This window comes from Zingiber officinale, chromosome 4A (assembly GCF_018446385.1).
Source record: "Zingiber officinale cultivar Zhangliang chromosome 4A, Zo_v1.1, whole genome shotgun sequence".
Classification (NCBI taxonomy): domain Eukaryota; kingdom Viridiplantae; phylum Streptophyta; class Magnoliopsida; order Zingiberales; family Zingiberaceae; genus Zingiber; species Zingiber officinale.
Genome location: NC_055992.1, coordinates 104,304,750 through 104,376,838, shown reverse-complemented (window position 1 = coordinate 104,376,838; position 72,089 = coordinate 104,304,750). Strand labels below are relative to the sequence as shown.

The following is a 72,089-nucleotide window of genomic DNA, read 5'->3' as shown; positions in this document are numbered from 1 at the left end:
AAGTGCGAGAAGATGCATATATTGACTAATGAGCAAAGCCAACCTCAAAAGTCAAGTCTTGAGACCTTACCATATGTTTAGAACAATTTGCATTGATGGATGGCTAGTGAGCATAGCTGGTGAATGTACTGGAATGTGTTTTATGCTATATGATTTGCCAAACAAAGAATGATATGCAATGAATGACAAATAATACAATCTATAGATGTATCTTACTGTTGCTTTTTCAATAGACGAGAACTACTTATTATCTTATCAAACATTTGACAATGAGAAGGAATTTCAGTAATGGGAGAAGAATATATCTATGTGATTTATAGCATTAATATGCCTATTAAAGAAATGTAGCTAGTAAAATATAAAACCAATCCAAGATATCATTCTAGGTTCTATGTATAGAATCATGTGTGGCTTTGGTTGCCTTTTTTCTTGTTAGATCAAAAACTTAATATAGGAAGATTTGTTCATTATGATAAGTTATTCCATTTGTTAAGTACGACAAAAAGCTAGCGAAGTACCTTTGTGGGCACTAGGTGCACTAATTTACCTGCTAAAGATCCATTTCTTTCTTCTTTCTCAATCCAAATTTTCTCATTACTGTATGGTGTGAACTGTGACCTTTGTTTTCAACTTTAAGAGTGAAAATTTCTTTTGCACAATACTGATGGTATTATTTTCTGTGGCAGATACACAGTGGTAGGTGTTTTGTCCCAGTCTCAAGCTGACAATCCTTTTTTATCAATATATCTAGTAGAAGTAAGCATGCAGATCGTTGTCTTCGAGGCCAGCTAGTTATTTTGTGCTTTTTTTGTTTTAAATTCGAATGTCACTATCTACTTTGAAACAGAACTATTTAGTCTTTGTGTATAGTTGAATTCTCCTGTAAATACTAATACTTTGTAATTGAATTCTATTGTTTTGGTACGAGTTTGAAATCATTAGTCGAGCTAATTAATGTTATTTTATATGTCAAATTTGAATCTAGACATGGTAAAAGAAAATTAATAGTTTTGTAAATATAAAAAAAATAATTTTGTAAATAGATTTTTTTATTTTATTTTAAAAAGACAACGCTTTTAAAGTGTTGCACAAGTGTTGTCTTTGCCAAAAACAACAACGCTTTTAAAGCGTTGCAATAATGATGTTTTTGCAAAAAATACACAATGCTTTTAAAGTGTTGCAAAAGCTTTGTCTTTGCTACAAATGACAACGCTTTTAAAGCGTTGTCTTTGAGCAGACTTTTAACAACAGTGCTTTTAACAACGCTTTTTCAGCCACATAGACAACGCTTTTAAAGCGTTGTCTATTAGCTTTTTTTCTTGTAGTGAATGTATGTTATGCACGAGACAAGATATTTGTTTTGCCAAGCGCATGGTTAGCAGATATCAAAGTAACTCTGGATCAGGACATTAGACTGCTGTAAAGCATATATTAAAGTACCTGAGAGGGACTAGAAATTATATGCTAGCTTACAAGGTAGATGATTTGCTCCCTGTGGGTTACACGGATTTAGACTTCCAATCGGATAGGGATAATAGTAAGTCAACCTTGAGGTTTGTGTTTACTTTAGGAGGTGAAGCAATAACTATGGAGGAGTGTTAAGTATAGATGCTTTTCAGACTCCACAATGGAAGCTGAGTATGGGGTAGCCTCAGAGGCAACCATAGAAGTTGAATGGCTCAGTAACCTTATGATGGATTTAGATGTGATTCCTAGTTTTCCCAAAATAATTTGGTGCAGTAGCAAACTCGAAGGAACTACGGGCCCATAAGGTAAGTAAACACATAGAGCGCAAGTACCACCCAATACGAGACATCATATAACGAGGAGAAGTTGTTGTCTACTAGATTGCATCAGATAATAACCTGAAAAGATCCTTTCACTAAGACCCTTAAGGCAAGAGCTTTTGATGGACATGTTGAGGGGATGAGAATCAGATGTATGGCAGCGTTTATGGCAGCATAGTCTTTTAGTATAAGTGGGAGATTGTTAGAATATATATACTAAAAGCCTAGCGTTTTGTAAACATTTATTTTGAAATAAAGAATCACATTGGTCAAATGCCTACATTTATGATAAGTGTAGTTGTTCAATTAATTTATATTGTAGATAACCTGGTGTGTGGTGTCACACACAGAAGATCATGTTATCAGCTCATTATAAATTATAAACAATAGCTCATGACTAAGATAGATAGGAACAAACCATTGGAATAGTGACAGTGTAATTTGGTATTAGTTTATCTTGACTATAAAATTACACTAGTACACTCTGAGTGTATTGAACAGGACCATTTAAGATAAGTTTTTTTTATACTGACTACATAAAAGAACAAGACCTTTGTTATTATGGAAATGTGTGCTCTTAATCATGATATAATAACAAACACATATACTCAATATTCATTTCTTTAATTTATCAAAGGGTACGATTTAGTTCGATAAATCAATAGGTCCGATAAGTTGGAAAATGATATTATTTATATGGTGTGTTGTTGATTATAGAATGAAACTGTGTCCTAATAATGTAGGTTGATAATGTCCCCAAGAGGAGCTTATAAGGATTGTCATGTAAACCCTGCAGGTGGACTTAGTCCGACATGATGATAAGGTTGAGTGGTACTACTCTTGGAGCTAGATATTAATTAAGTGAGTTGTCAGTAAATCATTTAATTAGTGGACATTCGATATCTTAAACATAGGGAGATTAACACACTCATGATAAGAAGGAGCTCATATAATAATATGGGATTAGTGCGGTAGTTCAATAATAACTCTTTAGTGGAATGAGATATTATTGATGAACTCAAGTTGGATGTTCGGGGCGAACACGGGAAGCTCAAGTTTATCGGGAGACCAAAACCAATTCCTTCTCTCGGTCCCTGTCGTAGCCTCTTATTTATAAAGTCTTATACCCACCTATACCCACCTTTTTACCCACCTTAAGGTGGCCGACCAAACCTAGCTTGGAGCCCAAGCTAGGGCCGACCAAACCAAGGTGAGTTGGTTTTAAGAGGTGGCTGACCCTAGCTTGAACCCAAGCTTAGGTGGCCGGCCACAATAAATTAAAAGGGATTTTAATTTTTAGAATCTTTCTTTATGTGGAAGCCATGATTTAAAAGAGAGTTTTAAAATTAAATCTTTCCTTTTATAGTTTCTACAAAATATTAAAAGAAAGGTTTGATATCTTTCCTTATTTGCAGTTAAAAGGAAGATTTTAATTTTGGAGAAAACTTTCCTTTTTTTGTAATCATCCACATGTTTTAATAGAGAGATTTTAATTTATAAAAGTTTCTTTTTATAACCAACCATGAAGAGAATTTTAAAAGAGAAAATTTTATTTTAAAATTTTCCGGAAATAAATTAGAAAGTTTTAATTTTGTGTTTAAAACTTTCCTTAATTGGAGGACTTGTAGGTGGCCGGCCATAAGGGATTAAAAAGGAAGTTTTAATTTTTTGTTTTTAAAGCTTTCCTTTTTAGTCATTGGCAAGGAATATAAGGAAGTTTTAATTATGTTTAAAACATTCCTTATTTGTCAAGACCAATGATTATAAAAGAGAGGGTAGAGGTGCCTCACCTCATACATAACATATCTTCTATTATTCCTCTCTTCTATTCCTTGGTGGTGGCCGGCCCTCTCTTCCTCTTCTTCTCCTATTCTTCTTCCTTGTGTGACCGGCAACATCTTCATCTCAAGAAGCTTGGTTGGTGGCCGGATCTTGTTAAAGGAAGAAGGAGAGATAAGAGGCTTTGTTTCTTAGCATCCCTTGGAGCTTGGTTGGTGGCTGAAAGTTCTTCATCTCTTGAAGATTGTTGTTGGCCGAAACTTACTTAGAGAAGAAGGAAGCTTGGGTGGATTCTCGTCTCGGTAGATCGTCGCCCACACGACGTTCGAGTTAAGAAGAGGAATACGACAGAAGATCGTGAGGTCTATAAGCTATAAAAGGTATAACTAGTTATTAGTTTCTGCATCATAACTAGTTCATCCTTTTATTTAGATCTTGAAATACCAAACACAAAAGGCTAAAGAATCTAGGTTATCGAATTTATGTTTTCGATTTTATGTTTCTTTTGTTTTTCGAACTTGTGATTCGATTGTTCTTTTTGGTTAAACCTAGGGTTACTAAAAGGAAATTAAATATTGAATTTCGTTGAAAGGCTTTGTCTAGGAAGTGGTGGATGCTCCCATACCCAAGAAGGCATAATACCTCGCCATGTTTAACCTGGAAGCCGATATCTGGAATTAATATTTAATTGAATTTGTAACATGGGTGGATTTGGATCAATAATGTTAAGCATCGTTTGCGATCCAAGTCTAAACCACTAAGAACAGATAAGTTGAATTTGGAATCAATAATGTTAAGTTTTGTTTGCGATTCCAAATTTAATTTCTAAAGAACACAATAGGTTGTTAGGAATGATTCAGGACTTGTACAAAATGTTTGTATAAGGAAACCGGTATGATATTTCGGATAGCAACCAACATTAGACTCAGAAGAAGATGAAATCACCACTGAACTAGTCAAACTAGTTCGGAAAGTACTTAAGAAGAAGAAGATGACTCAATTGAACATGAAGCCCAAGTCTGGAGTTACCTGCTATGACTGCAACAAGAAGGGACACTACAAGCCTGAATGTCCAAGCCAAAAGTAAGGAACAAGGAAGGTGTTGAAGGCAACGTGGTCCGAGTCATCAGAAGAGTCGGACGAGGAAGAACACGAGCAAGCAATCTTCGTTGCTCTACCAGCATAAGCGTACATTGCCGAAACCTAGTCTGAGTCCGAAACTGGAGCGAAATCAGAAACCGAGTCAGAAAGAAGCCATGGATTTGTATCCATTTCTGAAGGGTTAAACCACTTTGTAAGTTCTCTGTTCGCTGATACTCAAATAGATGAATTACAAAATTTAATTGAATACATGTTTAGAAAATTAGCTAAATTCAATTTCTGGGTCAAGTCACTCCAAAAGGAGGTAATAATTTTTAAGGAAGTGACTAACTCGAGTTCTTTGACTGAGCAAATTCAAGAAGGAACCTCAACTCAATTCCAACAACTTGAGGAAGAGAATTTTAATTTAAAAAGTCAAATCAAGGAACTAAAGGACATATTAGAACGATTTACCTTGGGTTCTAAGAACCTTGATTTGATTCTTGAAAAACAAAAGACCATATACAACCGAACCGAACTTGGATACAAGGCTAGAAATCGATTAAAGGCTTAATCTTTAGTGAATCAATCAAATAGAAACATAGTTCAAGCATAGGTCCCCAAGTCTAACTTAACTAATCAAGTTGAACTTGATCAATATTGGATTCCCAAGGATCAAATCCGCTACCTTGATAAACCTTATCGAGGCCATGATCCAGGGGAGCCAATAGAAAGAGCATCTATATTATTAAATAATTGTTTGATGCTTACTTTACCGCTTTTTATTATCTATACTTAGATTAGAATAGATAAGGACTTAGGCTTGATCTACGCTTGACTAATTAGACCTAGGATTTTTAGAAAGGAAATTAAATATTCAATTTCTTTAAAAGGCTTTGTCTAGAAGTGGTTGATGATCCAATACGTAAGAAAGCCTAGTGCCTCGCTACAACTTAGAAGTCAATTATTGAAATAAATATTTAATTAACTAACTGTTAAACCTTAGTCTAACTCAAATGTAAATCAATCTTTAGATTTAAATTTAAATTAAAGATTAAATTAATCATCTTACAAAACTTATAAGGTTCCCTGATTGTAAATCTAGAAAAATGTGAGATGGGCCAAGGTTTAAAATAAATAGTAGTTAACCAAATCCAAATTAAATAAACCCAATTCAATTAAGTTAACTTAAAGTATAATTAATTTCAAAAGAATAATTAATTTCAAAAACCTAATAATTTCAAAAATTAATTAATTTCAACACAAACTTTAAAACTTATTTATTTTCAAAACAAAATTTTCAAAATTCAATATTTTTGAAATTCAAACTTAAATATTTTAATATTCAATATTTTTGAAATTCAAATTGAAATATTTTAAAATTCAAAATTTAATGTTTTCAAACTTAAATATTTTAAAATTTTAAAATTCAATATTTTTCTAACTTAAATATTTTTTAGAATTCTCTCCATCTCTCGTAAACTCATAAAATGCACATGTTTAATAACTTAGAAAAGGTGAGATGAAAACTCAAGAAAATAGATAATTACTTTTATCTTATTTTGTTTGTTTGGACTCTAGGACCCTCTAAACTTAAATAATTTTCTTAATTTTTTTTATATTTTTTTTTTACATTAATCAATGGGGAGTGAAAGGACTTAAGTTTAATTAAATATTTTTTTGTTAAATATTTTCTCAAAGTTAAAGTCTTTTAATTACTCTTAAAATTAAATATTCTTTTAAGTTAAAGCATTTTCTTTAAGTTAATTTTTTTCTTTTAGTTTAACTATTTTTGAAAACTAAGTTCAAATATTTATATCTGGAAAAATTAATTTTTTTAAAAAATATGTTAACTAAGTTTTTATGTACTCAACAAAAAAAACTAAGTACTTAACTAAGTATTTGATAAAGCATTTTTCAAAGAAATCATTTTCTTAGCTAAGTATTTTTACAAGGAATTTTTAAAACTTAAATTTATCCAAATATTTTTAAAGATAAGTATTTAGATAATTTTTTTAGAAATTTTTCTAAAGCTAAGTATTTAATTAATGTTTTTAGAAAATCTTTCAAAAACTAAGTATTTAAATTTTTTTAATCCTTTCAAAGGTATTTAGCTAAGTATTTAAAGGCTTTTATCAAAATCTTCTTAAAGATAACTACTTAAGCTTTAAAGTTGTTAAAAGATTTAAAATCCTTTTAATGCTAATTAGGTACTTAAAAGTTTTTTTTACTTAATTAAGTGTTTTAAATTCCTCTCAAAACTAAAATTATTTATTTAAGGAGGAGTTTAGTGATGAAATTATGACGGCAATTAGAAGATTTTTTTACTATCTTTACAAATCAATTTTTTTTCTCTCTCTAATTTAGTATCTTTTTGATGTATGTCAAAGGAGAAAGATAGGTTAAAGTTAAGTTAAACATATAATCTTTGATTAAGGGGGAGCATAAGGGAATTTTTGTTGTCAAATTATTTTACATATGCATAAGTTCTTTTGATGCTTAAGTTCTATACTTTATTGTTATGTTTTATTTAATTTTGAACCAGGTTGCCATAATCAAAAAGGGGAGATTGTTAGTGTAGAAAATATCAGACGATCGAACCTAAGTTTTGATTATGGCAAAAAGTTCAAAGTTAAGATGTATTGTTATCTAACAAGTCTGAATGAGCTTGCAGGAAAGTCTTAAGTGTTCTTAGGCAAAAGTCCTAATGAATTCTAGATAGGTGGAAAACCCTAGGGGGAGGTAACTGTAGGTGGTAGAAAGTCCTAACTGCGGTTAGACAAGGTGAAGTCTTAGCAGATTGAACACTTTGAGCGAAATCCTAGAGTTAGAGACTCTAGGTGAAAATCCTGGTGGAAGTCTGGACGAGTCGTGGAGTGGATGTTCAGCATGAAAACTTGAAGTCTCGGACACTGAGAAAAAGTTCAGACTATCGTAGAGGACCGATCTGGCAAAAGGTAAACTCTCATAAGAGGAGTAGTTGAGGACGCGCTCCCCTGAAGAGGGAACAGTAAGTGTCGGTTCGACCTAGAGTTTCGATGAAACTAAGTCAGAACTGGACAGTCAGAGGCTATCAAATTTATATTATATATATGGTTTATTGTTCAGACTAACTTTGTTTTACAGGAAAAGGTAAGGCTAGAAAAAACTAGCCCGAGCGCCCGGACCAACCTTGTTTAGGGCAAGTGCCCAGGCGATCTAGGTGCCCAGACTTGGTCCAGGCGTCCGAACTCGAAAAGTCATCCATAAGCTGATGTGGAGCACGTCGATTGGCCGGGACACGTGGTCCAAGCGCTCGGAGGGGTTCCAGTTGCCCATAACAACCTATATAAGCAGCATTCGACCGGGAGCTTAAAAATGACATTTAGAATGACTTCTACATTTGCGCATTGCTCCGATAAAGCCTCTACAACATCCAAAAGCTCCAACGACGACTCTGCTGAAACTTTCATCCTACAAAGTCGTCGGTATTCTTGATTTTTGATTACTTGTAATTATTCCAAACTGCACTTGTAATTTTTACGAATTGATTAGTGATTGCCCATCGAAAGTACTCTCATGTGCGGCCCTTGGAGTAGGAGTCGCCACAGAATACGAACCAAATAAATTTTGGTCATGTTAGCGTTGTTTGCTTTTCATTTTTGTCTTTAGTCTACTGCGTATTACTCAACTTTTTGAACAAACGAATTAGCCACTAACACTATTCACCCCCTCTAGCGCAACTATCATACAGTCATCTATCAACGGATTTGTTATATCTTTACTGTGAGCCATTTCTTGTGGACTAGATAGATCTTTCTAATGGATCTATGCACCCTGTTGGGCTTTTTGGCAAAGTCCCAGTTATAAACAGATTTGGTGTGTCCTTACTATGAGCTATTTATTGTGGACTAGATAGATATTTCTGGTGAATCTATGCACCCTCTTAGACTTTTTAGTAAAGCCCAAGCCATAAATAGATTTGGCATGTCCTTACCAAAAGCCGTTTGCTGTAAAATAGATAGATCATTATGATAAATCTATTCACCATCCTCACACATACCTCCTCACTCGTGTCCCTAATTAACAAGTGTACAAACCTCACATGTACCCTCTCTTCTCTCATTATGGGCCCCTCACAACCAAAACAAAGTAGAGGTCCCTCTCCATATCCTATCAGTGTATTACCTAATTATGCACACCAAAAGGTAATCAAAGTGTAATTACTCACTAACATACATATGTGGTCCCACCCATCAAAGGTTAAGTGTGGGACTCTCTAACTAAGACTAAGTATGAACACCAAGTTGATGTCGCTCCTCGCATGCTCCGTCCGATCAGCACTGCTCCAAGAAGGCTCCAAGGGAGATAAGGCCCGCCTCCAAAGAAGGCTCCGAAGGAGGTGTGGCAAGCTCCAATGATGGTGTCAAGGGAACCCGTCAAAGAGGTGTGGCCTCTCCCATCGAGGTTCTGTCCAAGATAGCATAGGCCAGACTCCCAAATATGCAGCACTGCTCCAGTGAAGAAACAAAGAAGACATCAATGGAGATCTGATGACCTCCAAAGAAGTCTCAAGAGAAGGTGCAGCAGAGCACCAAAGCAGAAGCAGAGCAACGTTTTTTTTTTCATTGCTACAGAAGATGCAGCCACGTTTTTGTTTTTTTTCGTTGCTACAATAGATGCAGCAACGTTTTCCAGCATTGATGCTGCAGCGGCTTGATATAAGCAATTTACATGTGTGCCTCCACCTCACTGCCTCACAAAAAGCTAAATGTGGGACTCTCTCAGTGAAAGCCCTATTATGATCATCCAAGCTGACGTGATGTCATGCTTGAATATATATCCAGGAAATGAAAGAGATGGGTTTAAACTTTTCTAAATACATCATCTTCTTTACAAAAAGCTAAATGTGGGCCTCTCTTGGTGAAAGTCCTATCATGTTCATCCAAACTGGCGTGACGTCAGATCTGAATATTGTTAGATTATATAATTTAGATTATATAATTTATTAAAATTATTTATTATAGTCCTGAGGGTAATTTGATCTTTTACCTTTTCAGTTTAGAATTTAGATATAGTCTTTTACCTTTTCAGTTTATAGTTTAGATTTTTTTTTATAATTAACTATATAAGACCTTATCCTCTTTATTTCTCAATTTAATTTGGATTCAATAATATAGTTAATTTTTCCCTTCTCTTATTTTTTACATGGTATCAAAGCGATTTTCGTTCTTTGACCTAATTTTTTCTGCCGCCCCCTGTTATTGCTTCATGTTGTCGCTGTCGTTTCCTATTGTTGCTATTGATTTCTATGCCGACTTCTATTTTCTGTCCTGCTGTTGTTGATTTCGGCGCCGACATCTATTTTCTATCGATTGCGCCGACGTCCTATGTTACCGATTTCTACATTTGACATCCTTTTCTGTCTCAGATTCTTTGTGTGACCACATGTCGTCCTGATATCAGTTTTTGCAGATCATACAAATATCCTTACAGTTTGGTTATTCTGAGAATTATTTGCTCTGTCACCATGCCTGGTTGTGCATATACTTCATGGAAATCTGATTCATATTTGTTTAAGCAGTTTCAACAGTTCATTGTTTCACAGCACTCTGCCAAATCAGCTTTCTCTCATATAGGTTTGTCGTCATCTGATATTTCAGGTATATCTTCATCCTTATAGATTTTGGATTCTGGTGCCTCCCATCATATGTCATCCAATTTGTCATCTTTTGTTTCTTTTTCTCCCAGTTCATCTATATCTATTGTGACTGTTGATGGTACTCCTATGTCATTAGTAGGTGTTAGTTCAATTGTTACATCTTCTTTATCTCTTACTAATGTTTATTATATTCCGAGTCTTACTTTAAATCTTGTTTCTGTTAGTCAATTATGTGAGTCTGGATACCTAATCTCTTTTTCTTCATCCAATTATTATGTTCAGGAACCGCAATCTCATAGGCTAATTGGGATAGGCCATAGGCAAGGAGGACTCTATATTTTAGATCAACTCAAATTACTAGAAGTTGTAGCTTCGAGTGTGGATTTATCGTCTTTTCATCTAAATCATTCATCTTCTGATTTTTATTTATGGCACTCTCGCTTAGGTCATGTTTCAGCGTCTCGTTTGCAGTTTTTAGCCTCTACAGGAGCATTAGGACCTTTAAAAAGTTTTGATATTTCTGATTGTAGTGGTTGTAAACTGGCCAAATTTTCTGCCTTACGATTTTCTAAAAGTCTTTCTTTTTCTTCTGCATCATTTGATCTTATCCATTCTGATGTGTGGGGACCCTCTTCTATTCCTACAAAAGGGGTGGTCAAGGTATTATGTTTCATTTATTGATGATTGCACTCGTTACTTTTGGGTCTATCTTATGAAATACAAGTCTGATTATCTTACAATTTTCAACAACTTTAGAGCTCTTGTGAAAACTCAACATTCTAGTGTCATAAAGTGTTTTCGTTGTGATTTGGGGGGTGAATACACTTCGAATCAATTTTCACATTTACTTGCTTCTAATGGTACTATTCATCAAACCTCGTATACAGATACTCCTGAACAAAATGGCGTGGCTGAACGAAAACATAGACATCTTGTTGAAACAACCCGTTTATTTTTATTGTCTGCCAGTGTTCCTAGTGCCTTTTGGGGGTAAGCAATCCTTACTGTTGCTCATGCCATTAATAGAATTCCAACATCACACAATTCAGGTTTGTCATCTTTTGAAAAATTGTATGGGTATGCTCTTGTCTATTCTTCTTTGCGTGTTTTTGGTTGTACTTGCTTTGTCCTTCATCCACATGCAGAGCGTAATAAGTTAGCCTCTCAGTCTGCTCTTTGTGTCTTTCTGGGTTACAGTGTTAGTCAAAAAGGATATCGTTGCTTTGATCACGTTAGTCAAAAATTGCATGTCTCTCGTCATGTTGTGTTTCTTGAGCATATTCCATTCTTTTCTATCCCGGTAAGTTCGTATAATATGACAAAGTCAGATCTGCTTTGCATTGATCCTTTCAATACTGATACTGAGGAAGATTCACCCACAAATCCTACTAGTAGTTCAACTGAATCTGGTACTTTGGTTCCCAAGATATCCGCTCGACATGTTCCTCCTTCTGCCACTACACAATTATCTCCTGAGGTTGCGGATGATCTTTCTGTCCACCGTCGTCAATCCACTCGTGTTCGTAAGTCTACTAAACTATCGGAATTTGCTTACTCTTGTTATTCTTATTCTTTTGCTTCATTTGTTGCATCTATTCATTGTCTTTCTGAGCCTGAGTTCTATAGAGAAGTTGTTTGTAATCCACTTTGACAGACTGCTATGGCTGAGGAACTAATTGCTTTGCATCAGAGTCATATATGGGATATGGTTCCATTGCCACCAGGAAAACATACTATTGGTTCTCGTTGGGTATATAAGATCAAAACTAAATCTGATGGATCTATCGAACGATACAAAGCTCGTCTTGTTGCTAAAGGATATTCTCAGGAGTATGGCATGGATTATGAAGAAACATTTGCTCTTGTTGCCAAAATGACAACTGTTCGTACTCTGATTACTGTTGCTTCTGTTTGTCGATGGAGAATATCTCAGATGGATGTGAAGAATGCATTTCTAAATGGTGATCTTCATGAAGAAGTTTATATGACACCTCCTCCTGGTATTTCACACAAACCTGGTGAAGTATGCAAGTTTCGTAAAGCGCTTTATGGTTCAAACAAGCACCTCGTGCTTGGTTTGAAAAGTTCTCTACAGTGATTACTTCGTTTGGTTTTCATCCTAATAATCATAATTTAGCATTGTTTATCAAATGTACGAGTGCAGGTCGTATTCTTTTATCATTATATGTTGATGACATGATTATTACTGGTGATGATTTTGATGGAATTGCTTCCTTGAAGTCTGAGTTGGCTTGATCGATCCAAGAAGCTTCTGTTCGCAAGAAGCTTGCTCTCAATCGATCGTCCGATCGATTGAGACCCTTCAATCGATTGGGTGGCTGAAATTCCATTTCAGTCAATTTCAGAAACCCCTAGAAAAATCTATAAAATTTCAAAAATCATAAAAATTATTGTAGACATTATTTAGGGCATATAGTATCATGGAAAAATAGTTTTCTAAGAAAATACTTCATATTTTTAAAGATTAACACAAACTTGAAAACTTGTAAAAATTTTAGTATTTTCTTCAAGTTTGTGCTCAACTATTCAATGATGATTACTATCAAAAGATAGCCTTCACCAAGGTTTTCCAAAAGCATTTTAAAATGATTTTCAAAACCAATATCCAACCATGTTCCTTGGGCTCAATGCACATGACTTGTACATTAGCTTTCCCAATGATTGGAAAACACATAACTATGTGTTTTGATGAACTTAAAACTCAAAAGAATGCACTAAATCAACATCTTGAGTTTTGTTCATCATCCTAACATCTCACTTGTATCTAATGTATACTAAACCACATACAAGTCACCTTATAGTTCTTTTGTGAGATGAAAAGTTTGGTTTTGCCCTAATCTAGGGATCATGCATATATCTACCTAGGCATTTTGAGGTTATGAACATCCACCAAGGATGTTATTTGTTAATAAATGTCATTTGTCCTTAAATTGCAAGGAATTAAAATAATGCATGATATGTTATGGCATACATCAAAAAGAAATAATTTTCAAAAGAAAATATCCTATAACTACATGATGTATGTATGACACGACATGGTATTTTTGTGGTTTTCATAATAAGATATGAATACAAAAATAAATATGATGTCATGGCATATGATGGGCAAACAAAGCATGGCAAGTTTTAGCATAAATAAAATATACCTGGATTACCTATCTAAGTATCCTAAAACCTTAGCTCAATTAAAAATAAACCTAGATTGCTTACTTTTTCCCAAGAAAATGTCAAAACCCAATTTTGACATTTCTTTTGCTTTTCCTAATTTTGTGTCAATTCAAATTAAGCATATTCCTCAAAATTTTGCTCAAATTACTCTCTCAATGGAGTAACCACTTTTAAGGTAAGACATATATTGTCTTTAATTTCCTAAGAACATACCAAAATCCCAACTTGATAGTTATTTTGATTTTCCCTATTTGTGTCACTCATAATATCATCCAATTTCTCAAAATGTGACACATTTTACTCTTCCCAAGAGTAAACATATACCCCTTATCATTTTCAAAGGTTAACAATGACCTTGAAAATGCTCTTCGAGTGTCAACTTCAACATAATTGGGTTAACTACCCTTTCAATTAGAGTTGACACTCTCTAACCCATCTAAGGGGTAGAGAAAATGCTCCTACGAACCCAAAACCTATTGGTGCTCCTTGGATGCTCTAGATATTCACTAGGGATAACTTCCCTAGATACCTTCCTAGTGACCTTGTTAGGCTTCTTAGAAGCTTTGATCACCTTTTCTAGGTCAACCCTAGGGATTTCTTCCCTTGTGACCTTTTTAGTGACTTTGTTAGACTTCTTAGAAGTCTTAGCCACTTTAGTTGCAAAAATACTCCTAGGGATAACTTCCCTTGTACTTTTGACTTGACCCTTAGACCTAGACTCGGTTCCATAGCTATATGGAACCCTATGGTAAGAAATTGCATCCTTCTTAGCCTTAAGTTTGTATCACAAACCTCTATGGCCATTGGATGACCCTTGTTGTACTCCTAGACCTAGGTTTTGCTCATTTTGCCCTTTTAGGATATTTTCCATCATTTTTAGGGTTTTTTCCATTTTATCAAGCCTTGACCTCAAGACTTGATTTTCTATCATTAAATTCTTAGTTTTTGATTTTTCATTGAATTCATGAGCATTTTTATTTTTAGGCTTGTAACTAAAACTCTTAGTTTTCTTGCCTAGATTTTCATCTACCTTCCTAAACCTAGGTGTGGTAGTTTTAGCATGTAGAGCCACATGTTTTTCTTTAAAGCTCTCATGCTTTCTATTCTTATGGTAAATAGCATTAAAATGATAAAAAAAATTAGAACTAGCATGTTTTTTACCATTATTCAAGGGAGTAGGCTCAATAAATGATACCTTCCTTTTTACCTTGGAGGCTCCCCCTTGAGTTGTGCTTCCTCCATTAGCCTTTACCACTTTCTTCCCCTTGGGATATTGGCTCCTATAATGTCCCTTTTGATTATAAAAGAAGCACACAATGTGCTCCTTGCTCTTTTTTGTTGTGGGGACGATCTCCTTGGGCTTCTCCTTGCCCTTTGGTGCCATTTGGCTCTTTTTCTTGGCCAATTTAGGGTATTTTCTCTTATAATACTCATGCTCCCTACACTCAAAATATATGATATGATTTTTATTTTTATTTGAAATATTTATACCTTCATGTGTAGGGATGACATCTTCTCCTTTTGATTCGGAGGTAGAGGCTTCCTCTTGATCCAATAATGATGCTCCTCCAATAAATTTGCCTTGACTTGTGGAGGTGGAAGCTTCTTCATCCTCTTCTTCTCTTGACCTGGATGTGGAGACTTCTCCTTCTTCTTGATCCGGTGTCATTGAAAATTGTGCCCCCTCAATCCTAGAGGTGGAGGCTTCTTCATATCCGTCTTGTGTATGGAACAAGGAGTATGCCCTCTCCTTGCCCTCTTCATTGCATTCCTTTAAAGATGAAGCTTCTTGGACTTCTTCATCTTCGGAAGTTGAGCATCTCTCAACTTCGGAGTCCTCTTGATTTTGATCCAGTGAGTCACCCTCTTTAGATTCCTCTTGATTTGGTACAGTGGAAGGGATCTCATGAATCTTGGCCAATTTGCTCCATAGCTCTTTGGCATCTTCAACATCTCCAATTTGCTCCAAGATGTTGCTCGGCAATAAATTGACCAAAAGCTTGGTCACTTTGTCATTGCCCTCACATCTTTGGATTTGTTCTTGGCTCCACTTGCTGCTCTTGAGAATTTTGCCCCTTGAATTCTTTGGAGCTTCGAAGCCTTCCATTAGAGCAAACCATTGCTCTATCTCCATCATCAAGAAATTCTCGATCCTTGATTTCCAAAGATCAAAGCTTGTTGAAATAAATGATGGAGGCACCCTTGTATCGATCCAAGTCCGTCTTGGAATTCCATTGAAGTTGAGCTTGATAAAATCTTTGACTTGAAGAATTTTGCTCCAACTTCTTCACCCTCTAGCTCTTTTCCCTTTCCGACGATGATTATAGTGAAGAGCAACCTTGCTCTAATACCACTTATTGGGATCGATTATATAGCTAGAGGGGAGGGGGGGGGGGGGGGAATAGCTCGGTGCGCTCGTCTTGCTCTTCGTTGCTTGTTTCTTCAAGGATATGTAGCGGAAATTACAAAGAAAACAAACACAACGCTAACACTAAGAATTTACTTGGTATCCACCTCAAGAAGAGGTGACTAATCCAAGGATCCACACACTCACACACCCTCCACAATGAAAACACTCCTTTTCGGTAACTACCGAAGGTGGAGAAGCCCTACAATACTCTCAGTACAAGAAGAAGACAAGGGGAAAACAAATACAAGCAAAAGCTTACAAGTTTGCACAAGTGAAAACCCTAACTCTAGTTTCTCCTTCTTGCTTTAGATCCGCCTCTTGACTTGGAAAACTTCCAAGAACCTTCAAGAACTGGCGATCTAAACTTTAGAGAGATGTTGTGGAGTCGCTGGTGAAGATCGGAGCTGAACAGTGTAAGGGTTTTTTTTAAGAAAGAGCTCGACAACGGCTTTAATCGATGCCAACGGTCGGATCCCGATAGATCGGATTGCTCCCAATCGATCGGGGAGGCTTTGGATTGATCGACTGATCGATCCAGAGCGCCTCTGTGCTCTCGGAAATTGCCTGGATCGATCGGCTGATCGATCCAGATCCCATCGCGCGAAATTGCGCCTCCCAATCGATCCACTGATCGATTGGGGACTCTGGATCGATCGACCAATCGAACCAGAGCTCTTCTGTTCGCGCGACACTTCTCCCCAATCGATCCACTGATCGATTGGGAGAAAGCTTGTCGCGAAAACTCGCCCAATCGATCGACCGATCGATTGGGCATGAGCGAATCGATCGGTTGATCGATCCAGCCCATGTAAGACTTGCCAAATCAAGTCCAAACGTCCCTCAAACCAACATCCGGTCAACCATAACCTGTTGGTACATCATGCCTAGCATCCGGTCACTCTTGACCTGCTAGAACTCGCTCACCAAGTGTCCGGTCATCCTTGACCCACTTGGACTTATCTTCACCAGGTGTCCGATCAATCTTGATCCACCTGGATTTCCCGTGCCAAGTATCCGGTCAACCCCTTTGACCTATTTGGACTTCCCAACACCAGATGTCCGATCATCCTTGATCCATCTGGATTTTCCTTGCCTGGTTTCACTCACCAGGACTTCCCTTCTGCCTAGCTTCACTCACTAGGACTTCACTTCTGCCTAGCTTCACTCACTAGGTCTTTCACCTGGCTTCACTCACCAGGATTTCTCTTATGCCTAGCTTCACTCACTAGGTCTTTCACCTGGCTTCACTTACCAGGATTTCTCTTCTGCCTAGCTTCACTCACTAGGTCTTTCACCTGGCTTCACTCACCAGGATTTCCCTTCTGCCTAGCTTCACTCACTAGGTCTTTCCTCCTGGCTTCACTCACCAGGATTTTCCTTTTGCCTAGCTTCACTCACTAGGTCTTTTCGCCTGGCTTCACTCACCAGGATTTTCAGTCAAGTATCCAGTTAATCTTGACCTACTTGACTCTCCTTCACACATGAACAATTGCACCTGTAATCTTCATGTATTGACTACATGTATTGTCAAACATCGAAACCACAACATCAAGACTCAAGCTTGACTCAATTCAAGCTAAGTCAACTCGGTCAACCTTGACCTGGGGAATATTGCACCAACAATCTCTCCATCGTCTATCTCATCGTAAGTAACATTGATATCTACAAGTAATTGAGATGTAGATTGGAGTTGTGTATCAACTGAATATCTCATCACTTCGTCATTCTGAAATGCATCATGATTCTGAGCAGTGATGGTGTTCGACATTTCTATTGTCGAGCGAGGCTTCGATTGGCAAATAGGCAACCATTCACTAGGTCTTCTTCTCTTCGTAGGGTATTCAAGATTGAAAACCTGACCCGCTTGTACTCCGAAAATAAAATGTTCAAACTTATTGAACCTTTTATTTACATTAACCTCAACTAAATTATAATATGGATGTATTATGGTACCTGTTCTTAGGGTAGGATCGTACCATGAACATTTGAATAACACACACCTGTTTTATAGGTAATGCAAGATATTCAACCTCTATGATTTCCTCAAGTCTACCACAATAATTAAACTGAGTGTTATTGTTGTCCATAGATCCTTTAACGCAAATACCAGAATTATAGGTTAATCTCCATGAATCTCATTGTGCCGCGTGAAATTTGAGCTCATTCACATAGTAACCAGAGTAGACCTTTATTTTATGGAGGGATCTTGATAGAAGATTCATTATCCTATCATCTACCACATTTGATATTCTACGGTATTTAAGCTATAAAATTAGTAAACATTAGGACACTTCATAATGCACATGAACTTAAAGATTTGATAAAATCTCTAACTTACATATATTTCAAACCATAATGTAAATTCGGCTTCTAACTTTTCAACTACCCCACCTGCATCCATTGATGGAATTTGTAGATACAGTTATTGTTCATACAAGCTCGGAAAGAAGGTAATTTTAAAATAATTGAGATATCAAACAATCAAATAAACAAGTGATAAATTTTTTATTAGAGAAGTCAACTTACTTTTTGTATGATTTGACTTCATCACAGTTTAAGAGTATATATGTTCTTGTAGCATGATATTCTTCTAGAGTTAAGAATCTAGAAATAGATGCACCAATTGGCTTGCCAGGAAACTTAAAAATAGAAAGCATCTAATGATTTATTGTCTGAGCATCATCAAAATTTCTAGGACACTTGCGATGTCTAGTCTTCACATTATCAGTAAAATAATAGGAGCAGAAAGAAGATATTTCTTCAACCAGATAAGCATTACATATTGAATCCTTAACTCTTGCTTTGTTATGAACATTATTCTTTAATTTCCTTAAAAATAGTTCGAAAGGATACATCCATCTGTATTGCATAGGACCAGCTATTTGTGCCTCGTATGGTAAATGTACTGGAAGATGTTCCATTGAATAAAAAAATGGGTGCAAATATATGCTCCATCTTACATAGTATGAGAGGAATGTCTATTTTTAGCCGAAGCATATCATCCATCATAATATACCTCATTATTAAATCTCTAAAAAATAAACTCAATTCTGTGAGTGCTTGTCGAACATTATGAGGAAGTAAATCATGTAAAGCTACTGGAATAAGTCTTTGCATGAATACATGACAGTCATGACTCTTCATTCCAAACATCTTTAACCTATTTATATCCATGCATCGAGCCATATTTGAGACATACCCATCTGAAAATTTTATTTCTTTCAACCAACTACATAAAGCCTGTTTACCCTCTTTGGCTAATGTATAACAAGCCTTTGGAAATCTATTGCTTATTTCATCCTGATGCAACTTTGGTCTGTTAACTAGTTTTTTTAATTCCTCACATGATTTGGCAGCGTCTTTAGTTCTTCCAGGCACATTCATCATAGTGTTGAAGATATTATCAAAGAAAATTTTTCTCAATATGCATGACATCTAAATTATGTCGTATAAGTAGATACTTCCAATATAGTAACTCCCAAAAAATACTCCTTTTCTTCCAACCACACTTGCACATCCTAACAATGTATTTATTTAACTCATTGGAACTAGGTTGAGATACTGGTAGAAATCCAAATTATCTATTTGTTCAATGATTTCTTCACCTGAAGTATGGACTGTTGGTGGAGGTTTTCTGACTACCACATTCTTTAGGATTTTTTTTTATTTCGCCTGAAAGGGTGATCAACAGGTAAAAATTTATGGTGATTATCAAACCAAGATACTTTCCCACTGCAAGGTAATGAAAATGTATCAGAATCTGTCATGCAGTATAGACAAGTTAATTTACTAGCCATGCTCCATCCTGATAACATTGAGTATGCTGGAAAATCACTGATCATCCATAATAATACAGCATGCAATCTAAAATTAGTTTTACTTGCAACATCATAAGTCACTGACCCTACATTCAACAAATCATTTAATTCGGCTATTAGCGGTTGCAAAAAAATATCTATCTTCTCTTTGGAATTGGTTGGATCAGGAATAAGCACAATAAGAAACATAAATTCATCTTTCATGCATATCCATGGTGGTAAATTGTATTGTGTTAATATAACTGATCAAGATGAATATTGTTGTCCTGACTGACCAAATGGCTGAAATCCATCTGCAGAAAGTCTCAATCTCATATTACGTGGTTCCATTGCGAAGGAGGAAAATACAGTATCAAGATGTTTCCATGCAGGGGAATCATAAGGATGACACATAATTCCTCTCCCACTTAGTTATTTATAAATGAGGAATTTTAACTATGCTAGCCTACTAAACATGTATACTAACATGCACACACAGCACAATATAAAAGCAATAAATAGAAAATCTAATTTTCAACTATTATGGCTTTTATCTATGGTTGTTCTCCGTGTGTTGTCATCCCAAGCTGCTGCCATATTTGGCCACCACCACTGGGTCTAGCTGTCGCATCCATCTTGCTCCTTGTTCCGCTGCGCCTCTGGTCCTCAAAAAGTTCCACGCCTTGCAAGATTCGATCCGCGACATAAATAGAATTTTACATTTTTCGATCCTATATTCCTCGAAGGAATGTACATGTAACTAGATCAAAAATAAAATCCTAATAAAACTAAATACAGCTCCTGCTGTATTTTATAGTACAATCATGCACATACATATAAATGCCCTTGACATGTCCAAGGGTCCAATCACACACATAATAACTAAAAGCCATAATAGTTGGACCTGCATCCACAAAGTTAGCTCATCCTACTATTAACCTGCCTAAATTATGTATGACATGTGCATAATTAAACTAATACCAAATACACAGAGGCAAAACCCTAGCTCTAATACCAATTGTTGGTTGCTACTCGGAAAACCTAATGGTTCCACTGTACAAAATTTTGTACAAAGGTCTGAACCTTTTCCTAGCTACCATGTGTTCTTTTAAATTAAACTTGGATCGCCTGCGGAACTTAACACGTTTGTTCTTTTAGGTTTAGACTTAAATCTCCTGCGGAACTTAACACGTAAGATCCAAATCACCGAGGTTATTAATTTCATTAAATATTAGTTTCCAAAATTAGCTTCCAGGACTGCATGGCGAGGCACATGGCCTTCTTGGATATGGGAACAACCACCACCGCCTAGACAAAGCCTTTTAAGGAAAGTTAATATTTAATTTCCTTAAATAACTTTAGGTCAACTGAAAAGAACAATCAAATCACAAGGAAAAGAAAAACAAAAAAACACAAATTCAAAAACTATTTCAAAATACTAGAATCGCAAGCCTCTTGTATTTGGTATTTTTACAAAGAAATAAAACTAACATGATGTGGAAAAACATTACTAGTTATACATTTCTTTTGAAGACAAAAACCTCTTGATCTTCTACCGTATTCCTCTTCTAACCTCGGACGTTGTGTGAGCAACGATCTTCCGAGATGAGAACCACCTTTCCACCTTCCTTCTTTCTTCTAGATTTCGGCCACAATAAACTCCTCCAAGGATGAAGAATTTCGGCCACCACCAATGCTCCAAGGGATGCTAGAGATGAAGCTTGCTTTCTCTCCTTCTTCTCCTTCCTTGATCCGGCCACAAACAAGAGCTCCACCAAGATGATAGATTTCGGCCAACAAGAGGAGAGAAGAGAAATAGGGCCGGCCACCAAAACCAAAGAATACAGGGAGAAAAAGAATAGAGGTTGTGTCCCTTGAAGATACCTTAACCCCCTCTTTTATAATCCTTGGCCTTGGTAATTAAGGAAACTTATTTACAATAAAATTTTCCTTAATTCTTTTTGTCAATGGTTATTTAGGAAAATTTAATTAAACTTCCCTCTTAACCATCTTATGGCCGACCACAACAAGGATCAAACAAATAAGAAAAAATTTTCTGAAAAAATAAACTTTCCTTATTTGCTTCCGGAAAAATTTTAAAATAAAATTTATCCCTTCATGGTGGATAAAAAGAAATTTCGATAATTTTAATTTTTCAACATGTGAAAAATTTATAAAGAGAAAAAATAAAATATCTTTCCAATCTACAAATAAGGAAAGAGATCTAATCTCTTTGTTTAATCGTTTGTAGATCCTTTTAAAAGAGATATTTTAATTTTAAATCTCTCCAATAAATTATATCTTTCACATAAGAAAAATTTTAAAATTAAAATTCTTTTTAATTTAATGGGGGTCGGCCACCTAAGCTTGGGTTCAAGGTAGGGTCGGCCACCCATGAACCAAGGCTTGGCCGGCCCTAGCTTGATCCACAAGCTAGCTTGGCTGACCCCTACATCATGGGTATGAAGGAGGGTATAGGTGGGTATAGTACTCTATAAATAAGAGGCTACGATAGGGACCGAGAGGAGGAATTGGTTTTGGTCTCCCGATAAAATTAAGCATCCCGTATTCACCCCGAACACACAAATTAATTTTATCAATAATAATTCATTCCACTAGAGAACTATTATTGAACTACCGCACCAATCCCAAATTACATTTTTGGGCTCCTTCTTATTATGAGTGTGTTAGTCTCCCTGTGTTTAAGATGTCGAATGTCCACTAATTAAGTGAGTTACTGACAACTCATTTAATTAATATCTTAATCCAAGAATAGTACCACTCAACCTTATCGTCATGTCGGACTAAATCCACCTGCAGGGTTTAACATGACAATCCTTATGAGTTCATCTTGGGGACACTATCAACCTAGATCTCTAGGACACAGTTTCCTTCTATAATCAACAACACACACTATAAGTGATATCATTTCCCAATTTATCGGGCTTATTGATTTATCGAACTAAATCTCACCCATTGATAAATTAAAGAAATAAATATCAAATATATGTGCTTGTTATTATATTAGGATTAAGAGCACACACTTCCATAATAACTGAGGTCTTTGTTCCTTTATAAAGTCAGTATAAAAGAAACGACCTCTAATAGTCCTACTCAATATACTCTAAGTGTACTAGTGTAATTATATAGTTAAGATAAACTAATTCTTAATTACACTACGACCTTCCAATGGTTTGTTCCTTTCCATTTTGGTCGTGAGCTACTGTTTATAATTTATAAGGTACTGATAACATCATCTTCTGTATGTGGCACCACATACTATGTTATCTACAATATAAATTAATTGAACAACTACAACTAAATGTAGACAATTTGACCAAATGTGATTCTTTATTTAAAATAAATGTTTACAAAAGCTTAGGCTTTCAGTATACACTCTAACAATATGTACTTTCACGGTATTCTTATCACGAAAAACTCTATTTTGACATTTTTTTATGATTGCATGGACACCGTAACTCGGCACCATTCATACATTCTGGATGACTCTTAACAAAGTTCACAAATTATTCTACTTCAGCAATAAAATCATCTCTAATAAATCCTTGTTCTAATCGATTATACATCCATGCTTTATTCATAGACATTGTCACCTAATGGCAATACAATTTAAAACACTATTAAACTTGTATAATTTAATTTAACATTAAATAAAGTAATCAAACATAATATAGTATGAGTAGTTTCCATTTAACAACATAATAGGTTAGATCACACATAACGTTCACTTTCTATTGAACATTGAACTTAGTGAACCAAAATAAACCTAGATTGTTTTCCATATATTAAATATGTAGTATCTATCAACACTAAAATCACCATATATATGACTATATCATGTTATATATCAAAATACTAACTTAACCTTAGAACCGTCAATTTGTGTTGGGCCCGTCGGGTTGGCCCGCCCCGCCAAGCAATTTAAGCGGGTTGGGTTTGAATTTTATCAACCCAAGCCCACCGCGGGCCGACCCGCCTAGGCCCGCGACCCACGCGGGTCAGCCCGCGGTGGGCTTGGGTTGGCCCGCGGGTTGAGAAATACATGTAAGCTAAGTTTTATGTCAATTTACTATCTTTTTTTTGTTATAATTTTCAAATAAAAATAGTATTTTCCATCTCACATAAGTACTTGTTTGTGTTCATTTATATTTAAAATACATGTTTATAGATACATTTGATTGATGAAACCTTTCTGAAGTAAAACGTTGATGATATGAAATATTTTATAATTTTTTTAAAAAAAATTGATGGGCCCGCGGGTTGGCCCGTCAAACCCGCAACCCGCCTTAGATTAGGTTGGGTTGAAAATTTCCCAACCCGCCAAGTTGACGGGTTGGCCCGCCCCGCCCTACTAAATGGTTGGCTCGCCACGGGCTGACCCGCCCCGCCACGGGTTGGCCTGTCTGACAGCTCTACTTAACCTATATCTAAATTCAACCATATATATTATACCTGAATATGTGTAGTCTAACCGGAGTACAGCGGCAAATGTAGCATACTGCAAAAGAAATAAAATTTAGAGAAAATTAATAAAAAATATGACATGCTAATATAAATTCAAAAGGAACAAGCCAATGTCCACCCAACCTATGCACCGGCAGCCGATAAAGAAGCCAACCACGTGCTGCTGGCCGCTATTGGCGCCATAACACCTGCCAGTCGCATGCTGCGGCTGCCGCAGTCGCAGTCGCGTGCTGGCGGCTTCCATAGCCGCAGCCGCGGGCTGACGGCCGTCGCAACCGCTATCCACGGCCTAGCGGCTGGCATAGCCGCCAGTCGTTGCCTGGCGGCCGACACAGCCGCCAGCCGCGGGCTGGCGACCGACATAGCCTCCACCAGTGGGCTGGCGGCTACCACAGCCACCAGCCCCGGGCTGGCGGCCGCCACAGCTGCCAACCGCATGCTGGTGGCCGACACAGCCACCATGCGCATGCTGGCGGCCGGCACAACCGCCAGGCAGTGCTGAGTCGGCCGCTAGTCACTACCGGTGTCGGGAGGAGTAGGAAAGAGAGAGGGAGAAAGAAGGGACGTATCGAATCACCGGAGATCTGGTTCAGAGGAGAGGTCCGGACATCGGGATCGGAGGGGAGGAGAGCAACGAGCGCGCATAAAAGGGAAAGGGGTCTGGTGCCTAAAAAATGGGTTTACCGATGAAATATTAATTCCGTCGGTGTTTACCGATGGAATCAAAAAATTTCGTCGGTATTTATCGACGGAATATTAATTCCGTCGGTAATTTATAATTGTATTGGTGGAATTTAGTTTCCGTCGATGATTACCGATGAATTTTTTTTTAGTTGGTAATTCTATCAGTATTACTGATTTTTCTCGTACTGTATATTTTGATTCCATGGCTAAATTAGCCACAAAATTTTAATTTCGTAATTAAAATTAGTGATACAAAATCTAACGACCGATAATTTCAATTGTTAATCGTTATTTTTTTTTTGTGGAATGCTACGGGCGTACAAAGTGCCGACATGAACTTCGAACTCTTATTAGATTGGAGTCCATCCTAGCTTTTATCACGCACCGCACTTGAGGGCATACGCACGTACGTGTACATTTGACTCATTAAGAATTGAATTCTTAATTGAATTGGAATTCAATTCCATTGTCCGTATAAAATTTTGATATGGAATCGTTCAAGAATTGAATTCTAATTCTATGAAATAGTGTAAAAGTAAATCAGACCAAAACCCATCTAATTTGGATAGAAAATTTACCCTGAAGAACTAGAATTACTTAAATGCCCCTTTTAAAACCCCCTTTTTTTCATCTGCCGACTGTTTACTCCCGAGTTCTTACCTGCTGAACAGAATCAACAACAAAATCAACGACTTCCTCAGTAGCCTCTATATTTTTGTTATTAAATGGTTAATTATAAGGATAAAATAATAAATGTATAAGAATTGAATTCAATTCAAATAGATTCCAAATTAAGGAATTCAATTCAATTCTGTTATTCACTAATCCATTCTAAACATAAGAATTACATAAGAATTGAATTGAATTCCTGTTGAAATTCAATTTAATTCCTTCACTTAAATTGTTTTCAAACAGGGTGTAAGAGATGGATCATTAAATGAGATTTTCATGCTTAAATGAGCCGTCAAACTAACGAGCCAACAACCACGTACGCGTGATCGGTGATCCACAAGTTTGCCTTTATGATGGTTGTTAAACCCTCTTTGTCATTTTGATATTGTAGTTTACGTCTATATTTGAATAATTGATGAAACACGAGATGCACATTTTAATAATCTCTCATTATATTCTTTTCCTTTTATTTGACCTCGACAATGAGCAGCAAGCTTCACCTGGAAGAACAAGGTAATGATCACATACGATGGACAATTGGCCTGGAACAATAATGCTTAAACTTTTTTGGGGGATAATTTAGATATCCAGGTCTTATGATCTGATTAATTTTAGAGATAACTGATTTAATTCTAAGAAAATTTCATATCGATCATCATCATAAATTTCAAAGTGCAAATGACCATCCAGACAATGATTGGTTTGATTAATTCAAACACAAAAGACAAATTCTTATATTTCTTAGATTTGAAATCCTGCATGCGTGGGAACTCAAAGATACATTTAGAACATCTCTCATGTAAGATGTTTTAAAAAGGTTTATGAAATGAAAAAGTTGAATAAAAACAATTCTAACTATTATAGATGTAGTTATAGTTCAAGATAAGTAGTGAAATTTTAAAGTTACATTTGTCTTAAAATTGATATAATGTGTGGTCATGCAATTACATGTTATGAATTGAACAATCAATTTTTAGAATATTGATGTGCATCGGCAACCACATTAGCTTTTCTCCAGGTGATAGCTAATGGTACAATCGTAATCCTTCAGAAATTCTATCCATCTCCTCAGTCGGAGATTAAGTTTCTTTCTAAGTGAACAGATATTTGAGACTCTTATGGTCAGTGAGAATCTCAAATGTAACACCGTACTGATAACACTGTCAAATTTTCAAGGCAAAAATAATGGCGATCGCCACCAATCATGTACTGGGGAGTTCTCCTCATGCTCCTTCAACTACCGAGAAGTAGAAGACTACCCTACTGTGCTGCATCAAAACAACGCCCAAACCTGTAGAGATGCGTTGGTATAGAGCACGAATCCGTCCTCTCCAGAAGGTAAAAATCAAAACGGGAGCCGACACTAATCTCCGCTTCAGCTCCTGAAAGCTGGTCTCGTAGTCCTCGAACCACGTAAACTTCACGCATTTCCTGGTCAGGCGTGTCAGTGGCATAGCAACGCGTGGAAAAACCCCCAACGAGCCTCCGGTAATAACTAGCTCGGCAAAGGGAGTTGTGAGTCTCATATATAGACTATGACAACTCCTAACTGGTAACATCCTCTATCTCCTGTGGATCCACGGTATACTCCTACTGGTGACCGTGCGTCTCAAACATCTCACAGAAGACAATCAAAATACGCACTACTGAACTTCGCATATAGATGTTCCCATCGAAACATCTCTAGAACTATGCAAAGGTGGTGTACGTGACTCACCTCGGATCCATATTAAATCACAACATCGTCAACAAAGATAATGGAAACCGATCCAAATATCCTAGATATACCAAAAATCATCGAGCCCCTGAAAACATCTAAGGCTCCGCAAGCCTTAATGGTAAAACCAAGACACATAATGTCTGTATCACAGACATTCCTAACGCTAAGATTCCCGACAACAAGTCAGAAATCTGATCACCAACGATATAAATCACCAAGAATAGATCCTCAGTGTAAGAGCAACGCTCCATCACAAGAAATACCACATATGTGGGAGCAACGCTTTACCACAAACAATCCGTAATATGTGGGAGCAACGCTCCACCACAAACAATCTGTAATATGTGGGAGCAACGCTCCACCACAACAATCCAAAATATGTAAAAGCAACGCTCTACCACAAACCAACAATAATATGTGGGAGCTCCGCTCCACCACAAACGATCCATAAGTGTCCAAGGCGCCTAACTATCCAACTAGAGGCTGCACAAGATCACTCAACCACATATTACTGTGGGCAGCCAAAGGTATAACAATCCAGCAATCAAATCAAACTCATCATCAAATTTATCAACATCGTAGTGAGTCACCCACTGATAAGAAAATGGGTTGATAGGATAATCCAACAAATGGCATAATGCAGACACTCCACATCCTGCATTCAACCTAAGTAGAATCATCATGCTGCTACCAACAATACACCTGACACACTTGCTCACACAACATATGTATGATCGACCTAATCCTCCAATTTGTACACACCACACATACTCACAACATAGGTATAAATCATCGTGATACCTCCAACAAACCAATCAGACCACTCGGTATAATCTACTAGAAACCCACAATAATTATCATCTGGACAAATATACACTCACTACATGCAATTTTGACCGTCTATCATAGAACTCCTACAACACATAATAATCAAGTGTATAAACTACACAGGTATGTATAATCAGCATATTTAATCCAATCTACCACACAAACCCTATGCTATCTACTCTCATGGTTTAGGGGTATAAATAAATAAAATCTAACATAAAGATCATACAGGAAAACACAATCATAGACAATCCAACTAGGTACATACAGTCTAAAATTAAAGTCCACATGGAATAGGATACATCGATCCTCAATAGACTGACCAAGCCGACAATGGTATATGGCTAATTCAATCTTTTCCACGTCAGTACAAGTCATGTACTCAAATGTACTCTAGATACCTAACTAAGCACAAATAATCAAAAGATTCGAACCTCTAAAAATAGAGTATGACTGTCCTCTACTGATCAAACCAACAAAACTAAATCAGTCATCTACTAACTAATCAAGAATACCTTAATCCTCCACAAGCAACTAAGGTATATCAATATACAACTACCCAAATCAACAAGTGTAAATCAGACTCCTACTGACCGATCTAACAAGAGTAAACCAATATTTACTGATGAAATTAACTAAGATAACATGGTATTCTACTGGCTAAGTTAACATGAATATGTAGATATTATCCACTACCCAACTAATAATAACAGAGGCTGGTATGTGCCTCAATCTCCTAACTAACTAGTAGTAACGGAAGGTAAACTACTGGTAATATGATATGGGAAATCACCAGAGATTATAACTCTTAACCTCTATTAAGGTCGATCATCATCAGTGGCTAACCCATCACATGTAATAAGGCTACAACATCAGACAGATACCAGATACAAAGTACTATTACATGTCATAAACTATAATACTCAATGGTACTTATACTAACAAAAATGTAGGATAACAGTATACCAACATACCTCCTATAGCTTGGAGATGTCCTGCTGCTGCCAAGTCCCAAAACTTGAAAAGTCACATCGAGAAGACCAAAACACGAAATCCGAAACACAGGAAAATAAGACTCGTAAGCCGATCTCTGATACCAAATAAATTGATATCAGATAAATCTCGAAAATCCAGAACACATAGCAAGTATCGTATACCTACTCTGATACCACTAAATTGTCACGCCTCGAGAGAGTCCCTGTCCGAAGAAATTTCGGCAGCACCTCCCCTGTACGGGTGACAATCTGAAACATTTATACAAAGCCCTCAGGGCCACATATACCTCGGCCAACACGACCGGAACAATAACAGTAATAAAAATATAACACAAAGTCATCCACGCAGTTTATATCATCAGCCCACTCGGCTGGAACAAAAATCCAAAACACAGCAGACAAACGATAGAAAAACCAAAATACATGACATGCTAGCCGACTAGGCTTACACCACACCACAAAACACCACTTCGGAAACAAAACCGAAACATAAGCTAGATACACAAATACCAAAGTACAAATGGACAACAGCGAAGACAGATCTTCTGAGGTGACATGGGACCAGCAGGCAGGATACTCCAAGCGACACCATAAACAACCTAGTACATGAAAAAGATAGTGTCCACGGGGGTGAGTTCAACAACTCAGCGAATACCAATAGACATGCCTAGTAAGATATATCTAACAGCAATAAACATGGAATACAACTTCCTAATCATATATATAGGGAAATGCAAAACTGAAAGGTAACTGAGGAAGCTGTACTCACCAGGAACTCCTATCCAGAACAAAAGGGTCGTCAAACCAGATACACAATATGCCTCCTGTATGCATATCAAACAAATGCATCCACCAAAATGCAGCATATAAGTGCAGCAAACACAAGCAAATAAATGCAATACATGCATATGGTGCCAATGACATGGTCACTCTGACGCCAGTCAGTCATCTCACACACAATGGTGAGACTGAGTGGGTAGGGCTGTGACAACAGTGCACTCTGCCGTCACTGCTCCTGATGAGTGACCGAGTGGACGGGATGCTGTCGGAGTACACACATACTCCTACCCCAAATCATAAATGGGGGAGCGCAATGCTCTCATCTCCCGGTACACCATGACGGGGAGGGATCCCTGACGTGCTACCACGCTGCGTCACACTACCCATGAGCGGACCAACGGAGCACCGAATAGAGCAAAACTGACGTGCTACCACGTTGCGTCACGCTACTCATGAGCGGACCAACAGAGCACCGAACAGTGATTAAACTGGCGATATGCTCTACAATAATGGAGCAGCCTATCACGCAGCATGCAATCATGCGAATGGTGCATGAAACTAAGCATGACAATATCCTGAACCAAATCCACATATATATATAAAAATGTGTACCTAGTACAAGTAAGTCAAATCCACAGATCTAGGGTATACAGGCCCTCTATGGTATAACAACCTAAATCCTGAACATATCCACCTCCATAAAATATGTACCAACAATGTACATGGATCAAAGCAAAAGGTCTAGGTACACAGATCAGGTATGATATAAAAATATAGATACACATGTCAGATAATAAAAATCCAGAGTCTAGTCCTAAACTCAGTAAAGCATGGTATGTCACTTACTCTAGGAATTAAGGTAACCATGGCAATAATCACGAGGCATAAACATGGATACATAGCAAACGATAAAAACAGAACACGCTATGGGTAACAACCGTGACATACCAAAGGCAAACATGATCATTGCTTGTAGCTATAAAATACTATGCATATCCAAATGACAATATCATAAAAGATAAGTCAAGAGGTACCCACCTCCAATGGAGATCGAGCTAATAAATCGAAATGTCGAAGTGCTTGTCCGGAATCAATGTCCTGTAATAAATCGTACAATTTAGCTAATTTCCATTATAAACAAAAATAGCTAAACTAAATCTTAATCCGATTAGGAAGCTATGTTTTTAACTCCCTTTAATTATCTTATCCTTTCTTCATATTTGATATCTTTGAATTTGTCCAACTAGAGAAGTCAACTAATGAATATATCTCTAATCCCTATTTAAATATAACTCACAAATTAATTAGGATTAGCTCTATTAACTTTAACCCTTCCCTTATTCAAATCCTGTGTATGCTACAAAAATGATAAATTTCCTCCACTTCTTACCTCAACACCAAAACACTACTGTTGATCCACAACCGAAGAAGTAGGAGCAGCACATCCCTCTTTTGGTCAGAACAGAACCACGGCTTGGTTGCTTAGAAGAACCACCCAATCAATAACGTTCAACTTGGAGGACCAACAACTGTTCTCCAATGTATTGATGCTTGGTCAACAACATGATCATAAATGTTGAATCAGCTTCTTGAGTTGGCTTCACATTCCAATCAGCAACGTTCTTCCCGGTCAGAAACCCAACGTGAATTACTTCACGTTGCTGTTCTCAGGCGGCGCGGAATGCTTCTTGGGCGACGGCAGCAAGAAGAGGAGAGGGAGAACTGTGTCAGCCGGGGCTAGGGCTCACAGATAGCGGCAACCGGTGTGACGATGACGACTTCAGACTAGGGCACAGCCAAATAGGGCTCGAACGCTCGTTTTCGAGCGGGCTCCTGGTGTCCACAAAGAGAGAGAGAAGGAGGCGATCGGAGTTGGTGTCGGTTGTGAAGTCGGCGTCAGCAGAAGAGAGGAAGAGGGGAAGTGGCAGTGGGGGAAATCGCTAGGGCTTCCTTTGGCCACTCCTTTTTATACCGGAGGGGAGGAGAGGAACCGTCGCAAGCGTTGGCGGCGTCGGTTGGGCGGCGGCGCCGCCGTAGGGCACGGATCGGTGAGGAAAAGGGGGCGCAGGTTTGGGGAAAGGAAACGACGTTTAGGGGAAATAAGAAAAAGAAAAGAAAATGTATTTATAAATAAAGCATTTCCTCACTTAAACGGGTATCCTAAACAGGTTTTATTCGTACCCATAAATTCGTCCTCTCAAAACTCGGCGTACGTGCTCCGAAAAATTCCTAGAAAATTCCTAAAAATTCTGGAAAATTCCCTTATCGTTGTTCGTCATTTTTTTGGTATTTTACACTGGATTGAAGATTGGTGTTGAGTGATCCATGAACCTTAATCTTGAAAGAGAATTCAAGTTATTGTATCAAAATTGATGTGCTGATTTCAGAAGTTGCTTAAACTGCATAGTTTCACTGCATTGTTGGAAATTAGAGACTGTTGTAAGTAGAATTTTAAGCAACTGTTTGAACTTTAGAATTTGGCATTTGACAGCAAGGATACAATATATAAGTTATTTCAAGAAGGGAAGTGAAATACAGTGTTTATAACTGTTTACAAATTCAGAATCCAATTACTGAAAAGGTGAAGGAGTGAGGATCATTTACAGCGAATGAGTGTCTTTGAATCTGATTTCCTAATCTAGATTTCTGAAATTCTGAACTTTGTAGTGGTTTAATTCATCAAGCTTTGCTGGAATTGTCTTCTGGAGTTCTGATTTGTAGTATAATTAATTGAATCCCTGTTGAACTGTGCTAGTTTCAGATTACCAGAATTCGAATTGTTGAAATAGAAACATAATGTTAAAGCTGTAGAATGCTAAAATGGAAATTTGGAAAGAAATGAGATTTCAAATGCAGAAAGGAGTGAGCATTGTGAACAGGTGATAACAGAAGAACACCACAGAACAGAAAAAAAAAATAGAATCTGCAACTGAAAAGAAAAAAAAATAGTGGCACAAGGAATATGTATCAAGATTAAATAGAGCTATTGATTTTGGTTATTTCCTTGTTGATTACTGTGTTTCAAGCAACTCTGAAGTGGAAATTAAGTTGCATTTGCTATGAAAGTTAGAATTTGACTCCTAAAAAGTCTCATTTCCGGATTTAGATGCGCAGAAATCAGCTTTATAAAAGATTCAGAAATAGGCAAGATGAAGATTATATTGCTGCATTCTCTCCATCACCTACTATTCTACAACATTCAACCCTTGTAACTGCAGTGTTTAATTGGCATCAATCTGAAGAATTTCAATTGCAAAGAGTCTAAGTGAAACTTTTTGTTTTCTTAATGTCAAGTGGTACTCCTTCCTTGACAACTTCAGAGACCTACAGATTCAACAGTGATACACATGCTAACAACTAAATGAATTGATCAGTTCAACTTCAGTGCAAGGATTACTTGGACTTCGAATTCTGATCTGCAAAGTTTTTTTGCACTGCTAGTTATTAGAGGCTGCTGTACGCAGAATTTTAAAGCTAAATTTTAAACTCTGGAAGTGCATAGTTGTTAAACAACTCAAGAAGGGTTTCATTTTTAATGTTTAAGCTGTTATGACAATGTGCGTACCAATATTCTGCATTGATACATAATCTAGATAGTAATGGAATTGCTCAGGAATTGAAGCTGATTTCTGAATACAATGCTTAAATTGGGAAATAGTTGGTGGCTACAACCATACAGAGATAGACAAAGCTACAGAAATTGAAGATAGCAGGATGATAGGAAGATAATTCAGTTATAATGCATTGAGCTGAAATCACATTGAATTCAAATTGCTGAAACTTAATACATGAACTTGATATTTACTGTAGCTGAAAAATGTTAAAGGGGTTTTGTCTCCTTTACAGAATCTAAATGGAAACATGTGCTAGCTCATACAGAATTCAGAGCTGATCCAGTAAGGAAAAACATAGCTGCAGATATATTTTCCTTGGACCGAGACAGCCAAGTTTAAGTGTGGGGGAGGGAACTCTTCTTCATTAATTGAGTTAAGATTATTTGAGTTTTAAAGTGATGAAATTGAAGAGTTAAAGCAGAATTGAAGTGAAAAAAAAAACAGTGAAAAAAATGGCAAAACAAAGAGTATCAAGAGTGGAGGTAGAGTATCAAAAATTTTGGATAGCCATCAAATTGAAGGGGAGGTTAGCTTGGTCTTTTGAATTGTTAAAAACAAATGGTATTCATCTCTTTTCACATCAAAATGATCAACTCATCAAGTATATTTCTCCAATACTCTCATCTCCTTAATTTTTCATTGAATTCTTTACTTTTGCCATTTCATTCACTTTCACTTGTTCTTTTGCTTTCACTTCAATTCTTGTTGATTAAATCCTTTTGATTCATGTATGTTATATTTATAATGGTGGAGAATTAGAAAATAAGCAAGCCTATAGTAGTGAAATGTTGTGAGTTGCATTGAGTGAGCTCCACTTATACACATGTTTGAGTGTGAGAGCTAGAATAGGTAAATCCCTTGTGAGATTGCAACTTGCTTAATTTTTCATTTGGATTGAAACTAACATACTTACTAATTATTGTTTGGATTGTATTCATGATTGTTTGTGATCTTTAGATGATCTTAGTTAAATTCCTTTTTACTATCTTCTAAGTATTGCTAGGGAATTTTTTGTGGAGATGATTTTTAGTTTTCTTTACTTGCACGGGACGTTCAAGACTAAGTGTGGGGGATTTGATAACCATGATTTTACTGTATTATGTTGATTCATATATGCATGGTTTGATGTTGATTTCATAGGTTTAAATCATGGTTACATCACATTTTTGTGCATTGTCTTATTCTTGGACTTAATTGTAAATTATTGTATTTTTGTGTTATATAATGCTAATATTTGATTCTCATTTTGTAGGCATCAAAGGATCTTGGATTCGGATCTATTTGGATCAAATTTGTGCTCTAATCAGAGTTGAAACGAGAAGATCAAACCTTGGAGTTATTTGGACCGCTCATCTACAATCAAGCAGATCTGAGTCATCCATTGAAGATCTGGCCCATCCAACCTAATGAGGAGGAGACCTCAGCCATAGATGAAGATACAGAGGTTTTGATTCAGATCTGAGTTCATACAGCCATTGATCAAACCCAAATTAATCTGGATCGTTTATCGAAGATTGGGCAGATCTAAACCATCCAGTGAAGATCTGGTCAATCCGACCTAAGGGAGATTAGATCCAGACCCTTGATGAAGATAAGTACCTTCGGATCGGAGTTTAGGTGAACTTTCACCGTTGATTTAGCCCCGAATCGCTCACAACCGTCCAATCAGATCATAGATTTGATTTAAAACACAAAAGCTACAGTGCTCGAGCTTTGTCGATCTCTTCCTCGTGCACAGCTTTGTCCCGCGGCATTTCTGAGATTCCGGCTCCTTTCTCTTCTCCAATCAATCTCCCGAGCTTCAACCTTGGTGCAGAGCTTCTCGGCGGCCTCATCCCGATCATCTGGAGCCTCCGGTGGGTGTTTCCTCCAGCGGAAATCTATTCGTGGCATTTCTTTGTTCCAGCGCCGATTTGGAGGTGTTCTTCCAATCGGCGACTCCGATTCTTATTAGTGACGCTTGAAGGTGGTCCACCGGCGTTATTGAGCTTCATCCGATGCCCATCCGCAGTCCGCAACATCATTCCAGATCCAGAGATCCAGAATTGCATATTTCTAGCTTTTCGGCACTTGAGTGGGTTTAGGGTTGTTCTAGCTCGCCGGGGGTGGTCCGTCGGCATTGTTGAGCATACCTAGAACTGAGACGCAGCTGAGGTTCTACATTGAGGTCCAGAGTTGGGTGTTCTCAACTTTGACATTCTTGTGTGGCGGCAATAGTGTGTAGCTTGGTGTATTGATTGTGAGAATGTTTCGGTTAGGGTTTATTTAGCTTTGTTATTGTTTTTATAGCTTAGAACAGATTCCTTTTATGTTTGTTAAGTTCTTATCATTGCAATTTAGCATTTCTTTGTTTTGTTGAAGTTTAATTCATGTTTGGTAGTTGTAATTTCATTGATACATTTAGTTTAATTCTTGTTTGATGCTTAGTTAGTTGTTAAGTTTTAAATTAGGGTTTAAATTCTTCTTTAGGTTAGAATTCAATTGTGTCTCGTTATTTCATATTTAGTTTAAGTGTGTGTTGATGGTTTAATCACACGTAGGGTGACAATGCGTTGTGATTTGATTATTAGCACATAGTTAGGGTTTCATTTATGCATTAGATTAATATCTTATTTGCTGTGTTTTTCTTTTGTTAGATTTATATTCAAAGTTCAAACCCCCATTTATATGTCAAAACCCAAAAAATAGGAATAAAATACAATCCTAGATTACATCCTACCGTTAGTTCCTCGAGGTTCGATCCTGGGCTCGTTACTACAACATTATTGCAAAATTAAGAGGTTCAGTGGAAATACATTGTTAATTTGATTTACGAGTGTGACAGACGTCGTTATCACTTCTCCCAAAGTTTCTTTGCTGATTCGTAATCTTCGATCCAATTAACTTCCTGGGGTGGAAATATGCTTAGTAGATGGAATTCAGCTCGTTCATTTGCTACGAAGTCTACTTGCTCTTTCTTTGTCCATGAATACTCTTCTTTTTCAATTCCTTGTTTATCTTTGGGGACTACCAAACCATATTTTATAATTAAAAGAATCTCAAAATTTATTTTAAAAAATACCACCATCTGGCATTTCCATTGCACGAAGTCTCCTTCAAACTTCGGCAGGTAGATGCTCGGTTCAGCCATCATCTCAGTGCTTCAGTCGGCGATTAATCCTTCTAAAGAATTTTAGCTCTGATATCAATTGTTGGTGCAGTTGGGCCAGCAAGAGGGGTGAATTACTTGTAAAATAAAGTTAAACCTTTCCCGATATTTTAAGTCAGATTAGTAACAAAATTATAATAAAGTAATTGAACAACTAAAAATAAAATGGCTAAAAAGTTACTTGGTTACAACCTAGGTGGTTGTTAATCCAAGGCAAAAGAAAGTACTAAAAATCTATTTCTTTGAAGGTGGAGAAACCTCTTACACTTGTTGGATGTTCAGAAAAATGCTAGGAAATAAATACAAGAGTTGTTGAATATTTCTTAGTTCCAAGGGTATTTTTATAGCCCCTGGAAAACTCTATCCGCAGCTTGAAGGCATCTTCAAGATGGTCCAAGGCGCCTTCCATTAGATAAGTTTTATTCGTTGAGGATAAAACTCTATTTGCAGCTAACGACTACTTGCAGGCACCTTCTATAGCTAGAAGGCACCTTTGCACTATTCATCGAATGCACCTTCCAAGCTATGGAAGACATCTTCCATATAGCAAAAGGCAAATCAGCTCCCATACGCTGATCTCTTCTTGTGTGGGTGATGCTCCGGCTACTCGGAGTTGAGCTCAACTCAACCCAACTCTGACCTTCTCCTCGAGCAGGCTTCCTCTCCGGCTTCTCATTCCTCGAATGCCATGCACATCCTTCTCATTCACCGATGTACTCTTCCGCCACATCTCATCCCTCGAATGCACCAAGCCCGTCAGCTCCTTTCCCGTGTCATCTTTCTCGCTAGCTGCATCTTCCGCTTAACTTCTTGTGTTCCTAAGCTCCTGCACACTTAGATACAAGAATCAAACATACACGGGACCTAACTTAACTTGGTTGATCACATTAAAACTACCACGAGGTACTTACAACACAAATAATATAAGTGTCTAGTCAGTCGGACCTACAACCTCCTTCGGCTGGACTTGAATGGGAGACTTACGATATGATGAGGTAGGGCCCCTGAGTCAAGGTCAAGGTACAGGAGGTCGGCTGACATAGCAGACAAAGTCAATGAGGGGTCAACATTCGGGGCTAGAGCATTCGATCGTCTTGGCCGAGTGGTTATCCGATCGGACCCTTGGCCCGATCAGACCCCATTTCTATCAGTATTAATGAAACCCTAAGCTGAGTAATTATCATTTATAGCCAAGACCTTTTTGTCATTCAAGATGATATAGTTAACTATTTTGGCCGAGTGTTCTAGCTGATCAGACCTATTGTCTGATCGAACAAACTAGACACTTGGTCTGACAGGACTCCCTAGTCAAGTAGAGAGTTCGAGCAAGAGCCAAGTTCCTGATAGCATTCCATTAACCAGATTTGGTCGTTTCTACGAGCGACAGCTGATCGGACTACAGAAGAGACTCGGTCATTCCTGCTAGCAGCTCCCTTGAGTAGGCGAGCATGTCGTTCTCCCAAGAAATATTAGAAGATAAATTACCGAGTCATTTTTCACCCCCTATTGATTGGAGAATATAGAGAAGCAATCGATCCGAAAGACCATCTGCTCAAATTTAAAAATGCATCTATTCTGTATCAATATATGGATGGAGTCAAATGCCGAGTGTTTCTCACCACCCTCTCTAGCTCAGCATAGAGATGGTTCAACTGGCTCCTAGCCGAGTCCATTTGTTGCTTCAATGATTTTTGCAAGGCATTCCTGCGTTATTTTGCCAGCAGCCGCCGCTATCATAAGACGACACTAAGCATGTTTTCCCTTAAGCAAGGGACCCAAAGAAACACTGAGAGTCTACATCAAAAAGTGTTAGTTAGATTCAATTATTTGATGATTGTTGTATGAATTCATTGTATTATATTCTTCTATATATAAATAAAGGCATTTGTTTTGGTTATTATACTTACTTGTATTGGTGTCAAATAACTAAGTATAATAGCGTCCTTGAGTAGAAGGTTCTTACCTATATCAATCGATTGGTTGAATCGATAGTGAGATGATATAGGGAACACTACTCTTAATCATTCCTAGTCGAGTATTAACATTCAGGGACAATGTTAATGCAATAAGACTAGCATGTAGGTCAACTCGATGACTTGATCTCACAAGTCATGGATATGGAGATATCAAGTTGACACATGGGCATGCATTGGAGAATGTATACTGAATGACCCACCATGAGAAAGTATCATGGATCGTTATATGAGTATCATATACTTTCTCATGTGACTATTAGTATGACTACTAGTCCTTGGACCTGAAGTCACCATGGTTCCCTACATAAGGAGTTACGTACTTTGGCTTCGTCAAACGTCACCCGTAACTGGGTGGACTATAAAGGCGATTACTGGGTATGTAACAAATTATGCGGAGGGATGTGAGTGATGTAGATGGGATCTATCCCTCCTATATGACGGAAGAGACATCGATATTCTTGATAGAGTGAGACCACTAAGTGCATGACCATGCCTAAATGAGTCAATATGAGATGTTGAGCTCATTTGATTGGTGAGTCTACTTGGGATTCAAGATTTAGATTGATTAGAGGATGACACGGTCTATGCCTCACATTGATCAATCTAGATGTCAAGGATAGAAGGACACTTGTCATATATTGTGAGGAGTCAGAATTAGTAGTCACAAGGTGATGTTGGATCTCAACATTCTTATAACTTGGGTAGTAATGATATGTTGCTAGATACCGCTCATTACTTATGTTTCTAAATGGGTTTAGGAGCATTGCCAACGTTATAAGAACCTATATGGCCACACATATAGGGCAATTAGATGGAGATTAGGTTCATTTGATGAACCTAAAGGATTAGGTCCATGTAATGAACTAAATTAGATTAAGAGTAATCCAAATTGAGCTAATTGAGTTGGACTCAATTTGGTTCATGTGTTAAGTAAGTCTAATTTGGACTTAGACTCATTTAATTAATTTAATTCAATGAATAGAGATTCATTAAATTAAACTTGACTTGAACCAATGGTTAGATTAGATCAACCAAGGGAGAGAAGTGGTCAAGTTTGACTTGACTTTAGAGGAAGATGAAGGGTCAAGTTTGACTTGACCATTTGCCACCTCATTGGTGAGTTGGCATTAAGTGGCTAATGGTGATGTGCCATATCATCAAGGCTAGCACATGTGTGTGCCACCTCATGAGGGAGATCAAGAGTTTTTTACTCTTGAAATTTCATGGAGTATATAACCCCTCATGAAAAGTGGCCGACTACTTTTAGTGCTTGTGGAGTTTCAATTTTGTTTTGTAACTCCATCTTCTTCTTCCTCAAGCTCTTTTTTCTCTCCCTCTCCTCCTCTTTGGCCGAATCTTTCAAAGGGTGCTAGCACACCTTTTGTTAGGTTTCTCTATCATTTGTTCGTGTGGATACACATAGAGAAGTATCTACTTTGATACTTTCGAGATCCGGCGAACCTTGGACGAGCGGGATTACGCGAAGGGCTTTGCATCAAGGGTAAACTCTTCTCCTTTGTAGATCTAGTGTAGATCTAGGTTAGAAAACTCATACTCGAAGTTTTACGAAATTTTATTCTTCGCACGGATCCGGTGGCGGGGGGTTTCGGGATTTCCGCAACGCAAAAAGTGGTTTTTACGGCCCGAAAAACCCAACAAAAAGTTCAATCAAATGGTCATGAACATTCCCTCGATCACCCTGGAGATCTTAGTGAGCGCCTTCTCTCAAGGGCTCATGGATAGTGATTTCTTTCAATACCTCATTAAGAAACCACCAAGGGACTTCAACCATCTGCTCGAATGGTCGACCAAATACATCAATATTGAAGAAGCTCAATCCGTTCGAAAAAAAAGAAGTATAGGCGCTTGCTTCTGTCACCGCCCCGAGCATCGAGTTCCTCCTCCTACTCTACCGCCTAAAGGTCCCCAATTGGGCCACCCGTTGCATCACCACGTGCAGTAAGGGCCCCTCACCCCAATGACCTAATATTCCTTTTTGACATTTTTTTCTACAGAGGATGGAGAATATTTCATATGCAAGCTGTAAACCAGAAGCTTCCACCTTGTAAAGCGTAGAGATTATAGGTCAATTTTGGGAAAGGCATCAGAGCATCTTTATTGTCATTCCTTTTTTGGAAGTGCATCAAGATTTGGGCACAAAGGAACAGTGACACTATAAAAGGAGATCTCCATCTACATGCGCAGGTACTTGAGGCTAAGCAACTTTAGGCACTCACATCCATTGTTCATTTTGCTACTATTCATTGCTCTCTACTCGATCGGTCATTGACTTGAGCGTCGGAGTGCCTGTGTCAGAGACCCCTCCCTGGCTCAGTTGCTAATGTTCTCTTTGACACGTAGGACTATTTGGAGCTAATTTTTTTACTGACCCAGAGTCTTCACGGGGTCAACATCAGAGCTAACTGCTCAAGGTACCATATTTTCTACTTTCAAACAAAATCAGGGATCATAAAATAAGTTCGTGTAGAATCCTAATTATTAGAGATGCCTTTACTACTGTACTACCTAAACTTGATAGTTTACACTGTGTGTTTATGAGGCAGGATCTCCTGGACCACTTTTTGTGGTGCAGAGGATGTGCCACTCATATTTGCGGCCGGATCGTGGTCGCGATCCGACCGCAAATGGTTGTGATCCCTTCCTGGGTTCACCGTCCCCACTAGGTTATAGTTTTTGTTCGGAGAGGACGATCGAAGGCCGTCCGGAGGACACCCTCGCTCGGCGCTCAGTAACCTGACCACTTATCCATCACCGGAGGCCTTCGGGCGACCTTCGGCCGCCCGCCCGCTCTGAACAAAAACTATAACCTGGTGGGGACGATGAACCCAGGAAAAAATCCCAACCATTTGCGGTTAGATCATGACCACGATCCAACTGTAAATATAAGTGACACATCTCTTGGACCATTAAAAAAGTGGTCCAAGAGATCTGTGCTTTGTATGTTGGAGATATTATTCCAATAAAATAAATGAACATGGTTCTCAAGGTTGGAAGAAGATGCGATAATTTTGTAAAATAAAGATTAAGAAATCCATTTCAAATGTTAAATGCATGCTAAATGAGTATATATATTCAAATGTTGCATTCCATCACCGATTGTGATTTAGCCTTTACAATACAAACTTTGTCAACAATGTTTTTCAGCTTGACCTTATCTATCAGGCCTCAGCCACACGGCGCCGCCGCCACCACCGGACTCCTTGGCGCTGCCGTTGCCCTCCTCTTGGCAGCCTGCCTCTTCTCGATTCTCAGGAAACGAGACAAACGGCTTCCCCCAGGCCCGACCCCGTGGCCCCTCGTGGGCAGCCTCATCCCGTTGCTTCGGCACGGGCCTCACTTTCGGTGGGTCATGGCCGAGGCGGACGGCAAGGACATCACTTGTATACGCCTGGGGAGCGCCCACGTCGTCGTCGTCAACTCGCCGGAGCTGGCGTGAGAGTTTCTCAAGAGGCACGACGCCAACTTTGCATCGCGGCCGCTCACCGTGGCCACCAAGCACTCCAGCCGCAACTTCCTCTCGGTGATCTTCAGCCCGCTGGGTCCGCAGTGGAAGAAGATGCGCCGCGTGATCGCGTCCGAGGTGCTGAGCAGCGCGAGGCTGCGCTGGCTGGCGGCGGCGCGGGCCGAGGAGGCTGACCACCTCACTCGGTACCTGCGCAACCTGTGCTTAGCCGGAGGCGGCGGCGTCGTCGATATTCGGCTGGCAATGAGGTACTACGACGGGAATGTGATCCGGCGGATGATGTTCGGGGTGAGGCACTTCGGGGCCGGCGGCCCGCCCCAAGGCCCCGGAGAGGAGGAGGTGGAGCATGTGGAGGCGGCGTTCTCGATGCTGTCGGTGCTCTACGCCTTTTGCCCGTCGGACTTCCTGCCGTGGCTGAGATGCCTGGATTTGGAAGGCCATGAGAGGATAGCCGAGCAGGCGGCGAGCACCATCTGCAAGTACCATGATCCAATCATCGATGAAAGGATCGAGAAGTGGCGGAGCGGAGAAAAGAAGGAGGTGGAAGACCTTCTCGACGTCATGATCTCCCTCGCCGACGACTCCGGCAAGCCGATGCTCAGCACTGAGGAAATTAAAGCTCAATGCGCAGTAAGGATGAACGATATATTATTATTATTATTATTATTTTAAAGGAAATTAAATTTGAATTATTTTATAGCAAAAAAATCATTTTTATGGAAAAATAAGGAAATTTTATATATATGGTGATCCTCTTACGTCATCATACATTATTAGATTCCAATTTTTACTATATCCTTATAAATATCTAAATAAAATTTACCATATTTAATCATTTCTAATCAAATTTTTTATCCTCCTTTATGGTTGTATATGTTTGTCATACTTCCCTAATTAGAATATTCTATTTTTTGAAATTTTTCTCAATAGATACAATTATGACCTTTTTTTAATTTTATTTTTATCTAGTCTATCATCCGTATATATTGCTGTATCCACATTAACACTCTCATTTACTCCCATATTCTATTTATGTGTATACTTCATATTGAACTAAGAATCAACTATATATAATATAATATAATATAATATAATATAATATAACATATGTAACGGTAATTTCATAAAATTAATTATGAACATTTGTTCTTATCAAAGACATTATTTTTTGCAGGAGTTTATGTATGCCGCCGTGGACAATCCCTCAAACACAGCAGAGTGGTTGTTACTTGACACTGTAACGCCCACCCTCCCTGCTAACCCTAAGGGACGGGGCTACGATACTCTATGTACAATTTTTTTTTTTTTAAACAACCGAAGACTTAAAATAATTCTCTTAGTTTAATAAAATTTTTTCTTTTGTTTTCCCTTTCATCAAATCCGAACTACACTATCATGCCCTCAATAACATGATATCAAAATTAGTAGAAACATAACATCAAGTCACACATACAGTACTATAATTCATGATACCAAAGCATAGTTCTTTAAAAGTTTTTTTTTTTAAAGCAGGTTCTTATTTGGTTGCCTAGCCACTGCCACACACATCTCCTTGCCTCTCCTGCTGCTCTTCTAGCTCATCCAGCTTTTTCCTTTATCTGTGGTACAAGGACAGTAAGCTGTGAGCACTCATGGCTCAGTAAGTTCTTTTCCTACTCACTAAAACCGAAAATCATAGTATAATCAAAGAATGTCTCAACATGACATCATTTCAACTAGTCATGACATAATGTAACATACTCTTTTAAGCATATCATGCAACATGAAGAAATCATAACTAGTCATGGCTTATCATAGCGTAAAGCATAGCATAAAGCATAACATAATCGTATCTAATCATGGCATATCGTCATAAGGAGTCATGGCATATCCTACACATGGACATATCATGGAACATAACATAATCATATCCAACCATGGCATATCATAAATCATCATAAGATATATGCAATATGATTTTGAAAAACATGTATCCGAAAAACATGTGTATGTCTCATGATCTTTAAAACCATTTCTTCTTACATATATACTTGAACATAATCTCAACTTAAAGGGGATCCCGGCTATATACCACTTACATATTGCGCGCAACCTATGTAGGTCCAAGGTAGCAAGTCTTGAACCTCACAAGCAACATATTAGGCCCGAGTCTTACTCCATCGACCTAGGGGCACTTAGGAGCCCATCCCTAACGAGGCCCGAGTCTTATTCCATCGACCCCGGGGCGCTTATGGAGCTCACCCTTGGTACAAGCCATATAAAGTAAAGTACATGTCATACTTATACATATCATACATCATAAAAGCATGCATTACTTAGGCACATATCATATCATAAAAGTATGCATCACTTAGGCATACATCATGTCATAAAGGTATGCATCACTTAGGCATACATCATGTCATAAAGGTATGCATCACTTAGGCATACATCATACTATAAAAGTATGCATCACTTAGGCATACATCATATTATAACAATATGCATCACTTAGGCATAGATCATAAAAATATGCATATCTTAAGCATAAAGCATATCATCAAGCATGCATAATTTAACCACATAGCATATCATGAAAGCATGCATATTTTAAGCACTAAACATAGCATCAAAGCATGCATAATTTAACCACATATCATAACATAAGCATGCATATTTTCAGCTCATATCATATCATCAAAGCATGTAAAATTTACCCACATATCATAACATAAAGCATGCATATTTTGAACTCATAACATATCGTAGAAATTCTCATCTTGTATAGCTCACAAGCATACATGTCTAAGCATAAAAGTGTATCATGTGCTCATCCAATCATAAGGAACAATGTAACATGATTAATTTGGGTACTAAGCTTCCTAGTCCTTTGGGTTCTTATCTTGGTCGAAACCCTCTTAGGTGCCAATTCAGGTTTTAAACAACATCCAAGCATGTAGAACCTAATTCATCCACATATCATTTTCATAGGAAGTATTATAAACAAGATTTACTTGGACTCTAAGTTCTCCAAGTCCTTAAACCTCATTTGGCCGAACCTTAACAAGTGTGAAACAAGGTTCTAAATGACATAAAGCATGGAAACCTTAACCATATTTATAGCATTTGTTTCAAGGAATATGGTAAGCACAATTAAGTTAGTTCCTAAATCCTTTAAGCCCTTAAAATTATGTCATGGCGAAACTTACAAGTACTCATTTAGGTTTTCAAGCAAGCATACAAGCATGTGAACTTACTCTAACATCATGTATAAATTTATAAATGGCATCATACAAGTGGTCATGGCCGAAACTTCCCTTAGCATCAATTTAGGTCACTAACAACATATAGCATGTGAATTTTTAGCTTTCTACATTTCATATTCCATGGAGAGTGACATGAGCATGTTCAATGTAAGTTCTAGGGTTTCTAAGGCATGTATCCCTTCATGGCCGAGACTTTAAGGTGTCCATTTGAATCATAGTTAAATATATAAGCATGTGAACACAATCAACATGTTATCTCAATTTCATAAGAAGCATCTTTAACACATGAGGTCTAAATTTTAAGGTTTCTAGGTCTTTAAACCCTACATGGCCGAACCTCATCAAGCATGGAATTTGTTCAAATGGCATAAAAGCATAGAAAGTCATAACACATTTCATAACATGTATAAAAGTCAAGCACTATAAGCATACATTTAAATTGTGTCTTAGGTTTCCTAGGTTTTTCCTTTCTTTATCTCATAGCATATGTTTGGCCGAAACCTTCCAAGTCTTTAAACTAGGTTTTAGGTGGCCTAATGTATGGAAAACCTAAACAAGTTTGATGGCAAAAATATCAAAGAAACTATACATATAAGTTTGGTTCACAAACAAGCTAGGACCCTTGTGGTCATAATTATCATATATCATGCAACCAATTTTTCTATACTCTAATTAAGCATGGGAGCATCAAACAACTTTCATATCTTATTGTCATGGAGGTTTTGAGCATGTTAAAAAAAAAATCTGTTTAAGCTATTCTAAACCATCCACCTTACCATGGCCGAAACATTAAAAGTGATGTTCATGAGTTTCTATCAACATACAAGCATGCAACTCTTTAAGAAACTCTATATTCTATCATATAAACATGGTGAGTTTAAATTCAAAGTCTTCCTAACCCTAAACCCTTCCCTGGCCGAAACTTGTGAGTGGGGTACTTTTGGTTCCAAGTAACCTTCAAGTATGAAAACAATAATGGATTCCTTAACCATTTATTTAGAGGGTTTTGTGCAAGTTAGGTAAACAAATAAATTCCCTAGCCCTTATAAAACCTTTTTGGCCGAAACTCTAGGGTTAGGTACATCTCTAATCTAGCATCACATATATATAAAAATATGAGAGAAAACCTTCTTATAAAGCATAGAAAAATTATCATGAATCAAGGCTTATATTAAACATTCCTAGGATCAACAAGTCCTTTCTTTGGCCGAATTTTCACAACTTTATTTCTAGGTTTTAAAATCCTCATAAAATCCAAAAACACATTAAAATCACTTGTACCACAGGTGAGGGGATACTTACTTCCTTTTCGCTTGTGGTTCTAAAGTGTGGTGATGGAAGAAAGGGTCTCTTCTTCTTGTTCTCCTCCTTTGATTTCCCTTGGTAGCCTTCCTTGTATCCTAGGAGGAACCTTGTTTTGGGGGTCAAAAATGGAGGAGAGGGGGCTGAGGCTCTCGGTGGTGGAGAGGAGAGAATGAGAGAAATGAGAGAAAAATAAAATCTTCTCTTTACATTCTCCCTTTTATGTTAAGGGGGAAGAGGTAGCAAAATTGGTTTTTGCTTTCCTTCTCCCTTAGCCCCTTTTATTTTTTCTTTTTATTTTATTTATTTATTTGTTCTCATCATTCATGATGAAACAAGGGGGAATGAATCCCCTTAATTGTCCTCTTTAAGTCACGGCAAAGGGAGAGGAAGAGGGAGAGAAAAGAAGGAAGGCAAGTTGCCTTTCTCTTGCTCTTTTCTTGCTTTCTTTTGGCTAGCTTTTACTCTCATCCTTATCATGAGTTTCCCTCCTTTGCTATCAATATATCATTCCTATCCCAACTGGTTATTACCCATTAATCCTATCATTTACATCATGAGAGGTTCAAGGTTCAATCCTTGACCACTCCCTATTTTATTTCTTTTTATTTCTTTTTGGTTCAACATTCAACATTCTACTAATATTTTTCTAAGGCAAATTCATCATTCTCATATTTATCTTAAAAGCTTAGTGGGTGTTACAGTACCCCGTACCTCATAAAAAGTTCGTCCTCGAACTTTAAAATAGCTACATCAGGTGGCACTGGACTTTCGGCTGAGTGCATCGGCCACCTTGTTCGCCTTTCCTGGGTGATAAAGAATCTCGCAGTCGTAATCTTTAATTAGCTCGAGCCATCGGCGTTGCCTCATATTAAGGTATTTTTGTGTGAAGAAATATTTTAGACTCTGATGGTCAGTATAAATCTTACACTGAGCTCCATATAAATAATGTCTCCATATTTTGAAAGCGAAGACCACGCCTGCTAGTTCTAAGTCGTGAATGGGATAATTCTTCTCATGCTCTTTAAGTTGTCTAGAAGCGTAGGCAATGACTTTGCCGTCTTGCATGAGTACAGCTCCAAGTCCTGAGATGGAAGCATCGCTGTAAATATCGAAGCCTCTGTTGGTTTCCGGGAGAGTAAGAATCGGAGCACTGGTCAGTCTCCTTTTTAATTCTGCGAAACTCTTCTCGCAAGCTTCTTTCCATTCATACTTTGTATTTTTCTTGGTGAGGGCTGTCATAGGGGCTGTAATTTTGGAGAAATTCTCTACGAATTTCCTGTAATAGCCTGCTAGCCCGAGAAAACTCCTGACTTCGCTGGCATTCCTTGGTCTGTTCCAGTTATTTACAGCTTCGATTTTGCTTGGATCCACCATAACTCCATCTTTGGAGATGACATGACCTAGGAATATTACCCGGTCAAGCCAAAAGTCGCATTTGGAGAATTTTGCATATAATTGTTTCTCTTGAAGGATCTGTAGTACAGTATTCAGGTGTTCAGTATGTTCTTCTGGGGTTCTCGAGTAGATAAGTATATCGTCAATAAAGACGATTACAAATTTATCAAGATATGCCGTAAATATCCGATTCATCAGGTCCATAAATACTGCAGGAGCGTTGGTTACTCCGAAAGGCATAACTATGAACTCATAGTGTCCATATCGGGTTCGAAATGCTGTTTTTGGTATATCATCTGGTTTCACCTTCACTTGATGATAACCGGATCGTAGGTCTATCTTTGAGAAAACGGTCGCACCCTTCAGTTGGTCGAACAGGTCATCGATCCGTGGGAGTGGGTACCGGTTCTTGATTGTCACATTATTCAGCGCTCGGTAGTCTATACACATTCGCATAGACCCATCCTTCTTCTTTACGAACAGCACTGGAGCTCCCCATGGAGAGTGACTAGGACGAATAAGTCCCTTGTCGAGTAATTCGGATAACTGTTCCTGAAGCTCCTTTAATTCAGCCGGAGCCATACGATAAGGTGCTTTTGAAATTGGCTGAGTACCAGGAATCAATTCGATCTCGAATTCTATCTCTCTGTCAGGGGCCAACCCTGGTAGTTCATCAGGAAATACTTTTGGATAGTTACATGCTACCCTGACATCTTCTAGCTTCGGGTCTTTGACTTGATTGGTATCAACCACGTGTGCTAGAAACCCCATACATCCTTTATCTAACATCCTTTGTGCTTTAATAGATGACAATAACTTCTCCGTTCCTTTCGGTTCCTCGTAAAACTCAAACTCTGGTTCAGTTTCGAGTCAGAAAATCACTTTCCTTTTGCGACACTCGATTGAAGCGTCGTAGTTGCTCAGGAAATCCATACCCAGTATTATGTCATAATCCTGCATATCAAGTACTATCAGATCGCAGTAGAGTTCTCTGTTTGCGATCCGAATGAGTACTGCTTGCAGCATATGGTCCGATGGCATAATCTCCCCGGATGGTAAGGTTGTTAAGAATGTGTCCTCTAGAGTTCGGGGTGGTATATCTAGCTTCTTCATAAAAGATATTGAGACGAACGAGTGTGTTGCCCCAGTATCAAATAATACTACAACATACTGATTGTAAATAAGTAGCTGACCTGTGACAACAGTAGAGGCATTCGCCACGTCTTCCTTGGTAAGAGAGTAGACTCTGGCGTTCGTCATAATGGGAGGGGCTTCCAATCTTCCTTAGCTGATCGAAGTCCCTTCTATGGCAGTTTGCATCTGATGAAGATGTGCGGGGGTACTCCTATCCTGGTTGTTCTGCGGAGGTAGTGCCTGAGACTGAGTAGGGCAATTTCTTGCCAAATGTCCTTCCTTTCCGCAGTTGTAGCACTTTCTGGTGCTTAGGAGACATACTCCAGAATGCATCTTTCCACATGTGGCACACTGAGGGTACTTGGTTTGCTTATTGGCCGGACCACCTTTTGTGTTGTTCCACTGTTTCCTCTTTCCACTTGAGTTTCCTTTCCAGCCGGTTCTGGTATTGTGCGATTTTTTTCCTCCGGTCAGTGCTTGGTTCTTGCCCTCGTTCATTGCTTTCTGGTAGTGCTCGGTAATCGCTGACCAGCTCCTCTGCGATCTGCGGTCTATTAACTCCATCGGCTATGTTCAGAGGTATCTCGGTCGGAGCATCTTTAACATTAATCGGACCCTTTCTTTTTTATCAGTTCTGGGCACAGACGTGCTAGGCGGTTGAACTTCTTGACAGCTTCGTTAACTAGATCACCTTGCGAACTCGGTGAACTCGTCATAGTGCTTGTTGGTCACTTACATATGGAAGAATTCTTCTAAGAACTCTGTCTCAAAATCCGTCCACTGCATCTGGTTTATTTGTCTTTTCGCCTTTACTCGGTCCCACCACATCCGGGCATCTCCGGTAAGGCAGAACGACGCGCATTTGACCTTCTCGTGTTCAGGCCAGTCCAGTAGTTCCATTATGCTCTCCACGGTCTTGAGCCAAGCTTGCGCATCCCATGGTTCGCAGTTTCCCGAGAAGGCTTCCGGCTTAAGCCTTTGCCACTGAATCAGATAGGCCTCTTGTCGGACCATCGGAGTAGGGGCTGCCGGGGGCACTGGCGCGGTCTATTAACTCCGCCGGTGGGGTAACTGGGTTGCCTTGCTGACCCATTAAGGTAGTGATCAGCTGCTGTTGTTCTGTGATCTGACGCTGGAGGTTTGTGACTACCTGTGTCAGGTATGGTGGAGTCACTGTCCCCTCGGTTCGGCCATTGCGTGTCCTAACCATGTTTATCTAAATAATGACAAATAGACTAGTGTAAGTGGTTATCATTTTTTTTAGCCAATCTAACGTACTGTTTTGTTTCTATCTATTTGTTCTGGTATTATTCCTAACCTACTAATATGTAATCCTAATCTAAATTATAACTAAAAGCATAGAATAAAGCATCAAACATAAGCAAGCAAAACATGAAACTAAAGCATAAGCAACATAAGGAAAAATAAAGAATAGAGTGACAAACAATATAACATAAGGAAATAAAGCATAAGCAATATAGCAAAGAAAATAAAGTATAGGCAATATAACAAGGAAGAAAAATAAAGCATAAGTCATATAACATGAAAATTAAGCATAAACATTCTTACTTGGAGCGGTAGGTCGGAGGCTTGATGTGTGTGTAGTGAGCTGGCAAAAACCTGGCTCTGATACCAACCTGTAACGCCCACCCTCCCTGCTAACCCTAAGGGACGGGGCTACGATACTCTATGTACAAATTTTTCTTTTTTTTTTTTTTTTTAAAACAGCGGAAGACTTAAAATAATTCTCTTAGTTTAATAAAAACTTTTCTTTTGTTTTCCCTTTCATCAAATCCGAACTACACTATCATGGCCTCAATAACATGATATCAAAATTAGTAGAAACATAACATCAAGTCACACATACGGTATTACAATTCATGATACCAAAGCATAGTTCTTTAAAAGTTTTTTTTTTTTTTAAAACAGGTTCTTATTTGGTTGCCTAGCCACTGCCACACACATCTCCTTACCTCTCCTGCTGCTCCTCTAGCTCATCCAACTTTTTCCTTTATCTGTGGTACAAGGACAGTAAGCTGTGAGCACTCATGCCTCAATACGTTCCTTTCCTACTCACTAAAACCGAAAATCATAGTATAATCAAAGAATGTCTCAACATGGCATCATTTCAACTAGTCATGACATAATGTAACATACTCTTTTAAGCATATCATGCAACATGAAGAAATCATAACTAGTCATGGCATATCATAGCGTAAAGCATAGCATGAAGCATAACATAATCGTATCTAATCATGGCATATCGTCATAAGGAGTCATGGCATATCCTACACATGGACATATCATGGAACATAACATAATCATATCTAACCATGGCATATCATAAATCATCATAAGGTATATGCAATATGATTTTGAAAAACATGTATCCGAAAAACATGTGTATGTCTCATGATCTTTAAAACCATTTCTTCTTACATATATACTTGAACATAATCTCAACTTAAAGGGGATCCCGGCTATGTACCACTTACATATTGCGCGCAACCTATGTAGGTCCAAGGTAGCAAGTCTTGAACCCTACAAGGCAACATACTAGGCCCGAGTCTTACTCCATCGACCTAGGGGCACTTAGGAGCCCATCCCTAACGAGGCCCGAGTCTTATTCCATCGACCCCGGGGCGCTTATGGAGCCCACCCTTGGTACAAGCCATATAAAGTAAAGTACATGTCATACTTATACATATCATACATCATAAAAGCATGCATCACTTAGGCACACATCATATCATAAAAGTATGCATCACTTAGGCATACATCATGTCATAAAGGTATGCATCACTTAGGCATACATCATGTCATAAAGGTATGCATCACTTAGGCATACATCATACCATAAAAGTATGCATCACTTAGGCATACATCATATCATAACAATATGCATCACTTAGGCATAGATCATAAAAACATGCATATCTTAAGCATAAAGCATATCATCAAGCATGCATAATTTAACCACATAGCATATCATGAAAGCATGCATATTTTAAGCACTAAACATAGCATCAAAGCATGCATAATTTAACCACATATCATAACATAAGCATGCATATTTTCAGCTCATATCATATCATCAAAGCATGTAAAATTTACCCACATATCATAACATAAAGCATGCATATTTTGAACTCATAACATATCGTAGAAATTCTCATCTTGTATAGCTCACAAGCATACATGTCTAAGCATAAAAGTGTATCATGTGCTCATCCAATCATAAGGAACAATGTAACATGATTAATTTGGGTACTAAGCTTCCTAGTCCTTTGGGTTCTTATCTTGGCCGAAACCCTCTTAGGTGCCAATTCAGGTTTTAAACAACATCCAAGCATGTAGAATCTAATTCATCCACATATCATTTTCATAGGAAGTATTATAAACAAGATTTACTTGGACTCTAAGTTCTCCAAGTCCTTAAACCTCATTTGGCCGAACCTTAACAAGTGTGAAACAAGGTTCTAAATGACATAAAGCATGGAAACCTTAACCATATTTATAGCATTTGTTTCAAGGAATATGGTAAGCACAATTGAGTTAGTTCCTAAATCCTTTAAGCCCTTAAAATTATGTCATGGCCGAAACTTACAAGTACTCATTTAGGTTTTCAAGCAAGCATACAAGCATGTGAACTTACTCTAACATCATGTATAAATTTATAAATGGCATCATACAAGTGGTCATGGCCGAAACTTCCCTTAGCATCAATTTAGGTCACTAACAACATATAGCATGTGAATTTTTAGCTTTCTACATTTCATATTCCATGGAGAGTGACATGAGCATGTTCAATGTAAGTTCTAGGGTTTCTAAGGCATGTATCCCTTCATGGCCGAGACTTTAAGGTATCCATTTGAATCATAGTTAAATATATAAGCATGTGAATACAATCAACATGTTATCTCAATTTCATAAGAAGCATCTTTAACACATGAGGTCTAAATTTTAAGGTTTCTAGGTCTTTAAACCCTACATGGCCGAACCTCATCAAGCATGGAATTTGTTCAAATGGCATAAAAGCATAGAAAGTCATAACACATTTCATAACATGTATAAAAGTCAAGCACTATAAGCATACATTTAAATTGTGTCTTAGGTTTCCTAGGTTTTTCCTTTCTTTATCTCATAGCATATGTTTGGTTGAAACCTTCCAAGTCTTTAAACTAGGTTTTAGGTGGCCTAAAGTATGGAAAACCTAAACAAGTTTGATGGCAAAAATATCAAAGAAACTATACATATAAGTTTGGTTCACAAACAAGCTAGGACCCTTGTGGTCATAATTATCATATATCATGCAACCAATTTTCCTATACTCTAATTAAGCATGGGAGCATCAAACAACTTTCATATCTTATTGTCATGGAGGTTTTGAGCATGTTAAAAAAAAATCTGTTTAAGCTATTCTAAACCATCCACTTTACCATGGTCGAAACATTAAAAGTGATGTTCATGAGTTTCTATCAACATACAAGCATGCAACTCTTTAAGAAACTCTATATTCTATCATATAAACATGGTGAGTTTAAATTCAAAGTCTTCCTAACCCTAAACCCTTCCTTGGCCGAAACTTGTGAGTGGGGTACTTTTGGTTTCAAGTAACCTTCAAGTATGAAAACAATAATGGATTCCTTAACCATTTATTTAGAGGGTTTTGTGCAAGTTAGGTAAACAAATAAATTCCCTAGCCCTTATAAAACCTTTTTGGCCGAAACTCTAGGGTTAGGTACATCTCTAATCTAGCATCACATATATATAAAAATATGAGAGAAAACCTTACAAAGCATAGAAAAATTATCATGAATCAAGGCTTATATTAAACATTCCTAGGATCAACAAGTCCTTTCTTTGGCCGAATTTTCACAACTTTGTTTCTAGGTTTTAAAATCCTCATAAAATCCAAAAAAACACATTAAAACCACTTGTACCACAGGTGAGGGGATACTTACTTCCTTTTCGCTTGTGGTTCTAAAGTGTGGTGATGGAAGAAAGGGTCTCTTCTTCTTGTTCTCCTCCTTTGATTTCCCTTGGTAGCCTTCCTTGTATCCTAGGAGGAACCTTGTTTTGGGGGCCGAAAATGGTGGAGAGGGGGCTGAGGCTCTCGGTGGTGGAGAGGAGAGAATGAGAGAAATGAGAGAAAAATAAAATCTTCTCTTTACATGCTCCCTTTTATGTTAAGGGGGAAGAGGTAGCAAAATTGGTTTTTGCTTTCCTTCTCCCTTAGCCCCCTTTTTTTTTCTTTTTATTTTATTTATTTATTTGTTCTCATCATTCATGATGAAACAAGGGGGAATGAATCCCCTTAATTGTCCTCTTTAGGTCACGGCAAAGGGAGAGGAAGAGGGAGAGAAAAGAAGGAAGGCAAGTTGCCTTTCTCTTGCTCTTTTCTTGCTTTCTTTTGGCTAGCTTTTCCTCTCATCCTTATCATGAGTTTCCCTCCTTTGCTATCAATATATCATTCCTATCCCAACTGGTTATTACCCATTAATCCTATCATTTACATCATGAGAGGTTCAAGGTTCAATCCTTGACCACTCCCTATTTTTATTTCTTTTTATTTCTTTTTGGTTCAACATTCTACTAATATTTTTCTTTGGCAAATTCATCATTCTCATATTTATCTTAAAAGCTTAGTGGGTGTTACAGACACACTTGCTAGAACAAACTGACATCATGCGAAAAGCTGTTGAGGAGTTGGATCGGGTTGTCGGCAAGGAGCGGTTAGTAGTCGAATCTGACTTTGCTCGACTCCCCTATGTGAAGGCATACGCTCGCGAGGCCCTTCATCTCCACTCGATCGCACCCTTCAACCTCCCTCACGTATCCATCGATGACGCGGTCGTTTCCAACTACTTCATCCCCAAGGCGAGCATGGTGTTGTTGGGTCGAGCTGTACTCGGACGAAATCCCAAGGTTTGGGATGATCCGACCCAGTTCAATCCGAGCCGACACTTTATGGATGGACACCAAGAGGTAGAGTTAGCAGAGCCAGGTCTCCGAATGATATCGTTTACCACCGAGCGTCGACAATGCATGGGAGCTCAGCTTGGCACGGCAATGACCTACATGTTGGTTGGAAGGGTGCTTCAAGCATTCGAATGGAGTTTACCTATTGATGAGACAGGCATCGACCTCTCGGAGGAAAGGATGAGCCTCTTCAAAGCCAAACCTCTAATGGCTTGTGCAAAGATTCGATTGCCAGATTTGTTAGAGAATCTATGAGCAAAAGAAAGTAAACTGAAGGACAAAAGAAACTTATGATCCATGAACTCAAATTTGCTCATCTCATATTTTGCAATTTGTTCAAGACCTGTCTTATCAAATTATTTAATTGCATCATTGAGTTCTTACAAAATTTGATTTTAAATATGGTTTCTGCCAAAATTTTAACATACAATGCGAGACCTGGTATCCATTACCGGTAAGGTGTTAATTTCTTGTTGCCAGCACCACGAGGATTTTCACCTTTCCAGTTGTCCCATGCTCTTGCCTTTTTTATCTCTGTGTCATCGTCCACGCAGTGATATCATTGTGCCATGATGAGTTTGCTTCTTCCGCGATCCTCACATTCCTTTCCTCCATTTCTTCATCATCTCCATTTCACACAATCCAGCTTCCTCTATAATCATTGTTGGTAGTTGATCCTGTCCAGAATCTGAGTCAGACGAAGACCGGATAAGCTATCGCTGGTGTTGACGGAGAGGCAACTATGACACCCTTATCGTATGTACCCTCGAGGACGAACCCCTACGTGGTACTGACGAACGGCGGTACTTGAGTTCTGCGCGCACTCAGACAAGCACACAGAACGTTAGAGGCTAGAAACTAGGGAAAAAGTCCCCGGCACACTCAAGTCTGGTACTTTTCCCCCAGAAGAACAGTATACGAAGAAGAAAGAAAAGTAGAAGATGAGTGCGAATGTGCGAGAGAACGTACCTGCTCAAGGAATAGAACCTCCCTTTTTATATGACAGTGCATACCTCTCGAGCCTGACTAATGTCAGAGAATGTCGGGTGTCAGGACCTGTTTGGTGATGGAGGATGCGTAGCACCCTCTTGTGGACTGGAAGAAGATTTCATTCGCAGATCACCATAGACCATTGGAATATTTCCTGACATATAGCAGTTATTCTCTGACAGACGGTTATGATTCCCTGACCTTGTTTTCGTGTAATGCCTTTTATCCTGCCCGGGTATAACTAGGCCAGCTCGGGATGATATGTCAGGTATAACACCTGACCTAAGTCTTGAGGGGCAGGGAGAGTTGTGGTGAGATCACTCAAGAACTGACCAGGATTTGGCCTACTGAGAGAACCAGGCTTGGATATAACCGAGCTATGAAAACTTGACCAGTCAGAGCAGGTCAAGCATCACCCTGATTACACATCCTAATTCAAATCTGGGATCCTGATTTGTAAGCACCCGATCGAGCATCATGCATCTGATGCCACCAGGTGGTCTAACCTCTTCTTTCCCTAGCTGTTGACTGTCACATCCTTCTAACTGTTGACTGTCACGTCCTCGTGACTGCTGACTGTCATATCCCCTTGACTTATGAATGTCACATTTTCTTGACTTCTGATTGTCACATCTCCTTGACTCCCGACGACCGAGTCCTACTATTATGCACCGTATCACAAGCCTCTCCCCAAGTCTAGTCGAAGGAGACTCAGGTTCGACTGACTAGACTTAGACCCTGGTTTCATTTATTTCGCCATTATGACCTTAAATGCTGCTCCATTTCCCAGATCCTCGATCGTATAACCTGTTTAACTACTCAATCAACGTAGGAGAAGGGTCATTTTAACTTTTGTATAAGTTGCTTTTCCCTTCCCCTCTTGTTTAAAAGGAGGTCAATCATCATCCATAGAATCGTACTTTCTTTCTACTGACGCCTTTTACCCATGAATATGAATTCTGAGTCGGATGAACTGTAGTGTGTCTCCGTCAACAATTAGAACAGACGACTCAACTGCTTACCCAAAGGGGTATGACCTTAGCTGAGATGACGCAGGATAGAGATCTTCAATCTTCTCTTCATCAAGAAATTGAGGAACTTTGGTTAGCTGTTAAATCTCGGGCTCAGGTTGAAGTAGCATTAAACAAAAAGCTTATTCAGACATGGAGAGCCATGCCCAATTTCTGATTTATTTGAAAGAGAAACACACATCTTCCATAGCCCTTCTTAAATAAGAAAATCGACTCAAAGAGGAAACCATTACTCAGCAACGTTGTATTATTCAATCCACCAAGGTAAAGCTGATAAAGGCTCGAGCTTATCTGGAGCAGGCAGGTCAAGCGGAACACTTTTGCCTGAGGTGGCGACCGGCTGCCGATACTAGAAGAGAACTCTAATCGCTTAGATGTCTCAATTGCAAAAATGTTCTTTTGAGGAGTGTTTCCTGTATTTTATCAAATAAATACAAATCTAATTGGGTTTCAGTCTTTGTTCATATTTCTTTTTCCTTTGCCTCCCTGGCACTTCCTTATTTTATGTAGAGTGGGGTTAGTGAAGGCTTTGCCTGTTGATAACCCACCCGGGAACAAGAGTGCAGAAAGCTGACCCATGAGTTGCTAAGTGCGGGAGTATGCTTGCTTATAACTCGTACTAGGGTGAGAGTCTGGAGTCGCAACTAAGAGGTCGTAGGTCGTGAGAGCATGCTCACTTATAACTCGCGCTAGGGCGAGAGTCTGGAGGCGTGAGAGCATGCTCACTTATAACTCGCGTTGGGACGAGAGTCTGAAATCCCGACTAAGAGGTCGTTAGTCGTGAGAGCATGTTCACTTATAACTCGCGCTGGAGTGAGAGTCTGGAGTCTCGACTGAGAGGTCGTTGGTCGTTAGAGCATGCTCACATATAACTCAGGGTGGGGTGAGAGTTTGGAGTCCCGACCTAGATGTCGTTGGTCGTGAGAGCATGATCACTTATAACTCGCGCTGGAGCGAGAATCTGGAAGTATGAGAGCATGCTCACTTATAACCCGCGTTAGGGCGAGAGTCTGGAATCCCGACTGAGAGGACGTTGGTCATGAAAGCATGCTCACTTATAACTCGCGCTGGGGCGAGAGTCTGGAGGTGTGAGAGCATGCCCACTTATAACTCGCGCTGGGCGAGAGTTTGGAGTCTCGACCAAGAGGTCGTTGGTCGTGAGAGCATGCTCACTTATAACTCACGCTGGAGCGAGAGTTTGGAGTCCCGACCGAGAGGTCATTGGTCATGAGAGCATGCTCACTTATAACTCACGCTGGGCGAGAGTCTGGATGCGTGAGAGCATGCTCACTTATAACTCGCGCTAAGGCGAGACTCTGGAATCCCGACCAAGAGATTGTTGGTCGTGACAGCATACTCACTTATAACTCGCATTGAGGCGAGAGTCTGGAGACGTGAGAGCATGCTCACTTATAACTCGCGTTAGTGTGAGAGTCTGAAGGCGTGAGAACATGTCTACTTATAACTCACGTTGAGGCAAGAGTCTGGAGTCCCGACCGAGTGGTCGTGGTCATGAGAACATGCTAACTTATAACTCGTGTAGGGGCGAGAGTCTGGAGGCGTGAGAGCATGCTCACTTATAACTCGTGCTAGGGCCAGAGTCTAGAATCCCGACCGAGATGTCGTTGGTTGTGAGAGCATGCTCATTTATAACTCACGCTGGGGCGAGAGTCTGGAGGCTTGAGAGAATGCTCACTTATAACTCGCGCTGGGCGAGAGCCTGGAGATGTGAAAGCATGCTCACTTATAACTCGCGTTGGGCAAGAGCCTGGAGATGTGAAAGCATGCTCACTTATAATTCGTGCTGGAGCGAGAGTCTGGAGTCCCGACCGAAAGGTCATTAGTTGTGAGAGTATGCTCACTTATAACTCATGCTGAGGAGAGAGTCTAGAGTCCCGACCGAGAGGTCGTTGGTCATGAGAGCATGCACACTTATAACTCGTGCTGGGGTGAGAGTCTGGAGGCATGAGACCATGGTCACTTATAACTCACGCTACGGCGAGAGTCTGGAATCCCGATCGAGAGGTTGTTGGTCGTGAGAAAATGCTCACTTATAACTTGTGTTGGGCTGAGAGTCTTGAGGCGTGAGAGCATGCTCACTTATAACTCGCGCTGGGGTGAGAGTCTGGAGGCGTGAGAGCATGCTCACTTATAACTTGCGCTGGGGTGAGAGTCTGGAGTTCCCACCGTGAGGTCGTGATCATGAGAGCATGCTCACTTATAATTCGCGCTGGGGCGAGAGTCTAGAGGTGTGAGAGCATGTTCACTTATAACTCGCGTTAGGGCGAGAGTCTGGAATCCCGGCTGAGAGGTCGTTGGTCGTGAGAGCATGCTCACTTATAACTCACGCTGGGGCGAGAGTCTAGAGGCATGAGAGCATGCTCACTTATAACTCGCGCTAGGGCGAGAGTCTGGAATCCTGATCGAGAGGTCGTTGGCCGTGAGAGTATGCTCACTTATAACTCGCGTTGGGGCGAGAGTCTAGAGGCATGAGAGAATGCTCACTTATAACTCGCGCATGGGCGAGAGTCTGGAGTCTGGACAGAGAGGTTGTTGGTCGTGAGAGAATGCTCACTTATAACTCGCACTATAGTGAGAGTCTGGAGTCCCGACCGAGAGGCCGTTGATCGTGAGAGCATGCTCATTTATAACTCGCGCTGGGGTGAGAGTCCGGAGGCGTGAGAGCATGCTCACTTATAACTCGCGCTAGGGTGAGAGTCTGAAATCCTGACCGAGAGTTTGTTGGTCGTGAGAGCATGCTCACTCATATCTTGCGTTGGGTGTGAGTTTGGAGGTATGAGTGCATGCTCACTTATAACTCGCGTTGGGGCGAGAGTCTGGAGGCGTGAGAGCTTGCTCACTTATAACTCGTATTGGGGCGAATCTGGAGTCCCGACTGAGAGGTCGTGGTCATGAGAGCATGCTCACTTATAACTCGCGCTGAGATGAGAGTCTGCAGGCGTGAGAGCATGCTCACTTATAACTCGCGCTAGGGCGAGAATCTAGAATCCCGACCGAGAGGTCGTTGGTTGTGAGAGCATGCTCACTTATAACTCGTGCTGGGGCGAGAGTCTGGAGGCGTGAGAGCATGCTCACTTATAACTCGCGTTGGGGCGAGAGTCTGGAGTCCCGACTGAGAGGTCGTTAGTCGTGAGAGCATGCTCACTTATAACTCGCGATGGGGCGAGAGTCTAGAATCCCGACGGAGAAGTCGTTGGTCATGAGAGCATGCTCACTTATAACTCACGCGGGGGCGAGAGTTTGGAGGCATGAGAGCATGCTCACTTATAACTCGCGCTAGGGTAAGAGTCTGGAATCCCGATCGAGACTATATTGGTCATTAAAGCATGCTCACTTATAACTCGCATTAGGGCTAGAGTCTGGAGGTGTGAGAGCATGCTCACTTAAAACTCACTCTAGGGCAAGAGTCAGGAGGTATGAGTGCATGCTCACTTATAACTCGCGCTGAAGCGAGAGTCTGGAGTCCTGACCGAGAGGTCGTGATCATGAGAGCATGCTCACTTATAACTCGCGCTAGGGCTAGAGACTAGAGGTGTGAGAGTATGCTCACTTATAACTTGTGCTAGGGCGAGAGTCTAGAATCCCGACCGACAGGTCTTTGGTCATGAGAACATGCTCACTTATAACTCGCGCTAGGGCGAGAGTCTGGAGGCATGAGACCATCCTCACTTATAACTCGCGCTAAGGCAAGAGTTTGGAGGTGTGAGACCATGCTCACTTATAACTCGCGCTGGGGTGAGAGTCTGGCGTCCCGACCGAGAGGTCGTTGGTCGTGAGATCATGCTCACTTTTAACTCATGCTAGGGCGAGAGTCTGGAGGCGTGAGAGCATGTTCACTTATAACTCGCGCTAGGGCGAGAGTCTGGAATCTCGACCGAGAGGTAATTGGTCCTCAAAGCATGCTAACTTATATATCACCTCCATGATTTGTCTGTCATGTCCATCATAAATATCCTTTCATAGGGAGCTGACACGTGCCCCTTGAACTTTACTTGTGATGATTTCTGATGTATGCTTTCTACACATGACCCCATGGCACTTCTGTCCCTAGATCTGACGGTTATAGTATGCTCTGCTCTTTTGATTGTCCGGTTCGACTCCCGATGCTCCTTAAGGGTTTTAGTTTAAAAACCCTAAAGGCCCCTCATAGTGGCTTACTAGCGCATTGTCTTCCTCAAATCTCTCTTCCCTTGCTTATCTCTGCTTGCTAATATTCCCTTTCGTGAAAGTACTGTTAGAGTGTATACTGAAAGCCTAAGTTTTTGTAAACATTTATTATGAATAAAGAATCACATTTGGTCAAATTATCTACATTTGTTTGTAGTTGTTCAATTAATTTATATTGTAGATAACATAGTATGTGATGTCACATACAAAAGATGATGTTATCAGTACCTTGTAAATTATAAACAGTAGCTCACGACCAAAATGGAAAGGAACAAACCATTGGAATGTCATAGTATAATTAGGGATTAGTTTATCTTAACTATATAATTACACTAGTACAATTAGAGTATATTGAGTAGGACCATTAGAGGTCGTTTCTTTTATACTGACTTTATAAAGGAACAAAAACCTTAGTTATTATGGAAGTGTGTGCTTTTAATCCTAATATAATAACAAGCACATATATTTGATATTTATTTCTTTAAATTATCAATGGGTGAGATTTAGTTCGATAAATCAATAAGCCCGATAAGTTGGGAAATGATATCACTTATAGTGTGTGTTGTTGATTATAGAAGGAAACTGTGTCCTAGTGATCTAGGTTGATAATGTCCCCAAGAAGAGCTCATAAGGATTGTCATGTTAAACCCTGCAGGTGGACTTAGTCCGACATGACGATAAGGTTGTGTGATACTATTCTTGGACTAAGATATTAATTAAATGAGTCGTCAGTAATTCACTTAATTAGTGGGCATTCGACATCTTAAACACAGGGAGACTAACACACTCATAATAAGAAGGAGCCCAAAAAATGTAATTTGGGATTGGTGCGGTAGTTCAATAATAGTTCTCTAGTGGAATGAATTATTATTGATAAAATTAAGTTGTGTGTTCGGGGCGAACACGGGATGCTTAATTTTATCGGGAGACTAAAACCAATTCCTCCTCTCGGTCCCTATCGTAGCCTCTTATTTATAGAGTACTATACCCACCTATACCCACCTTCATACCCATGGTGTACGGGCCGACCAAGCTAGCTTGTGGATCAAGCTAGGGTCGGGCAAACCATTGGTTCATAGGTGGCCGGCCCTAGCTTGAACCCAAGCTTAGGTGGCCGACCCTATTTAATTAAAAAAGAATTTTAATTTTAAATTTTTCTTATGTGAAAGATATAATTTATTGGAGAGATTAAAAATTAAAATATCTCTTTTATAAGGTTCTACAAAAGATTAAAGAAAGAGATTAAATCTCTTTCCTTATTTGTAGATTGGAAAGATATTTTATTTTTCTTCTTTATAAATTATTCACATGTTGAAAAATTAAAATTATAGAAATTTCTTTTTATCAACCATGAAAGGATTTTAAAGGGAAATTTTATTTTTTAAAATTTCCGAAGACAAATAAGGAATTTTTAATTGTTGATTGAAAATTGTCTTGTTTGCTTTCCATGAGGTGGCCGGCCATGACATGAGGGATTAGGAAATTTTGTTTAATTTTTCTTAATTAATTCATGTCAAGGAAAGTTAAGGAAATTTTATTGTAATTAAATTTCCTTATTTACCAAAGCTAAGGATTATAAAAGAGGGGGTTTTGGGAGCCTTCAAGGTGAACAACTTCTATTATTTTCTCCCTCTTTTCTTCCTTGGTGTGGCCGACACTTCTTTTTCTCTTCTCTCCATCCTTGTGGCCGAACCTTTCTTCTTCCTTGGAGATCTTGTGGTGGCCGGATTTTAGCTTGGAGAAGAAGGAGAGAAAGCTTACATCCCTTGGAGCTTGGTTGGTGGAAAAAGATCTTCATCTTTTGGAAGCATTGTGCTTAGCCGAAACTTGAAGAAAGGAGAAGAAGGTGCTTTGGTGGTTTCTCATCTCGGAAGATCATTGCCCACACAACGTCCGAGGTTAGAAGAGGAATACGGTAAAAGACCTAGAGGTTTTTGCTTGCAAAAGAAAAGGTATACTAGTATTTAATTTCCGCATCATACTAGTTTTACTTCTTTGTAAAAATACCAAATACAAGAGGCATGCGATTCTAGTATTTCGAATTTGTTTTCGATGTTGTGTTCTTTTGTTTTTCTTTTCCTTGTGATTTGATTGTTCTTTTCGGTTGACCTAAAGTTATTTAAGGAAATTAAATATTAGCTTTCCTTAAAAGGATTTGTCTAGGCGGTGGTGGTTGTTCCCATATCCAAGAAGGCCATGTGCCTCGCCATGCAGTCCTGGAAGCCAATTTTGGAAATTAATATTTAATGGAATTAATAACCTAGGTGATTTGGATCGAATGTGTTAAGTTCCGCAGGAGATCTAAGTCTAAACCTAAAAGAACAAATAGATTAAACTTTGGATCAAACGTGTTAAGTTCCGCAGGCGATCCAAGTTTAATTTAAAAGAACACATGGTAGCTAGGAAAATGTTCAGACCTTTGTACAAAATTTTTGTACAATGGAACCATTAGGTTTTCCGAGTAGCAACCAACAAGTACTTCTCCTTCTTCCTTTATTACACCTTCGTTTGTTAATTAGATAATGGCTAAAGATACGATAGTGCCCTGGTATGCCTATTTTCATTCGATTTGGACAAGAGTGACCTTAAATCTGTACAATCCAGTTTAAGGCTGTCCGAAGCATATCAACTATGCTTCCCTGGGCTTGATGACCATCCATATCCTTCCCCCACCAGCTTTGTGACCTTCTTCAAAGATCAGCTTCTTGGCGGTCTATGATTTCTCATTCCTTCCTTCTTCTCATCCTTGAGTTAGTATTTTGGTGTCCCTTTGTCTCAATTCGCTCCCAAAGCCTTTCGCGCCATGTATGGAATGGTGATTATTTATTGCTTGTATCATGTTCCTTTGACTCCTCAACTTTTCCACCACTTCTATTCTCTCAAGCATTCTAAACCAAGCGTCTTCATGGTGCAATCTAGGACTGGGTATAAGTTTTTTGAGGGCATGCCTTCTTCTAATAAAGGCTGGAAGTCCCACTTTTTCTACATCCAATTTCCTGACGCTGTGACCTGGCCTGTCGAATGACGCCTCCGTCTTCCTTCTCCCTTTGAGCTACGGGATCATCAACACTAGCCTGCTTGCTTGACTGCCTCCAAAAAACTGGAAAGAGTGCAATTACGGCTCCCTTTTTTGTTGTGGGAGAGTGTGCTATATATCTTTGGGCTAAGACCCATCTAGACACCTTTGAGCACACCTTTTGGTAAGATTACTCGACTCTCTTTTTACATCTCCACTAATTGAGGTATGCTTTCTTACTTGCAGAAGTCGTCATGTTTTAAGCCTTTGCTCTTGACTCTTCCGCAATGCCCAGTGACAACCTGCGGAAGCGGGGCTGAGAAATTTTGGCAGGCTAGGCCGACCTGGACGGTCGTTGGGCATGATAGCATACTCACTTATAACTCGCACTGGGGCGAGAGTCTGGAACACCGACCTAGACGGTCGTTGGGCATGAGAGCATGCTCACTTATAACTCGCACTAGGGCAAGAGTTAGGAACACCGACCTGGACGGTCGTTGGGCGTAAGAGCATGCTTACTTATAACTCGCTCTGGGGCGAGAGTCTAGAATACCGACCTGGACGGTCGTTGGGCGTGAGAACATGCTCACTTATAACTCGCACTAAGGGGAGAGTCTGGAACACCGACCTGGACAGTCGTTGGGCGTGAGAGCATGCTCACTTATAACTCGCACTCGGGTGAGAGTCTGGAACACCGACCTGGACAGTCGTTGGGCGTGAGAGAATCCTCACTTATAACTCGCACTGGGGCGAGAGCCTGGAATACCGACCTGGACGGTCGTTGGGCGTGAGAGCATGCTCACTTATAACTCGCACTAGGGCGAGAGTCTGGAACACCGACCTGGACGGTCGTTGGGTGTGATAGCATGCTCATTTATAACTCGCACTTTGGCCAAAGTCTGGAACACCGACCTAGACGGTCGTTGGGCGTAAGAGCATGCTCACTTATAACTCGCACTGGGGCGAGAGTCTGGAACACCGACCTGGACGGTCGTTGGACGTGAGAGCATGCTCACTTATAACTCGCACTGGGGCGAGAGTCTGGAACACCAACTTGGATGGTCGTTGGGGCGTGAGAGCATGCTCACTTATAACTCGCACTGGGGTGAGAGTCTGGAACACCGACTTGGACGGTTGTTGGGCGTGAGAGCATGCTCACTTATAACTCGCACTGGGACGAGAATCTGGAACACCGACCTGGACGGTCATTGGGCGTGAGAGCATGCTCGCTTATAACTCGTACTGGGGCGAGAGTTTGGAACACCGACCTGGACGGTCATTGGGCATGAGAGCATGCTTACTTATAACTCGCACTGGGGCAAGAGTCTGGGACACCGACCTGGGTGGTCGTTGAGCATGAGAGCATTCTCACTTATAACTCACACTAGGGCGAGAGTCTGGAACACCGACCTGGATGGTCGTTGGGCGTGAGAGCATGCTCACTTATAACTCGCACTGGGCTGAGAGTCTGGGACACTGACCTAGGCGGTCGTTGGACGTGAGAGCATGCTCACTTAAAACTCGCACTGGGGTGAGAGTCTGGGACACGACCTGGACGGCCTGAAGATATTCTTCTTGGCTGATCTAGGAAGTGGATTGATAATGGCAGCCCTGTCTGGAGATCGTTCTGGAAAATCCCGTCCGGGTGTTTTGCTGTAGGTGACTGGCCGGCTATTCTCTACTTGCGCTTTTTCTTGCACATACCTCAAGCAAATTTTAATTAGAACCATATTTGTTTTATCTGAAGGAGCGCCAAATTCAAATTCTTGCGTCCCTTCGTTTTCCTTCCTCTTTCCCGAGGTGGTTTTATAATCATGATGCATGATCTTGCTTTTCCCAAGGTAACAGAATGGTTGCCTTTCTTGCTAACGTACACTCTTTGCGCCCCGGAATGAAGCCGTACAAAAATCCCTTTTGATGATTTCCTTGTCACATCCATCATTAAGACCTTTTTAATGCCTTTCCTAAGTAAGTGACATGTGTCCCACAACCCTATACCACTATTGTGGATGATCATCGCCTTTTAGCATGCTACCCTAGATCCAACTACTCAAGTTAGTATGCCTTCTTTTATTTTTTCAATGTTTCTGAGGGGCTTCTCTTTATAAGCCCTAAAGGCCATCCGCCGTCACCTCCTCCCCTTGTTATCGTTCTCCAACCCTGTCGCTTCTTGCCCCGTCTCTTAAGTTCTTCTCTGGTTGTTCTGGTTGTTACCTGCCAGCACTTCTTCTCTTCGTCTTTGTCATCCTCCTCATTCTGTTCTCCAATGGCGGAAGGTAACATAACCCCCTGGCATTCGTATTACATATCCGACTTAGATAATAGTGACCTGGCTATGTTTCGGGAAAACCTGCGTCCCCTTGAGGAGTATCAACTGTGTGCTCCCAGATCGACTGAGCACCCTTCTTCACCTCCTCGAGGCTTTGTAACCTTCTTTAAGGACAAACTTTTGGGAGGTCTTCGCTTTCCTATTCATCCTATCTTCTCTTCTTTGAGACAGTACTTCAAAGTTCCTCTTTCCCAGTTCGCACCGAACGCTATTCGTGCCATCTGTGGCATGGTCATCCTATGTAGGGTGTACCGAATTCCTTTGACTGCCGAACTTTTCTATCACTTCTATTCATTGAAACGCTCCGAACCTAGCGTGTTCATGGTACAATCCAGGGTTGGGTGTAAATTTTTCTCCAATATGCCTTCCTCCAACAAAGGTTGGAAATCCCGCTTTTTCTTTATTCGTCTGCCCGAATTAGTGGACTGGCCGACCCAGTGGTGATCTGCTCTACCCTCCCCCTTTGAATTGCATGACCACACTCATCATCCGGCCTATCATACAGCCGCCGAGAAGTTACAGGGAGTTTAACTTCTTTTTTTCGTGATATTACGAGAAGGTTTCTTGCACTTCTTCGGACTCAGCCCAATCCCAACGGACATCGGAGCTCCGTTTGGTAAGATGTGGCTCTTCCTTCGACCGGTCTTCACTAACTAAAATATTTTTTTCTTGCTTTGCAGATGCTGCTATGTTCCGAGCCTACTCAAAGGGCTCAGCCCGACAGCCCATCCACCTTCTAAAGGACATAGGTGACGAAGTAGCAAAGGGCATGGCTACTTCTTTAGCTACCTCTTCTCACGAACCTTCGGAAGAACCTTCAGCATCCTCCACCCCACTGCTTCTATCAGCGGGCCCTTCTGAAGCTATCCCTGCCCCTGCAGCTCTGGAGCCCATTGAGGAAGAGTGGGCTCCTAAGGAAAAGCGAGCTCCTTCACCTCCCCCAGACAAATGCCTGCGACTTAAGCGCAAGCGTAAGAGAGTCGCCCCTGCGACCTCGCCTTCTCCGATTCCTCCCCTCGGGCATACTTCCAAAGTTCCCCGAGTACAACTACCAACGGCCGGAGTTTCTTCTCAAGAGTCTCCCCGAGTAGCAACAATCTCGGCTCCCACTCCTGTCCGGGTCCTGGCTCTTGGGCAGGTCGGTCTTTCTACTAGTGCTCCAGCTGGAGACCAACCTGAGAGCTCGACGACTCCCTCTGCCTTCCCGGCCACCTCCTCCCCATCAGCCGCGCACACGCGGGCACGACCTCAGAAGAATGAGCAGGATTTCACAGCCATTTGGCACTTGCTCTCTGTGGCTGACCCAGGATCAGATCCAGCGGGGACTTCAGCGGAGCCTGACGTCCCCCCAGTACGTGGCAAAATTTTCCTGCACGGTGACTTAGCCACCTTTTGGCGATCCACCACCGAGCAATTTTGTGGAAGCTCTAAGTGGGAGAGTCTGGATCTGACCGCCCAACATATGATATTGGTGAGTTCTCCTTTTTTCGATTTAATTCTGACATTATTGCTAATTTTCTTCCTGTTACTGAACAGGCCTGCTCTAGCGGCCTGTGCTTGACTAGTTTTGCCGCTGACCTACTACGAGAGATAGATTCCTTGAAGTCTCGCCTCCGGGAAATGGAGTTACCGCTGACTCCCCGTGACCCGTTTGACCCGCTGGAGACTTATCTGCACGCGGTCGGGGAATCTGCTCAGACTGCTAGAGACCTGGCTCAGGAGTCCACTGAGAAGATCAAACAGCTATAGGCGGCCCTGCAAATCAGTGATTCTAGACTAAATTCAGAAGGGCAACGTCGCCGTCTGCTGACAGATGATTTGAATGAGAGAGACTCCAAGTTGGCCACTCTTTCTGCAGATTTGCAGGTACTCCAGGAATCTCAGAGAACCCTGCAGAAAGATCTGGCAGTTGCTCGAGCAGACCTGGCCACCGGCACTGATCGTGAGAAGACTTTTAAGGCGCAGCAGGATAAGGATCGGGCCACCATCAGGTCTCTTCAGGCCGATCTACTCAAAGCACAGACGGAGGCCTCCTCCTTGAAGTAGGAAAAGGCACAGGCCCTGGCAGCTATCGAAGAAGTGAGCGTGGAACTGATGGAGTACAAGTCAGGCGAAGGCGCACGTCTTAAAGCTTATCACATTTCTTATATCAAGTCTCCCTTGTTCCAGCAAAAGATAGGTGATTTCGCTGATCGGATGCTCTGCTATGAGGGTGTGGGCGCAGTGCATCAACTGTTTGAGCAAAGACTCCTTCGCTCCGCCCCCCTGGACAGGGAGTGCCTACTGCAAGAAGTTCCAGATGAAGCCTTCCCATCCTTCGCTGCAGATAACAATTTTTTAACTCTTCCGGCTCCTACCCTGAGCGACGTGCTTCCTCTAGGCCCTCCTCCAGACCCTCAGACTTAATGTAATCCCTTGTGTATAATTTTGAAATTTAACAGACCCGCTTGTGTGCCTTTGGTGTGCAAAGATGTTAAAACTTAAGGAATCCCTTGACCTATATTTGTTTAAACTAGTATAAACTCAAGAAACTTCCTAGTGGGCATCTCGATTTTGCGAATTCTGGGTTGTGTTCCCTGGTCTCGAATCTACTTGTTCTTCGTTCTAGAATCTGTTTGTTTTCTAACTTGGGACTTGTTTGTTTCCTGGCCTGAAATCTTTTTCATTCCCCGACCTCCAATCCGTTTACTTCCTGACTGGTACTTTGTTTATTTCCCTGATCTTGGATTTGTTTTGAGTTTGATGATGTTCCGACTGGTGCCCATGGCACTCTGCTTTTTGCGCCCGAGCTAACTCCCAATCTGAACTCATTCCTTAACGAAACTGACTCCCGAGCTAGATTAATCCCTTAGTGAAACTGGCTCCCGAGCTGGATTAATCCCTTAACGAAGCTGACTCCCAAGCTGGATTAATCCCTTAGTGAAACTGGCTCCCGAGCTAGATTAATCCCTTAACGAAACTGGTTCATGAGATGGATTCCTCCATTAATCGAGACTAACTCCCGAGCTGGCATAGTCCCTTAGCGAAACTAAAAACATGTCCTACCACGGAACCCAGACCATTTTCCAATGTAACCCCGTTTTTTCCTGAGGTGGCACATGATGCCCCTCGTACATCGGACCATCCACAGTATCCTCGTTTTCCGTGAGGATCCGACTGCTTCTTTTACTTCGCTATTCTGAATCGCTTTTACTATAGGTCGTTGGATGGCAGTTTGACCCTTCTGCCCTCATGGATGGCGGCTATAAATAGGCCACCGCCGCTATTCTAGGGAGATTTTTCCTCTGCACTTTCTCTATTATCGCTCTCTGCTCTTTCTGCTTCCTTGCTTATCTGCACTCTCTGCTCTCTGCTTCTTCCTTTTGTTCCTGGCTTCTACTTAAGCTTTTCCCATGACCTTCCCCAACATCATTTACCCTACGGGGTTTCCACTTTTGATGGCATGGACCTGGATGACATTCGCTTTACCTACGAAATCTCCAGGGATATGCATATAATCATCCCCACTACGTTGCACAAAGCTTTGGCTCCTCCTGCAGGCTATGCCACCTTTTATAAAGAACAGTTTGTAGCCGGGCTTCGTCTCCCTATCCATCCTTTTCTTTCTGATGTAAGCCACTATTTTCGAATTTCTTTGGGCCAATTGACCCCCAATTCTATAAAGATTATGTGTGGCTTTATTATTTTGTGCGAGGTTTGTGAAATTTCTTGGTCCGCCCGTTTGTTCCACTACTTCTTCACCCCTCGCCAACACAGCGAAGGCTTATTCCATTTCCAAGCCCGCACTAGGACCACCTTCTTTTGCCCTATCCCTTCTTTTGATCCATCATGGAAGGAGAAATACTTCTTCCTCAAATTTCATTTCGCTGTAGAATGGCCTACGCGCTGGCAGCGCATCCTCCCGACCTTGCCTTATGTAGGGGAGTTCAGTACAGACCCCCTCTTCACGGATTCTTTGGCTCAACTGAGGGGCTAGCGGCTAGACTTGACGAGGCTTCTATCCGAGGATTTGTTGGCCTTCTTCAGACTGAGCCACATCCCTACCACTGAGTTGCCCCATTCTCTAGGTGAGTTTTGTATGCCCTTAAGTTGTTTCGCTGTTATTTGGTGTAATGACTGCAATTCTGATTTTCTCGTGCAGCTAACACCTTGCTCCGCGCATCCGAGCTCCATCCTCTCCCTTTAAGCTAACAAGAAATAATGCGCAGGATGTTAGAGTGTATACTAAAAGCCTAGCTTTTGGTATAAACATTTATCTAGAAATAAGAATCACATTGGTCAAATGTCTACATTTATGATAAATGAAGTTGTTTAATTAATTTATATTGTAGATAACATGGTGTGTGGTGTCACACACAGAGGATCATGTTATCAGTACCTTATAAATTATAAACAGTAGCTCACGACCATAATGGAAAGGAACAAACCATTGGAAGGTCGTAGTGTAATTAGGTATTAGTTTATCTTAACTATATAATTACACTAGTACACTGAGAGTGTATTGAGTAGGACCATTAGAGGTCGTTTCTTTTATACTGACTTTATAAAGAAACAAAGACCTCAGTTATTATGGAAGTGTGTGCTCTTAATTCTAATATAATAACAAGCACATATATTTGATATTTATTTCTTTAATTTATCAATGGGTGAGATTTAGTTCGATGAATCAATAAGCCCGATAAGTTGGAAAATGATATCACTTATAGTGTGTGTTGTTGATTATAGAAGGAAACTGTGTCCTAGTGATCTAGGTTGAGAATGTCCCCAAGAGGAGCTCATAAGGATTGTCATGTTAAACCCTGCAGGTGGACATAGTCCGACATGACGATGAAGTTGAGTGGTACTACTTTTGGAGCTAGATATTAATTAAGTGAGTTGTCAGTAACTTACTTAATTAGTGGACATTTGTTATCTTAAACACAGGGAGACTGACACACTCATAATAAGAAGGAGCCCAAAATGTAATTTGGGATTGGTGCGGTAGTTCAATAATAGTTCTTTAGTGGAATGAATTATTATTGATGAAATTAAGTTGTGTGTTCGGGGCGAACACGGGATGCTTAATTTCATCGGGAGACCAAAACCAATTCCTCCTCTCGGTCCCTATCGTAGCCTCTAGTATATAGAGATTTATACCCACCGCATACCCACCTTCTTATCCATCCAATGGGGCCGGCCAAGCTAGCTTGAAACCCAAGCTAGGGCCGGCCAAGACCAAGTGGATGAGTCAAGTAGGTGGCCGGCCAAAGCTTGGGTCCCAAGCTTAGGTGGCCGACCACTAGAATATTAAAAGGATTTTTATTAAAATTATTTCTTATGTGGATATCATGATTTTAAAAGAGAGTTTAAAAATTAAAAATTTCCTTTTAAAACATTCTACAAAAAATTAAGAGAAGAGATTAATC

General features: G+C 39.8%; 2 protein-coding genes across 3 annotated transcripts in view; both read left to right on the top strand.

Annotated features, from left to right (window-relative positions):
* The window catches only part of LOC121970424 (short-chain dehydrogenase TIC 32 B, chloroplastic-like), a 5,903-nt gene extending 4,979 nt beyond the window's left edge, over positions 1-924 (top strand). For both annotated transcript variants that reach the window (XM_042521151.1, XM_042521150.1), the window contains one exon: positions 687-924. In XM_042521151.1, coding sequence (XP_042377085.1) covers positions 687-792 — 106 coding nt within the window. In that variant the 3' untranslated portion in view covers positions 793-924. The remainder of the gene's footprint in view (positions 1-686) is intronic.
* A 41,238-nt stretch (positions 925-42,162) lies between these two features.
* On the top strand, positions 42,163-55,404 carry LOC121972572 (phenylalanine N-monooxygenase-like). Its single transcript, XM_042524224.1, has 3 exons — positions 42,163-42,699; positions 43,244-43,306; positions 54,810-55,404. The coding sequence occupies exons 1-3, from the start codon at positions 42,163-42,165 to the stop codon at positions 55,383-55,385; spliced, it is 1,176 nt and encodes a 391-aa protein (XP_042380158.1). The 3' UTR covers positions 55,386-55,404.
* Positions 55,405-72,089: the final 16,685 nt, after the last annotated feature.

Excerpts from the sequence above, each read along its gene's own strand:
- LOC121972572 (XM_042524224.1), top strand. The coding sequence starts at position 42,163 with ATGCGCCGCGTGATCGCGTCCGAGGTGCTGAGCAGCGCGAGGCTGCGC. Across the intron at positions 42,700-43,243 it reads AAATTAAAGCTCAATGCGCA|GAGTTTATGTATGCCGCCGT; the intron begins GTAAGGATGAAC and ends TATTTTTTGCAG. Across the intron at positions 43,307-54,809 it reads AGTGGTTGTTACTTGACACT|ACACACTTGCTAGAACAAAC; the intron begins GTAACGCCCACC and ends TGGGTGTTACAG.